The sequence below is a fragment of the Ovis canadensis genome, chromosome 10 (genome assembly GCF_042477335.2).
Source record: "Ovis canadensis isolate MfBH-ARS-UI-01 breed Bighorn chromosome 10, ARS-UI_OviCan_v2, whole genome shotgun sequence".
Taxonomy (NCBI): Eukaryota; Metazoa; Chordata; class Mammalia; order Artiodactyla; family Bovidae; genus Ovis; species Ovis canadensis.
Genome location: NC_091254.1, coordinates 66,390,352 through 66,462,440, shown reverse-complemented (window position 1 = coordinate 66,462,440; position 72,089 = coordinate 66,390,352). Strand labels below are relative to the sequence as shown.

The 72,089-nt window shown below is 40.1% G+C and overlaps 1 long non-coding RNA gene across 1 annotated transcript; it reads left to right on the top strand.

Moving 5' to 3' along the window:
* Positions 1–13,918: 13,918 nt before the first annotated feature.
* On the top strand, positions 13,919–63,972 carry LOC138446640 (uncharacterized). Its single transcript, XR_011259484.1, has 3 exons — positions 13,919–13,971; positions 14,964–15,130; positions 63,840–63,972. It is a non-coding gene; the product is annotated as an uncharacterized lncRNA (long non-coding RNA).
* Positions 63,973–72,089: the final 8,117 nt, after the last annotated feature.

Genomic DNA, 72,089 nt, shown 5'->3' with positions numbered 1-72,089 from the left:
TCTGCCTCTTGACCCAAGCTGTTCATTTCACCCTTTGGTCAATGGGAAAATGGCCTCTCCTTCTAGAGTCCACTTCTCTCCTTCTTGAGCATGTAGGTGGGAGGTAATGACTACCTCATAACAGACTTTAAGAGCTACCATGAGTTTCAGTTATGTTATGAGCTCTCCAGTGGCAAAATGGCAATTCATACAGCAGAGTGGCGTAGGGTCTTACTGTGACAGGTTTGCACATTTAAAGAAAGTTGTTGTTTAACATATTTCTCTCTTTTTTAAGGTGCGTAGACAGTCCTGCCCTCAACAATTTTGAGGCCCAGAGTAAGAGTATAAAAATGGAGATGCACATGTAAAAGTCTGAATACTTGAGTATAAATCAAGTGAACCTAATGTGTTATTAAAACATATCTTATTCTCCTAATGACAAATGTCCCTTTATTTCAATGAAATTTCCATTTTTAAAATTTCAGACTTTTTACATTTTTGAACTCATTTCTCATTTTCTATCATAATTTTGTCTTGTTTTCAACCTTGATGATCTAAAGTATAGTGTACTAAATTTGAACACACTTTTAAAAAACATGAATTAAAATAGATGTAAAGATTGAAAAATAAAATATTTTTGTATGTTCCAAAAGGTGTTTTTTTTTCTTCTTCTGAAATATTAAAAAAGCTCTATTGAAATTAAGAGGTAAAATTCAAATGGGAATGAATAAATATAATAAATTTTAGTCAATTTTGAAAATAAAGCTGGATATTTAATTTTCCGGATATAAATGAAATAATTTAAAGATATCTATAAAAATAAAACTATTACTACTTCTAGTGTTCAAAGTCCAACTAGTTACCACTGTAAAGATATTTGCTTCATGCATGTTGTTTAGATCTTTACGTGTTGTTTTAAAATGTGAACTTATATATGTATAACTCAAGTCATATGAGCTATTTAATATGGAAGAATGTTACTCATTTTGCACACGCAACTGCTATAAGCAGTGTGCCGATTTGTGAGTGCCTCTGGACCCCCAGTTTGAAACATAAAAAGAAAAAAGACTGAATGCTCAGTAGTAGTGGGAAATGGTACCTCATTACGCATGGAAGTTATTATATTCATAATATTGGGGGGTGATTATGACACATTCTTTATTATGGTTTTCTTTTCTTAAGCACTTTTAGCTGCTAACACCCTCCCTGTACTCTGAAGCATTGTCAGTCTCTGAAGTTGGCAGGGTCATAGCCCTCAAACCTTCATGGCATTTTGATACAGTTGTCATTCCTTTCAAAGACAGGATGAGAGATGTGAAATTTCCCTGAGGCTTGAACAACATGAATAATGAGAGCAGATATGTAGGCTTTATGGACTGTGTTTAAGTTCTGAGTCTTGGTTTAGAAGAGACAAAGGTACCCAGGTGTTCTTTACTGAATTCCTTTTGCTTGGGTTTAAGGGCTTAAAAAAAGAAAACTCAATCAAGAGACCAAGTTTTCTTTTTTTAGTTTTATATTGGAGGATAGCTGCTTAACAATGTTGTGTAGTTTCAGGTGGACAGCAAAGAGACTCAGCCATACATATCTGTGTGTGCATGCTAAGTCAGTTCTGTCTGACTCTGTGTGAACCTATGGACTGTAGCCCGCCAGGCTCCTCTGTTCATGGGATTCTCCAGGCAAGAATATTGGAGTGGGTGGCCATGCTCTCCTCCAGGGGTCTTCCCAAGCCAGGGACCAAATCCACGTCTCTTACCTGTCCTGCATTAGCAGGCAGGTTCTTTACCACTAGCACCACCTGGGAAGCCCCAGCCACACATGTACGTGTGTCCAGTTCTCCACCAAAATCCCCTCCCAGGGGATCCAGGCTACCACATAACATTGAGCAGAAGTCCCTGTGCCATACAGTAGGTCCTTATCTGTTACCCATTTTAAATATAGCAGTGTGTACATGTTTATCCCAAACTCCTGAAAAGTGTGAGTGGCAGTGCACCACTTTGCTCTGGGCCAGTCAGCACTTTAGCTTTGGATACTTAAGTGTTGTTTGGCTTCTCATTTGCTCCCAGATTCTCTCCTTATTCACGGTGTTTTCCTTTGGCTGTCCTGCCATCTGGTTTCCTCTGGACATTTCCAGAAGTCATATTTTTAGTGTACCTGAATATCATTGTTGTCATAGTTTGAGCCCTTTCCCTGTTTTTCCTGTCTCTGAGGATCGTGACAGTGAAAGATACTTGTTTTAGGGTCTTAGGGAAGACCATAAGTACTCCCAGAAGTGTTGCCTAAATCCATATGCTGGTCCAACCCAACTGGTGGTCTAGCTTACAAAACAGCATCCTGTGACATTTAAATTATTATCCTTCTGAATAACCTCTTCTCAACACTGGTGGTCTAAAAAAATGACAAAATGTTCCAGATAGTGTGTTTTGAAGATAGACATGATATTGCTGACAGAACTTAGTCCTCTATTCTTTGGTTCTTCTGTTGATCTTACTTCCTCATAAGCGGTAGTTACCACCCGAGTGTAAAAACAGAGGCCATTTTTGGCTTTTCTGAGAAGGTCACTTCCTTCATTTTGACTATATTCATATGGAGCAGATCCCACATAGATAATTTATGGTTAAAATAGAGAATTTAGGAGCTCAGTTTATCTTTTTTATTGAGATGTAATTCATATATTAGTTTTATAAAGATTTAATATTTGTATACATTGCCACATGTGTAATGATCTCCACAATAAGTCTAGATAACATGTCACCTCACGTTGTTGTTCAGTTGTTAAGCTGTGTCCGACTCTTTGTGACTCCATAGACTGCGGCACACCAGGCTCCTCCGTCCTCTACTATTCCCTAAGTTGGCTTAGATTCAAGTCCATTGAGTCGGTGATGCTATCTAACCATCTCATTCTCTGTCTCATCCTCATCTCACATAATTACAATTTTTTTCTTTTTATGAGAACTTTTAAGATCTATTCTCTTAGCAACTTTAAAATATACAATTATTAACTACAATCACCACACTGCACATTATATATACCCATGACTTAATTATTTCATAACTTTAAGTTTGTACGTTTTGACTTTGTCCACCCACGACTCCCACCCTAGACTGCTTCTGGCAAGCACCAATGTGTTCTCTGTTTCTATGAGTTTAGGTTCATTAGATTCCACATATTAGTGAGTTGAGACAGTATTTGTCTTTCTCTGTTTGACATATTTCACTTAGCATAATACTGTCAATATCCATCCACGTTGTTGCAAATGATGAGATTTCATTCCTTTTTATGACCAAATAATATTCTACTGTATGGATATGCCACCTTTTCTTTATTCATTTATCCCTCAGTTGATACCTGGATTATTTCCATATCTTGCTATTGTAAATAATGCTGCAGTAAACATAGGGGTGTTTATATCTTTTCAAGTTACTCTTTTTTCTTTCTTTGGATGAATACTCAGGAGTGAAATTGCTAAGTTGTATGGTAGTTCCATTTTTAATTTTGTGAGTAAACTCCATACTAAGGAAACCATTTTCCTTAGTAACTGCACCAATTTACATGCCCACTAACAGGCTTTCCTTTTCTCTACATCCTTGGCAACACTTGTTATTTGTGGTATTTTTTATAATGGCCATTTTGACAGGTGTGAGATGGTATCTCATTGTGGTTTCAATTTGTATTTTAGCAGTTCAGAGTATTTATAGATGAGACTAAAGATTAACTACCCAGGTATTGCTCATAAGTTCTGTGTCTCTCATTAGTCTTAAACTTTTTAAATCCTAGTACTTCCTCAATTACCTTCTTGCTTCAGAATGATCAGTCATTTTGACACCCAGTATCATCTTTCAGTTCTCTTCTGTAGCCCTTCTTCCCTTTCACTTTTTCCACATTCCATGTTAAAATTTGCATGGTGGTTAAGGCCATGAATCCATAGACTGCAGCACACTTGGAGCTAGGCCTTGTATCCTAGCTCCATCACTCACTAGAGTGTGACTTTTGGAAACAACCCACCGTGTCAGTTTCCCTATTTATAGAATGGGAGTTATAATACCAACCTCATAGGATGGTGGGAAGGATTAAATAAGATAATGCAGGTAAAGCACTTGGCAGAGATCTGACATAGGAAAAATACTAGCAAATGGTACTTACAGCTAGTTGTCTTTCCTTTTATTTGTCTTTGGATTGTTTCATAGCTTTACCTGAATATCAGTTCAATTGAAGGGGGAGAATTGAAAAGGAATTTAAAAATTAAACAGCAGAGTCAAGAGTTTCACAGTAGTCTACTGGATATTAATTGAACACGGAAACATAGGGTGCCTCCTCTGAGATATACTGCTTTGAGAAAGAAGGAGATTCTTTCATGGATGTTAGCAAAGCCGAATAAAATAATTATTCTTTCTCTCCAGGTATGGATTTCTGACATTATTTCTATTTCCAGGGGAATTGAAGTCAAGTAATTAATAGAATGTTATCTGTATATAAAATACTAACAAACAAGTCCCACCAAACCCCCAGAACAGAAAATTCAAACCCAGTCCTAAGGCACTCATGCTGTTATTCCCTCCACCCCCAACTATCATCAGGCTGGCAGTAGGGTGGGCAGGTGGTGGGAGGAACATGTGTGCTAAGACGTGGCTTCTTCAGGGAAGAGGTCATACTTTGGTTGTGAAGAAGCACTACTTCAGGTCCTGTATTTAGTTTACTACCAAAAAAAAAAAAAAGATGCATTAAAGGAAATAGAACTTAAGATAAATGGGGATAAAAACCCATTGAATCAAAGCATTTAATGCTCTAATGAGCAGAAAAATGACCCCTTCCTAGAAATAATTGAAATGAAATAATTGAAACTTTTTGAACATGTTAATTGGCTTTCTCTGCGTGCTTCCTCACAGGCTTACTCAGTGTTCCTGAAAATTCTCAAAGCGACCCTCCTGTATATCTTTAATCTTGCTATTCCTGGACTGGATCCCCTCTCTCTACCTCTCCACGCATCCTAAATAGTTCAAGGTCTTGCTGGCATTTCTGTTCCTCCTGAGACCTCTCTTCCTCCTGCTTTACCTTTTCATTGCTCTCTAAATTGTTTCAGTTAAACTTTAAACCATGTAGGGAGAGCAAGGACCATGTCTTGTATTTTAAAAATACCATGTCCCATGTGGTACCTGGGTGTAGTTCTGGAAACACTAGATATAAACTGAATGCATTTGGTCTGATGGTTTGAAGACCTGCCTTTTACTTGACCAGAAATTCAGACAAATTTGGCAAGACGTTTATCCCTTTCAAAATATGATTAATGAGACTTTATGAAAAACTCTGTGTCTCTTATGTTTTAAAATTTCCCTGCTTGTATAATTCTATGAGGCTAATAATACAAAGCAGCTGTGGAGAGTGAACACGAGGTGTACTTTCATAAACAACAGGAAAAGCAAACAGATGCAGTTGAAACCCATCCGGGAGAGTAAAAGGTGGTGGAAATATCACACTAGGAAGTAAATTCATAAACACTGTAGACTTTGCTGTTACCCCTGAAGAATCATCCCAAATATACTAGATAACAACCTCAAATTCCTGTGACGCTAAACAAGCAGAGCTTCTGGAAAATAATCCCTTTTGTCTTGCTTTTTTTTCTTGATTAAACAAGAAAAACAACATGGAAGTGATTGGCAAGGTAGTGGCCAAAGGAAAAAGGAAAACCCCAAACCCAGAAGGCCACGAGTGTGAGATGACCTTTTAGTTTACTCTCTGCTTTTTATCTGCTGCTGTTTGGGATTCAGGAAAGACAGCTCTTCATGTTGTCTCAGCTGCATCTGCTGTGGCTTTTCTTTCCATTTCTGAAAGTCTCTCCGCAGATTCTATCATAATAAAACAAAACAGCACAAACCCATAGATAACTTCCCTCCTGGTTTTAAACCTGCCACATTTTGATGTCAGAAAGAAAAATTTTTTCTTTTTACTCCTCTCTGTTCAATAGTAGCTTTGGATGTGTGCTTATGTCTCTTAAAGTTTTCTTATTTCGGGGTATATACGTGATGATCTTTTTCAAATCCATGTTAGGTAATACAGATAAGGATGGTTTCTATAAATTACTGCATAAATCATTATAGTAGCTACATGAGAGGTTGTTAGATGGATTATTGAAGATGAAACACTGTTCTCATCCTCTGTTCTCTTGGCAGAAATGGTATTTGTAGAGGCAAGTAGACTTGGCTTGTTCTGTTACTGATTTAATCCTTCTTTTCCTTCTTTCTCCTCTTGCCTTCCATTTCTTCCCTGCTATGCTATTCTCAGCCTGCTATGCAGTAATTCTAAAGTATAATGACCTCCCAGTGTCTTCTTAATATTTGCCCACTTCATATAGGAAGCAGGACAGTGGGCCTTGGTTTGCTGTTTTCTTTAATATCGACATATTTAGCAGCATTTTAGCTTATGGATACAAGCTCAGAATTTTTAAAAAATTTGGCTTCTATATTTAGCTCGACTCAGTGTGATCCTCTTCAGTGTCACACAGATTTTCCACGTATTTTAACATGCATTTCCCTCCAGTCCTCATTGAATTAAATCTCACTGCTCTTTAGTTCTCGATGATGGTTCTTTCCAGGAATGGTATCATATTAAATTTTTAAAAATACGTGGGAAATAATTTGACTTTTAGAAGCTATGTTTTGATTTTGAAAGAAAATGGATGTGATTTTTAAAAAAGCTACTTCCCCAACTATTTGAGAAAAATCAGAATGTAGCAGCTAAGTTGTGGTTACTATGTGTTCCAGTATGTAATGAGGAAAGTAAATAATCACTCCTAAAGGCCCAGGCATTTGCCTCCCATTATAGAGACAAGTGAAAAATAATACATTATCTGTAATACTGTGTCAATAACATTATCAATAATATTAACTAGAATTGTAAACACCCTTGGTGATGATAGTAAACACCCTTGGTGAAACTAGCTTTGATACCCAAATGTAATAAGAATAGGGCAACTAAGGGACTGAAGTATCCATAAGCTGGGAATGAGAGAAGGGCCTTGGACTGTTTATTTGGCAGAAGAAGAGATTAAAATGAGATGTGAAAGGGAGCAAACGCTGTCCCCATTGTCCCTCCAGGCTTGTTGGGTTTGCTGCCTTCTAGAAATAGTCCAGCAGAGGCTGAGCGACTAGACTTCTGGAAAATGACAAACAGAGTTCTTTTCCTGGGTCAGAGTGTGGGGCAGATGGTATCTGTGGTCTGCGCACCAGAAATGGGGAGAGTTCCAAGTTGCTAGTTGACATAAAGGCAGGTTGTTACTGGGGTCGCTGATGGAAGTCTGCACTGAGCTTTTCTGATGGCTTAAGGCTGTGAACCCATTACTTGTGTGGGTTCCCCTGTATCCTGTGTGCTGTGAGTTGTGAGGCTGAGGTCCCTGGTGGCCAACAGGGAAGTCTGCGAATCTGCAATGGAACACCAGGTAGCAGGGAGAAGCACCCAGCAGGTTGGGGCTGAATATTTTGTTTGGTCAACTCATAAGGGAATTTGTTTATTGACACCAGACTTGCCCTGTTTTTCCACTGAGATCACAAGAGCTTTCCTCTTGTTAACTTTAGAGAGGTTGAGAAGGTGAAGGTCAAAGCATTTGTGCATGGTAAGTTGCTTTAGTCATGTCCAACTCTTTGTGACCCTATAGACTAGCCCACCAGGCTCCTCTGTCTGTGGGATTCTCCAGGCAAGAATACCAGAGTGGGTTTTCATTTCTTTCTCCACGGGATCTTCCCTACCCAGGGATCAAACCCACGTCTCTTATGTCTCCTGCATTGGCAGGCAGGTTCTTCACCACTAGCGCCACCTGGGAATCCTTTGTGGAGGCTGTCAAAGAACACTCTTATAAAAGCTATAGTTAGTTAGTGTTAGTTGTTCAGTTGTGTCTGACTCTTTCTGACCCCATGGACCCCACCAGGCTCCTCTGTCCATGAAATTCTCCAGGCAAGAATACTGGAGTGGGTGGCCATTTCGTTCTCCAGGGGATCTTCTGACCCAGGGATCAAACCCATCTCTCCCTCATTGCAGGCAGATTCTTTACCCCTGAGCCACCAGGGAAGCCCCTAAAAGCTAAAGAGTCTCTCAGTAAGCCCTGAGCATGGTGTGAACATCAGTTGGGACCTGTGCGTTATCTGAGGACCTGACTGTTTTGGAGGCTTTCACTGCTCTTTCACAAGGCATCATAGACGTCCTTTCCTGTGATGGCTTCGTTGTAGCTAACAGGAAGAAAAGAAACGGCAAGTGTAGGCTTGGGAGAGTGAGAGAAGTGGTATGAGAAATACATAGATGTACTGAGAGGAAAGGAGTGGAATCGTAGGATGGGAATTTGAAACACGGAAGTGGGAGGGGAAGAAAAAGAGATGTTCTTTGGATGCTTACAGATCAAAGAACTAGAACTTGAAAAGGAACTTGACGTATAGAGACAAAGCATATTGAATATGTAAGAGAAGAAGCAGTGGGAATAACTTTATTTCTTCTTTCCTATGAAATAGAACTCTCCTTTGGTGAAATATGTATTGTCTGGTCTACTCCCAACCTCCAAGCTCTATAAGTAGGCACTTGTGATATTCCTTGTTTCAATCTAGGAAGCTGATGGATCAACCATAGTGATAACATACTTAAAGTAAGCTTGATCAAAAAAAAAAAAACAGTTAAAGATAGGTTTGCATCCAGAATTTTACATTGGTAGAAACCAGAAGGCTTAAGGAATCTATGAAAAAGAGATTTTGTTTTCATTTAACATCATTTGATTGGAAACACAAGAACCAAGAGGTGGTTTTTAAAAACTACTAATGACAATAGTAAAATAAGTGTGACTGATGTCCTGGAGTGAAGCCAGAGACCAGTATATGTCCCAGTTTCCTGGGACGAAGGAAGGATGCTCATATTTGCGGAAGGGGAAAGGGAAGTCCTACTTAGGGAGTTCCATGCCCTAGGCTAAACACATGTTCAATCTCATTTATTCATCACAACCCTGCAATTCAGCATTATTATTGCTGTTTTGCAAAGGAGGAAACTGGTTCTGTCACTTAGGAAAAAATATATAAGGGCCATAAGTAATTTTTTAAACTATGTCTTTCATTTATTGGGTATCTGGGGTTTGGAGTCAAGTGTAAGGTTTCTATAACCTGACTTTCAAGGCTGTGAGATTTCTTTTGAGAAACTGTCAGCTCCTCCCTTCTGTGAGAGTATATTGACATCCTACACTCCCTACTGCCACTACTTGGTTGCTACTCATCTCAACTAAGATGGTAAGAAGAGCTGGAACCCTCCGGGTCATGATGTCTTGCCATTCTGAAACTTCACTTGCAGCTTCTGATGGTAACACCTGTTGAAACCTGGTTAAGCCTGTAGTCAGACAAGGGGACAACTTACCCATCCTTCTCTTGACTCAGGTTAAGTGGCTCTCACGCTTGTGATGGAGAGTCCCTGTGGAAGCATCTTGGAATTAATGTCTCCCTCATGGTAAGTCCCATCTCAGGATGTCTTAATGGACTGAATTGTGTCTTCTCCTTCTACCAATTCATATGTTGAAGCTTCAACTCCCAACATGACTGTATTTGGAGACAGAGCCTCTGAGAAGGTCATAAAGATTAAATGAATCATAAGGGTAGGGATTAATCCAATAGGACTGGTGTCCTTGTAAGAAGAGGAGGTGATATCAGATCTCTCTCTCTGCCAGTACACAGAGGAGAGGCCATGTGAGGACATGGCAAGAAGATGGCCATCTACAAACCAGGAGGAGATGCATCACTAGAACCAACCTTTGCAACACCATGATCTTGGACTTCTAGCTTCCAGAACTGTGAGAAAATAAATATCTGTTGTTTAAGCCACTCAGTCAACGCTATTTTGTTATGGTAACCTGAGATGATTAACATAGATGATTTCTGCCAAAAACTGAACCTGAGATAAGGGTTTGAGCACCAGTAGTTTCTTTGGCATGAGGTTCCAGAAAGCACTGTGAGATGGTGGGGTTGTGAGACAAAGAAGGAAGGAAAACCAGTGAAAAGTGTGGTCATGAGTGAACTGGGGCTATGAGGAATTGGATCTCAGTGCTTCTGGGGAGCTTCTGAAGGACTGTGGAACACATCTCAGAATCTACTTATTGCAGAGTATTTATCCACCTACTTCTTTCCCCCAGTCATCGAGAGTCGCCGCCCACCCCAGAGCAATTTCCAGCCTGCCAAGACCCTCCCACAGCCAGCGCAGGCAGAGAGGTGCAGAAAGCCGTTTAAGCATGAAGAGTCAAACAGTTATCTCTTGAATAGGCAAAGAGTGACCTTCAAAATGAATGTTTAATTTCCATCTTAAAAAGAAATCACGGTTCATGATTGGGAACTCATGTACGCTCGTGGCGGATTCATGTCAATGTATGGCAAAACCAATGCAGTATTGTAAAGTAAAATAAAGTAAAAAAAAAAATCACTATACAATGTGTGCACGCACTCCATCTCTACGTACCTTATCCTGGATCCTTTCCAGTCATGAGCTTATCCTATTCCTGCAACTCATCCTTTCCTGAACTGCTCAGGTGTGGAGTCACATTTCCAAATGGAGGAAAAGTCACAAATATCCTCATGTCAGAACCTCACCATCAAAAATTCCCACTGTGAATTAAAGAATTTTGTTTCTGGTAGGATGGTATAGACAAACAGTTGATAAGTACTAGCCTGGGAAGCTTAACTCAACTGAAATTCTCCTGACAAAGACCCTGCCACTGCCTAGCACTCATCTGACGAATTTCTCGCCTTTAGAATTTGCGCTTTATATTAAGGCATTGTGCCCACCCACAGGCTAACCAAGGGCATATTTCAAGGGGAGGGGTGGACATCACAAGGGTGCGTTGTCTCCTATGGGCACCTATTATCAGAGCAAAATGAAGAAGTGCGATTGGTTGTATTTGTTGGGAAAGAGAGATAAGCAGACAAGCAATCCTGGGCTCTTCGGTAGAGGGTAACAGCAGAACTCTGGTTACTACACCCTCTTCCTGCCCATCACTATTGCTGTTCTGCCTTGGACTCCATCCCAAGTGAAGTGTTCCTCCCACTAATTGTTTAATGTGGTTTAGTCATGTTTTCCTCAAAGAAGGCGCTTGGCTTGAGTGTATGTGGTGAAAATTTTCTTGCTTTCCATAGCTCCCTCCCTTCTTTTCTCACTCTCCTCCTGTTTCTTTCTCTTTGCGTGCTTAGTCGCTCAGTTGTGTCCAACTCTTTGTAACCCCATGGATGGCAGCCCGCCAGGATGTTCTATCCATGGGGATTCTCTAGGCAAGAATACTGGAGTGGGTTGCCATGCCCTCCTCCAGGAGATCTTCCCCACCCAGGGACTGACGCCAGGTCTCCTGCATTGCTGATGGATTCTGTACCTATGGAGCCACCAGTCACATAAAAAATACTGACATTATCTTTAAAAAAAAAAATCATACTTGCTCACCATAAAACATCACACAATGCTGAAAAGTATAAAACTGCAATGATTATAAATATCTTCAATGACCTACCAGAAATTTCTTATGGTTATTTCAGACACCTTTCTATATACATTATAAAGATAGATACATAGAGATATAAATACTTATAAAAAATGGAGTTATTCTCCATATGCTACTTGAAAGTGATATGCATTAAAATTATATCTTGTTAATAATTTAACCAAAAAAGAAGAAGAAACAGAATTAAAATGAAGTACTGCTGAAGTTCAGATAAATTTTCACTGTAAGGCAAATTAGCTCTCAAGGAATCTTGCTAAGAGGATACAGAGAATGTAGTCATTTTTTAAAAAACTACAGATTTAGATTTTGGATAGTATCTATTGACTCCTTGCTCTGAATATTAGAAAATTAGCACACTTCCCCCCTCCAGCTTTCACCTGGATGGCAGTTTTGAAAATTATTCATGTTATAATTTTTCTATTTTCAAGATTTTTGAGATATATGTTTATGCTTGGTTCTCTGTACACACTGATTCGATGTTTACCACCTGTCTGTTCTTTCCAAAGTAATTTATTTTTGTTCATTTTTATGTTGACTGGATCTTACCTTTCAATATTTAAAAAGTCTTTAAATTAAATTAAATTAAATTAATTTTTTTGAGGGGAAAGCAACTTGCGGGGTCTTGGTTCCCTGACCAGGGATCAAACTTGGGCCCAAGGAAGTGAATGTGGCCAGTCCTAACCATTGGACTGCCTGGGAATTCCAAGTTTTTCATTTTTATTTCCTTTTTGGTCTTATGGGTTATAGAGTTTCCAAGTTCTTGCCCAAACTGACTCTCAAGACTATAAATATTTTCTGGAATTGAGAAATTTTGTGGAGAAATTTGGAATCTATCTGATTAGTCACTTGCTTTTTATGCCTAGATTTAAACAATGTTTGTTAATTTTTAATGGCAGTCAGGTACTTTGCCAGGGTGTATACAGCCATTGATCATACTGAGAATGTTTTTACAACTACATGTTTTACTCTAATAATTTGTACCTGGAAGGTTCTAGTTCAAGAAAATTTATTTATTTTTCTAGGATATCTTTGTACATTTTCTTCTATTCCGTTTTTCTGTTCTGTCTTCATAACAATTATGTGTATGTTCATTTTAAAATCTATCTTCCCTATCACTTTTTCTAGACATTTTAAGTGTATTATTCCTCTTTTCCATCTCATTTTGTTTAATTTTCTCAAGACTATTTATTATGTCCCCAAGGATACTTTCAGTTGTTCTTATTCCATTTTCTCGATTTCTTCTTATGTAGCGTCTACCACTGAAATGTTATTTTTCTCTTCCATTTATTTTCTGAGCTCTGCTTTCTTGCATATGATATTCTTCTATAATTTAACAAGCTCTTCTTTGTACTGTCCCCCCCGCCCCTTTGGGCTTACATTCCCTCCCTCCCCTTCTGATGACTTGGTATTTTCTATGAGGCCAAGGAGAGCTGTTTGTCGCTTATCTTCGTTTTCTTTCTTTCCCCTACTCATTCCTCATATTTGAATAGAGCCAATGGTTTACTGACTCACTGATGCATTTGTGTGTCAGAATTAGGGTTAAGGTGAGACGAGCAAAGTGCCTGGCGTGCAAAATTCAAGAGCAACAGACTTTCAGGGTCTCCCTGGGTTCCTTGCTTGCCTCACCTTACTCCTGGCCCTAGTTCATATGTGCGCATGTTTTTGTGTACGTGGAGAATGGGTGGTGGGGGGTAACACTGAATGGGTAGCAGTGGTGGAGTAAGTCATGGACACCTACTGACCCCCTTAGAGTTTCTTGTCTTGGAGACTTCCCAAAGTTGACACTCCCTTTTTGCCTAGGGACAAAATTTTCCTGTTTTTTCCCTATATAGAGAATAGTATAGTGAACAGCAGTCACTTGGATCACAGGCTCACCGTTCTCTGCTCATCACTGTTTCCTCTCTTCCCTCCCCTCTGCTTCACTTCTGCCTATTTCCCTTGGGTAAGAGGCTGGATCATCCCATAGAAAAGGTAAGGGGACACGCTTTCACTTTGAGCTCCTTCTCCTTTCTCCAGTTTTGTGATATTGCTCTATGACTGTCTGGGACCATTCCCTGCCTCTCTCATCATCTGTTCTCATGTCAAGAACACATGGTTTCAGTTCAAAGATTACTGGCTGTGACCTTCACTTACTGTAGGGGATGACTTTATCTCACCTAACATCTGAGAAACTGCACGTAGGCAGTTACCCGACTCAGTCCAGATTGCACAGTGCCTGCCAGGTTGGCTCTTGGATATGTGGTTTGTGGTTGTGATGCTGCCCATGTTTTGCAGAAGTGGGAGCTTTTCCTCTGTATTTTTAGATATTTTTGTGGGTTTCTCTAGGGTGGCAAGCTGAGCAAAAGTGCTTTTGTGCTATATTCAGCAACAGGTGGCATAGGAGATGCAAGGTAGTTACTGGTTAATTGCAGATGAACTTTAAAAAGAGGTATAGTGTGAAAGGAGATGGGCAGGATCCAGAAAGGGGCACTGTTGTTGTTGAGGCTGTGACTTCCACAAGGTACCAACATTTTGCTTTTGTACAGGCTCCAAGCTGAAATTAGGGACATTGATTAAGAAGGGAGGAAATTTTCTCTTAGCTTTTCATTTTTGTTACAAGGAAGGGAGGATGTGGAGGGCCTTTTCCAAGGCTAAAGCTGAAGATTCCAACCACAAATAATGCACAGAAGTTGATTACTTCTGCATTGTCATTTCCAGAAATAGATACACTGTTGTGATTCACCCAGTGGCCAGTCATGTCATAGTTTGTCCATAGTGAACATGGGGTCTCTTTAGAGCTAGATTGTTGCTTGTCTGGGTCTTTCCCAGGCTCTTCCTTGGACTGCCTGGGCTCTAAACCTAAATAATTCTTTTTTTTTAATTTTAGCAAAATAGACTAAATTAATTTAGTTTATACTTTTTAGTCGTAAGAGGAAAGCAACATACTACCCCCAAGAAAATCATATTTAGGAAAAATGTCTTTTCCGAAACTTGATTATTTTTGTTGTTCCATGATAGAGTTAAAAATAGTCTTTTGAGGTTGTTGGGAATTGACCAATGGGTATTTTCAAGGCTGATTGTAGCATCTCCTTTCTGAGCCTTGTTGGAAAAGTTTAAACAGGACTAAGTCGCCTAGTTTGAAATCATTACTGTCTGGAAGAATGTAGGTTTTTAGACAACTTCTTGAGATTATTTCCAGATCTATGATTCAATGGTAAATCCTCCTGAAGTTTTCCAATGTAAAATTATTATTTATAGAAAAACCAAGAGAGAAAGAAAAAAAAAAAAGAAAAACCAAGAAAGAAGGAGTTATGGTAGATAATTTCTTGTAATATTTTTGGTGATCCTAGGCCAAGTCCTTTTAAAAAGTTTTCAGCAATTCATTTGACATACTAAATGCAAAAATCTTTTATTTTTCTGTTAAAGGCATTTGTCTCACTTGTAAAACATGATCAGTGGTATTCATAAGCTCTCAGATAATTCTGTCATGTAAATTAATAACCTTTCTTTTAGATTTGAGATTGTAAAGAATCTGCCTGCCATGCGGGAGACCCAGATCAGGAAGATCCCCTGAGAAGGGAATGGCTAACCCACTCCAATATTCTTGCCTGGAGAGTCCCATAGACAGAGGAGCCTGATGGGCTATAGTCCATGGATCTCAAAGAGTCGGACACAACTAAGTGAGTAACGCTTTCCCCTTCTTCTTTTCATTCTTGAATAAATTGCCTTTAAGTGTTCATCTAGATTTACAGTCTTTCGAGTCAGTACATTATTGAGATTATCTGTGGCTTTAGTTTATATTCCCCATTTTCTCTTTTTTGAATATATTAATATTTAGCTTCAGTGTGCATCATATCTATTTAATTTTAGTTTTGAATAGCTGTAGTAATGACATCTGTGAGTTTTACTGTTCATTTCTTTTTTCTTAAACTACTTCAATTGCTTGATTGGTTCTTTGCAACAGTGTTTAAATATAAAATTTAACCATGCACTTTCTTTCATAAGGAATCACATCTTGTGCTTCTGAGTGATTTCCTCCCCTCGCCCCCATTCTTCCCCACCTCTTTTTATTGTCATCCTTTACTTTTTATCCCTTCTCTGAACCAGCATTTGTTTATTTGAGAGTGTGAAAGCAAAAGCGTTAGTTGCTCAGTTGTGTCTGACTCTTTGTCATCACATGGACTGTAGCCCATCAGGCTCCTCTGTCTGTGAAATTCTCCAGGCAGGAAGACTACAGTGGGTTGCTGTTCCCTTCTCCAGCAGATCTTCCCAACCCAGGGATCGAACCCAAGTCTCTTGCATTGCAGGCAGATTCTCTACCGCCTGAGCCTCCCCTGAAGTAGTCGTATATTACTTGCTTTGCTGTTGATGGGACTGACCATATGGCTCCCAAATTTGATGCTGCAGTGGGCCAACATTTTTGATATAATCCAGACAGTACTATGAAACTGATAATATTAGGTAAAGCAATGTTGGAAACAAACGATCAGTACATGTAAAAGAATCAATTTTTGCTGGTTCTAATCATCTTATTTTATTTTCTTTTATCACTCTGCTTCGTTCTTTTTCCTTTCCCACAGGCTACTTTGATCATGCTATTTTTTATGGCTCCTCTTTCCCATAATCTGTTCTCAACTAGGATGACTGCTTAGCACAGAGTAAGAAATTTTCTCCTGTGAGCCTTCTCTCTCATCAAGCTCAACTTTTATTTTTCTCAAGAGATGGATCACAGAAGGAGCAGATTTAAAATTCACTGCCTGCTCATGAATAAACATGGTAAAGAGAGCTGTTGAGGTAAAGTTATATTATAAAATATTTGTTTAAAAAACTCATCCTTTTGCTCTCATGGAATTTCTCTCTTAAATTCACTTTAGCAAATAATAACAACCATAAAAAAGAAATATACCCAAGGGCCTTAAAAAAAGGGAAGAATGAATGCACAGCATTTTATGTCATGAAAATAACAGCTCTGGGAAGTCCATTGGAACGTCCACTGCTTCAGCCTGACCTTGGCTGTTGGATTTCCAGTGCTTCCCCTCAAGTTCTGGATGAACTGTGAGCGCACGCACGCACGCAAGCTCACATGTGCCTGAAATGCATCTGCTGACTAGAAGTCGGTGTATTGAGGTTTCGTGATTATTTTTGTTCATCAAAGTGCTTTTTTAAGACAGATGAAGTTAATGGCAGTCCACTCACCTCTTATTCTGCCCTCCTCCTCAATCTTTATTTCCTGGGTAAATAGGAACTTGTTCTTCCCGAACAGTTTTGCTGCGATTGGGAACCTTTTTTACCCCCTTTTTTTCTGAGCTGGTGACTGTGGTTCTGAGTAAAAGACAACTGTCTGCTAAAAAGGCCTGTATAGCCCCATGAAAAGCATTGTTTGTTGTACTGATTAAAAAAGAATCAAAGCAAAAACCTTGCTGCTCTCTTTCTAGCTTTTTTGAACTCTCTCTAGTCAACTGCTTTGAAGGGCAGAACAGTGAGTCCACTTTTTAAACAGTCTTTAAAAGCTGGGTTTTGGAGTTAGAACTGGGCTTAAATTTTTTTTTTTTCTTATTGAAGTATAGTTTATTTACAATATTGTGTTAGTTTCAGGTATATAGCAAAATGATATGATTACACATATATATTATATAGCTATACATTTATATTATTTTTAAAAATTCTTTTCCATTATAGTTTATTACAAAATATTGACTATGCTGCTAAGTTGCTTCAGTCGTGTCTGACTCTGTGTGACGCATAGACAGCAGCCCACCAGGCTCCCCCGTCCCTGGGATTCTCCAGGCAAGAACACTGGAGTGGATTGCCATTTCCTTCTCCAATGCATGAAAGTGAAAAGCGAAGGTGAAGTCCTCGGTCGTGTCCAACTCTTCACGCCCCCCTGGACTGCAGCCCACCAGGCCCTATTATATATACTAAATTCTTATTGTTTATTTTATATATGATAGTGTGCATTGATTAATTCATACTCCTAATTTATCCCTCCCCCCTTCCCTTTTGGTAACCATAATTTATTTTCTATGTCTATGAGTCAGTTTCAGTTTTATAAATAAGTCTATTTACACTATTTTTAGATTTCACATATAAGTGATATTCTATTTGTCATGGTAGTTTCAAGGGCCATTCATGGTGCTGCAGGTGAAATTATTTCATCTTTTTTATGACTGAATAATATATATATGTATGCATATATAATATATATATGTGTGTATATATATGGTATCTATATCTATATATCTGTATATATCTATATATCACTTATTCTTTATTCATTCATCTGTTGTTGGACATTTAGGTTGCGTCCTCATCTTGGCTATTGTAAATGGTGCTACTATGAACCTTGGGGTGCATCTCTTCTAATAGAAAGTTTCATTTTTATGGATATATGTTCAGGATTGGGATTGCTGGATCATATGACTCTATTTTCAGTTTTTTAAGGAAACTCCATATTGTTCTCCATAGCAGTTACACCAATTTCCATCCCCACCAACAGTGTAGGAGGGTTCCCTTGAGGCTTAAATTCTGATTCCACCATTTACTACAAGGCAGCCAGCAAATTATGTAAACTTTCTATTTTTTCATCTATCAAATAGATATCTTTTGAGACAACACAAAATAATACATTGAATAACTGCTATCAGAATAAAACCTCAGTAAAATATATCTCTTATTATTGCTGTCATACTATGGCCACTTGATGTGAAGAGCTGACTCATTGGAAGAGACCCTGATGCTGGGAAAGATTGAAGGTAAAAGGAGAAGAGGGCAGCAGAGGATGAGATGGTTGGATGGTATCACTGACTCAATGGACATAAGCTATAGCAAACTCCAGGAGATGGTGAAGGACAGGGAAGACTGGCGTGCTGCAGTCTATGAGGTTGCAGAGAGTCAGACACAACTTAATAGCTGAACGACAGCAACTATACTAATGTGTGTTTGGAAGCCATTTTATTATTTTTAAAGTGACTTTCTACTCTTTTTATTCCCACTAGACTTTGAAAGAGTCTTAAAGAGCACTGCCATTATCTACATTTATAATCACCAGTATTTTTGAGCTTTTTAGATTAGAACACTGGACTGGGCTTTTTGGTTGTTACCAAAAAATAGTGGAAGTAACCATTCGTTTTCTTAATGTGCCAAATGTTCTAGTCCAAGCTAAATATCATGGCTGGGATTGATTAAGGGAGAAGGATTTCTTTTTTTTTTTACTTGGTATTTTTTATATATTTAAAAAATTTATTTATTTATTACAATTGGAGGCTAATTACTTTACAATATTGTGGTGGTTTTTGCCATGCATTGACATGAATCAGCCACGGGTGTACATGTGTCCCCCTGTCCTAACCGCCCCCCCCCCCCCCCTCCCTCCCCATTTCATTCCTCTGGTTGTCCCAGTGCACCGGCTTTGAGTGCCCTGTTTCATGCACTGAACTTGGACTCGTCATCTATTTCACATATGGTAATATACATGTTTCAATGCTGTTCTCTCAAATCATCTTACCCTTGGGGAGTAGGACGTCTTGGATAGAGGAGGACACAGAATTCTGAGAAGCAGGTAGGGTTCCTTGTCCTTGCACAGAATGGACCAGGAGTCCGAAGACTTGCCTTTTAATTTGTCTCTGACACTAACTAGGTGTCTTCATACCACTTGACCTTTTGGAATCTTTGTCTCTTTGTTGATTAGGTTAGTTTTAGAGGAGAACTGCTTCAGTCTTGTTTTTCTCCTGCTTTCAAGCCTCTCCCCAGCTCGCTGAATTAAAGTCCAACTCTATGCTTGGCATCCGTGGCCCAGAGCCTGCCTTCCCGACCTGGTCTGCTGTGAAGCTGCTGCAGGCACCCCCCACTCTGTCATGGGTGGCACAGTTCCCTAGGGCTCCCCTGGCTCTTGGTCTCAGCCTGGCCTGATTGTCCTTCTCACTGCCCTGTTCTCCTACAGTGTACACACTGCTTTCTACCCAGCTGCTGAAGGCAGAAGTCTAGCTGTTCCTTTTCACATTCCCTCAGCATCCCTCATCAGTTGATCCTTTGCCACCCCGTCCTGTTAATTTCTTCTGATTAAAATCTTTTCATGCATTTCCTCTGTATTCCATGTGCTAAGTTGAGTCTCCTTTGTATTTTACCTCAATTGTTGCCCAAACCTCCTAATGCTTTCTGCTTCAGTTCTTCCCTTTAAATCTGTTCTCCATCCTGCTGGCCAGGTGATCTCTGTAAAATGCAGTTACAGTCACGTCACTCCTGCATGCAGTCCTTCAATGTGTTTCCATTAATCTATGGAAAGTAACCAAAAGCTTTTCACAGCCCACTTTGTATTGTGGTTACATGCGACTTTGCTTTGTCTTGCCTCTTGATTATGAGCTATCAGAGAGCGGGGACTATGCGTTACTCAGCTTTTTATTTCCCAAAGCATCCAGCAGAGCAGCTCACATTCTAGTAGGTGTTTGCTGCATGCGTGTTATGTGATTCTATCAAATAGACCTGATATTATCTACTTTATCTTTCTCAAATTAAGTGTGATGATTCCACGAAATATTGTATGGAAGACTATCGGTAAAATTAAATGGATCCATCCTCAGCAATTAAAAAAAAAAAAGCCTGCATGAGTCACATAATCATAAGTCCATCCGAAAACTTTTTCTTTCTATGAATAAAAACTCATCTTTATGTAAATGATGTTCGAGTCATGATGAACTGTTGCAAATCTCAGAAACAATGGCTGAGCTCTCCTGATAAAAGTCCCAAGAAGGTGGAGCTGGGATGCAGTCTATCTATGGAGCTCTCAACAGCAAATAGGGTGGCAGGACTTGATGTGCTAAGCGATCCTCAAGGACTCAGCAGACGATAGAGCTTCCTACAGACAGCCAGCAAGCCCTTAATGGGCATCCCAGAGGGGCTTAATTTTCCACGTGCTGTGCTCAGGCACTCAGTCACGTCCGACTCTTTGTGACCCCATGGACTGTTGCCCACCATACCGTCCATACCATCGCTCAAGGACCTTTGCTCTTGGCTAAGATTACTTGGTAAATCTGCAAAGTTGATTGGCCCACAGCCAGAGTTCAAATATTCTCTTTCTCTCTCATCAGTTTTCCCTTTTACAGCTCCCAGTCATGGAAAAAAGCTATGAGATGGGCCGGCTTGAGTCTTGGTCCACTTTAAGCATTATTTCACCGTAAGAAACAACTCACCGTTGCCCCTCTTAAAGAGATGAAACCCCCCCTGCTTAGAATTCAGTGACTCATGCCACTTGGACGCAACTACATTCTTTCTAGGGCGGAAACCCTGAATTCAAGTGCAGCTGGTCAAGTTGGGGAAGAACTTTAAGCTGTTTCTGGGAAAGAACTTAAGTCTTCTTACTGATGATGAGAAACAGTTTTTAGTCTTTGTGAAGAGTTAGAAGCAGTATACTGGTGAATAATAACCTTGGGGCCATCCAAAGAATGTTTTGAGTGGTGTTTTGATTACCATTAAGTTTTTTCTTTTTTAGTGTAACCTACTAAATTTCTGAATTCTTGTGATAAATGTAATTCTGGAGAAGCATCAAAGGGGAAGGAAGTACAGATGGGAGTGAAAACAGGGAAGGGTTACCAGATATTTGTAATAGCAAAGTGTCTTTTTGCTAAACACTTTAGTAGCTAAAGCCACAGTTTTCCGTGTAGTTGGGGATAGACGCCATATTTTCTTCTTATATGGCGGGATCTAAGCTAGGCACTCAGCCCATATAATAGACCTCACATAAACCCTGCATGATGGACAAACTCTAACTGCCAAACAGAATCTACATTTGCCTGAGAGACCGATGAGTATTTATTCACTGTCCCTGGTAGAATTACTTAGGGACTAAAATAAAGCTGTGACAAAGCAGGAAAGGCACAGCAGTGAGAAATGCAGTGTTTAACAGAAGGGATGTTGATGGAACAGGACTGATGCTAAACTCTCTTGGGCAAGTAATCATCTCTTCTAGCATTTCTAAATCACGAAAGTGTGTGGTGAGTTTTTTTCTGGTTTGCATGATTCTGTAGTCTGCTGAGTCCTTGAGGATTGCTTAGCGCAATGCTCTCATCCAGGGTAAAGGGGATCTAAAAAGAATATCATTCAGCCTTATTATCTAACCAAAAACCTTGTGCCGTGGACCTGGAGACTCCTAAGTGCCTGCTATGGTTTAAGGTCCCAGGGGCAACAATTCAGTAGCGAACCGAGGCTTTCTTTTGTGTACATCTTGCCAAAATCCCTTAAGAGCATCTTCACTGCTTGGCAGTTTTCAGGATGAATCCTTTTCAAGTGTAAAATAAACAGGGGTTTAAAAATCTTCCCTTCTGTTGAGGACAGAATTCCAGCTGTCTGTTTCTTCCTTCCCTCCAACAAAAACAAAGCCAGTGACTTGTATCCATTTACAGGCCACAAAGTTTCACCTTGGTGCCCCCTTTACCGTACAGGATGCATTCCTTCTGTTGCGTTTCCTGCATCAGCTAGCTTTTCATCTTCCTGCCTCCCTCAGTGTTTCCCCTGCTCATTGTAACTCTTCAAGCCCTTATACGTTTTCCTATTGCTATCGCTTGCTAATTTTTTTGGTTTATTTTTCCAGTATTACCCTTTTCCTGCCAAGCCACCATGCTGCCATAGTTACCTTTACAAAACACACAAGTTTTATCTGCCTTAAGCCTGCTTAAAACTGGTGATAAGTCCCTACTGTTTCCCAAAGTGTATGGGATAAAGTTCCAGCTTCTTGGTGTTGGGGTTTGAGGCAGAAGCTTAATTACTTACAGTTCTTCCTTTCCAGATTCAGAATCAATTGTGTGTTCGACACACAAGCCAGATGGAGATGGAAATGCAGTGTCCGGTTTACTACTGATCACACTGCACTGGGGCTTGGGCCAGAGGCGGGCTAAAATATGACTTCCTGGAATCTTTTCCTTGAACTTAGCCATAAAGTTCAGGAAGAGCTGCTGGAGGACTTCTGGTAGAGGTTTTGGGCGGCCTGAGGACAGCCTCAGGGGTTGAGCAATCAATCACAAGCCTGTTTGCAGGGCTCGCTGTCTCTGGAAATAACACTTCCTTAAAATCTCAGAGGGAGGTCAACCTATTCAATGTTTGGAAGTCCAATAGGCTAGCAACTAAGACACAGTCATACTGCAGCCTGATCCTTGAATCCAACCTGCTTTCAGAGTTCCTAATTAGCCCACTTGGAGTTCCTGTTTCTTAGCAGTATCTTTACCTGTTTCCCTCTTAGTTCCTGTTCTTGGAATAGGCTGGGATAATGATATAGGGTTATCTGCCCGGAAGTCACTTTAAAATGGTGACATCATAGTCTTTTTGAGGTGGGAGCATATATCCTGAAGTACTTGGTGAGGGCTGGGGAAATTTGGTTTCCTCGGGGTTCTAGCTCTTCCTGCCTTCCCATATGATTTCCTTTCAAAATAGAAAAATAAGTTCTTATGTCCGCATAAAGATTGCTGGAAGAAGAAATGGTGAGACTCTGTGGACCCTTCCTTTCTCTTATCAGAGGATGAGCTTGGCCTGAGAAGTCTAGGACCTCGCTGAAGCATGACAAAAACACAGTCAACCCACTTAACTTTGTCATAGTTGGTTCACCAGACACACGTAACTGAACTAGATTGAGTCCCAGAACACAGATAGGAAACATCTGCCAGGCTGCTTTGTTACCACTTACCAAGTACTGTCACCTTCCCAGTGACAAAAGGGCACTCTCAATGCCCAGCATCCTGCTTGTTTTCAACCAGACTCATGATGTAATGCCTGTCAGTTTCAACACCCCACTTCCCACTACTGATCTCTGTTTGAGGCAGAATTCTTGTGGGGGCAAGTGAGAGAAACCCAACTCAAACTAGACTATGGTTAGAAGTATGGAAACCCAAGAGGTGTCTCTGACCTTAGGGTTGGCTGCATTCTGGGGCCTGAACTACCTTACGATGAGTTTTTGTTTTTGTTTTTTTTCTTGCCATATCTTGTCTCTTCTCTTGGGTAGTCTTTAACTTCAGTCTGTATTTTTATAACTGCTTCTAGCAAAGAGTCAGAGATGCCTGAGTGACCAAACCTTTCACTTTCTAGCAGCAGCAAAAGAAGACTCTTCTTTTCTCAGAGACCATGTCTCAAATGTGATGGAGAAGGCCTGATTAGCCCACTTAGAGTTCCTGTTTCTTAGCAATGTATTTATCTGTTTCTCTCTTGGTCCCTGTTTTTGGAACAGTCTGGGATAATGAGATGGGGTTTATCCTCCTGGAAGTTGCTTTAAAATGGTGAAACCACAGTCTTTCACTCACCTGCCTCCCTTGACTAATTTCAATGCCCACATGGATGGGTTGCTGTGATCAACCAGGTACAACCATTGTACCATAATTGTGTGTTTATGTGTCTCACTGAGCCTCTGTGTCAGAGCTACAGCATGGCAAAGAAGATCACAATTTGTCCCTCCCACAAAGTCAGAAGGCCATGGTACAGTCTGCAGCTCATTTGTTTGAAAAGGGAAGGAAAGAGACTCCCTAAGCGCTGCAGCCTCATGGCCGTGTGCTGTGTCCTGTAACCACCAGCGCCAGTGGGGTCATCACCCCATCCATCACACTGAGAAAGGATCCTGGCACAACCACTGGCCCCGCTGAGCTTGAAACTTCCCCTGCTGAAGCCCGAGGCTCAGTGTAGCTGTCGCCTGGGAGGTCTGCAGAGATGTGGCCCTGGCCAAACCACCTGCTCTGGCTTTTCATTGCCCGCCGCCCCCCTCCCCGACATTGCCAAACTTTCCCAGGGCACTGAGGTTTCTGAATATGGGTTAAGAGCATTCACCGTGACTCTCAGAGATGCACCCAGCTAAGGGTGCTGCACACCGACATGGTTTAGGTACCAGGTTCTTTTTATAACATCCTTCCATTCCTTTTTTATAACGTCCCTCCCTTCCTTTTTATAACTGAACTTCGTTTATTATTATTTAATAATTTTATTTATTTATTTTTGGCTGTGTTGGGTCTTTGTTGCTCTGTGGGCCAGGCCGAGGGCTAGTTTTCTCTAGCTGCGGTAAGCGAAGACTACTCTCTTTTTGCGGTGTGCGGGCTTCTCATTGCGTTGGCTTCTCATGTTGTGGAGCAAAGGCTCTAAAGCACAGGATCAATAGTCGTGCTGCATGAGTTTAGATCCATGGCCCATGGGATCTTCCTAGTTCAGGGATCAAACTCATGTCTCCTGCATTGCCAGGCGTTGGTGGATTCTTCACCACTGATCCCCCAGGGAAGCCCCCAAACAAGCTTCCTTATTTTAAATTGATTTTAGTTTTACAGAAAAGTTGCAAAGACGGTATAATTCCCATACATCCTTTGCCTGGCTTCTCCTCTTGTTGGCATCTTATAATCATGATGAATTTTTCAGAACTAGGAGATTAATATTATTTTTTCCTAAAATACAGACTTCATTCAAATTTCAGTAGTTTTCTCACCAATATGATTTTTTTTTTGTTGTTGCTGTGCCAGGATATCACATTGTCTTTAACCAAGTTCCTTTGATTTACTCACAAAACTAATTCTCTTACATCAGTTGCTAGTGTGGGAGATTAGTTGTCCTAATGGCCTTCATTGATGACCCCTCCCTGTATCCATGCTCCTTGCAATGTGAAATCTTAGCATCTCCTATAAAGAAGTGCTCTACCTCCCCATTCTTGAATCCGGCTGACGTTGTGACATGCTTTGGCCAATAAATTGCAGCAGATATGAAGGTCTGCTTATTCCAAGCCTGGATCCCAAGAAGCCTCGGGTGCTATTGCTCCCTCTCTTGGACCCCAGCCTCCTTTAAGAGAACAAGGCTGGGCTAACCTGCTGAACAGAGGAACTACATGAATGGGATAGGAGATATCCCAGCTGTATACTGAAGCCACGATAGACAGTCAGGCCCCAGCTGACTCAGATCCATGAGCAAGTCCAGCCAACATCAGCTAAGCCTGTCCCATTGCAGAAGAGTCATCCAAATGGCCCATAGACTTGTGAGCAAAATAAATGTATAAGATGGTGAGTCACTTAAGATTTGTGGTTGTGTTTATGTAAAGGCGTCATAGCAAGAGAGAGCTAATACTGATGGGAATGGATGGTGACCCAAAGTTCACTGTCACCAATAAGTTGAGTTAAATTCATTGAACTTTGCAGGTTGTAGGTCTTCTTGGGAGTGGTCTTAGACATTTGTAACCCGAGCTAATGAACACTTCTTTATAGGATCCCCTTCTCTGGATCTGAGTGGATTTGAATAGAAATCACATATGTGAAACAATATTTCTCTTGTCACACTGGGTAGTTCTGAGTGCTTTCCTAACCACTAGTTTCATGGGCTTATGCATACTGTTTGAAGTCATGGGTCACCACAATATGTCCCCGGGTTTCTTTCTCTCTCATTCCAAGGACAAGAAATCTCTGCATACTTGCTCTAAGTTTTTGCTGCTTTGAGTATTTCCCAAATAAACTGTCTATATTGGCAGGGTTTTCTGCTGACTCTAGTGGATACAAGTCTGGAATTTAAATTTGATATCTTCAGCCATCTTAGATTAAACTTTTTTTTTTTCCCTTTCTTCCAGGGCAGACAATGGTCATTTTTTAAAAGTGCTCTGAAAACTGTGGTGTGCTGCTTTGAGGGAAAACCAGTTACAAAGGGGCAGCCTATCCTCTCATATAATGTCTATTAAACAGTTTTACTTTCTCAGTCTTGGAATTAAATTCTGATTCTCCTGGAGAAGGGTTTGCTTTTCTCCTTTACAAGGTTTCAAGCTTTTCTTCTGCCTTTTCCTCCTTCCTGGATTTCTCCTCCTTCCTACTGGAATGGTGGTAGTTTTCCCAGGATTACAAAGATGCAGGTGGTAGTCCCACGTTTCTGCCATTCTCCCTCCAGAAACTCTTACCCCTGCCTCCCACGTAGGAGTTTCAGTATCTTGTGGATGCAGAAACAAGACAGCCATGTGTTTGTGAGCTCTGATCAGCAGCTGTTGTCTGGAGGTGACAAATGAGGAAGGGGACCTGGAGTGTAGCAGCTTTCAGACACTCCTTCTGTGTGTGGTCCTCTGCCCAGCTTTTGAGTCTCTGGGTTTTTGTGAAATAAAGTGACTTGCCTCATTCCCTCTTCCTCCCTTTCCAGTGCTTATTAGGAACACTTGTTCAGTTTTTGGTAACTTGAGTACTTTTCCATCTTCCAAAATGTCTTGACACTGCTCATTCATTTATTTATGAAAATATTTCAATGTATGTATGTATTTGGCTGTGCCAGGTTTTAGTTGCAGTGTGTAGGATCTTTAGTTGCAGCATTTGAACTCTTAGTTGCAGCCTGTGGGATCTACTTCCCTGACCTGTGCCCCCTGCAGTGGGAGCACACAGTCTTAGCCCCTGGAATGTCCCAACACTGCTCTTTTACTCTTATCTCTTACATTCTCTTAGTCCTTGTGAATCTTCTTTTTGAGTGCATTATTAATTTTTATTAAACTTCAAAAGTACATAAATGCTTGACATTAATTTTCATGCCTTTTGTGCCTAAGTTATTTAATAGTATATAAAAGCAATTAACATATTATTTACTATCATAGCCATAAAATGGATGATAAAAAGACGTATCAATATGAAGAAATATTGAATAAATATAACAAATCTTCTTAAAGGTAAAATGAAAATAAATACACCCTCAGATGTAACTTATATAAAACTTGATGCTGCAGGGGTGGGTTTAAATTTTGATTTGATATCTTCTTTTATTTTAGTGGGTTTTGCAAGGGAGTTATGTTCACATTCCATCTGCCATGTTAGCCTGAAGTCTTCAGACTTTTTAGATTTTTATGAACATATATAAACTTGTTCTGCTGTAATTTTCTTCTTTAGGAAGTCTGTCTGGCTTTTTAAAAAGTCGCTTAATAAATTATTTCAAAAGAAAAAGGAGTTGAAACTGTAGAGTTTAGAATTTTCAAACAAAATTATTTTTTATCTCTAAGAATTTGAGTAACTCTGAAAAGAATAGCAACAAAAAGTAAACACCCCTGGGCACATCTAACATTTGATTATATACAGTTTTTGTTCAAGAGAGTGGATTTTCTTTTCTTATTGATATTAGCACTCTCATTAACACAGTCATATTCATTATTCTCATCTTAATCACCCATTTTACCATTCTTGTGAGAAACGAAGAGTTTTTCTGAAACACAGGAAGTAGCTCTCACGGCTTCTTTTCCGTGAACTTGATGTTGGCCATGATAGGGACAATATAAACAGTGTTTGTCCTATAACATATAAGGATGTGACATTATAGTGAAGTCCTACCTAAGTTTTCACAGGTGCAAATATTATTTAAATAAATAAATATGTATGTATATATATAAACTGGATCATAACACCTTGTGTTTTGCAAATGGCTTATTTCTCTTTATAGATTACGAACCCCTTCACATCAGTACATAAAGAACTCATTCTTTTTTTTTCTAAGATAGCTTCTCAAATGGTTTGCTGTTCAAAACAATGTTGCAATAAACACGTCTTCATATACGTTTTTGCTCATCTGCTCATGTATTTCTGTTAGATATTTTTTCTGGAGTAGAATTACGAGTCACATGACCAGCACCCATTATATTTTGATAGATAAGGCCAGAATGCCTTTCAAAAAACTATCAATTTATACTTTACATTTTTAGAATATTCATTATTTCATCCTTTCTTCAAAACTGTATTTATTTTCTCCTCCGGATCCTTGCCCATCTGATAAGCAAGACAGTATGGTCTTAGTTCACACTCTTGACTATCAGTGTGATCATGTTGCTATTCACTTCACCTCCAGTCTCCATACACAAGCCAATACTTTCCTCCCATTTCTTATCATAGAAGAGTGAAGTCAGCCCTAAGGTTTGCAACAAATCCGGATGTTTGTTCATTAAAGGGAATTGTCATGGAGAACACGGATGACCCCAAAGGCGTAAATCTTGTTTACCTCCTGATTCTGTCACTTTGGTAGTATTTTAGAAATATTTTAGAAATATGCCAGTTCAGGACACAAATGCTCTTTCCCTGGTTCTCTCTGAGAAGAGTTTGAACTCTAATAATTGTCTCTAGCTAGAAGGAACCACACTTCTTTGACTTCCTTTCTTGTGCTTTAATGCAATCTTTGGGAGTTTCTTTCTGTGTCACTTCCTTGTGATAGTCACTAGAGATATATTTTGATTCTTTCATTTTAGGCTTTTGAAGAGTTTGTACTCTTGACTGCTTTTCTCCCCCATGGAATCTGGCTATGGGATGCTTCCTTTTTACCTAAAGCCCTGTGAGAAGGGTTCTAAGGAAGAAAGAGTGGCACAATGCCCAAGAAAGGGAAGCAAACTGGCTAAAATTGCCAGTGTCTTCAGATGAGAGCAAGGAAGTAAATTGGATGCCTATTATCAATCTCTTCACATTCTTTAGGTTTCATCTCTTACTTTAGCCATTCAGGCTTCAGTCTATTTTGGGAAGTGAAAATTGACTGTATCTTACCTTGAACCTCTTGCTTCTGTGTTGTGGTTTTTCTGAGGCTGTGGTGAATGTCGTAGGACATTGTAGGACCCCACTTCACACTAATGCACTAGCTTCTGGACTTATGGGGGAGTTTACACCCAGGGCACAACCTTGATCAATAAGGGATGGGTGCCGCCAGAGAGGAGAAGGCAATGGCACCCTACTCGAGTACTCTTGCCTGGAAAATCCCAGGGACAGAGGAACCTGGTAGGCTGCAGTCCATGGGGTCCTGAAGAGTCGGACACGACTGAGTGATTTCACTTTCACTTTTCACTTTCATGCATTGGAGAAGGAAATGGCAACCTACTCCATTGTTCTTGCCTGGAGAACTCCAGAGAGGGCAGAGCCTGGTGGGCTGCCGTCTATGGGGTCGCACAGCATTGGATACGACTGAAGCGACAGCAGCAGCAGTAGCAGCAGCTGCCAGATAACTTTGTCTTCCTTTCTTCCCCTAGCTGGGTGGCCTGAGATGGATTTCATGACTACTTAGAAGGTTCTACCAGAATGAATTGACATAGCAGTGGCCAGTGCATCTGCGGTCGGCTGAAAAATGATACCCCAAAGATAATCATGTTCTTATCCTGGAACCTGTAAATATGTTATCTTATGGCATAAGGGAATTTTCAGATATGAATGCATTGAGGATTTTGAGGTGAGTAGGTTTTCTCGAGTCATCTGGATGGACCAAATGTAATCAAAAGAGACTTTGTAAGAAGGAGGCAGTAGGGGACTTTCCTGGTGGCCCAGTGTTAAGACTGTGCTTCCACTGCAGGGGCGTGGATTCAATCTCTGGCCGGGGAACTAAGATCCTGCATGCTGCATGGTGTAGCCAAAAGTAAAAATAAAAAAGAAGGGAGCAGTAGAATTAGAGATAATAGAAAGTATGATGATGGATACAAGAAGCTGGAGTTTTGTGGAAAAGGGGTCATGGAACTAAGGAATACTGGCAGCATCTAAGTAGAATCTGAAAAAACCAAAACAAAACAAAATAAAAAACCCAAGGGAATGGATTCTGCTGTCAGAAGCTCCGAAATAAACCAGCACTGTCAGCACCTTGATTTCAGCCTGTAAGACCCACTTCAGACATGTGACTTCAGGAATATGAGGTAATAAATTTCACTGTCTTAAGACACAGCAGTAATAGAAAACTAATAGGGCGTCTGTGTTTCATTCCCTCATCCCTTACTCTGTTCCTTGGGATCATATTCCCATATTAATTGCTTATACAGACACGTGTGTCTCAGAGTCTCCTTTTAGGGGAACCCGGGCTAAAACAGGAAATAATTAGACTTTCTCTGACAGTTCCTACAGTTTGTTTTCTTAATAATCAGATTTGCTTGGTCTGTCTTAAATCCCATCAAAGATGGCCATTGGCCAAGGAAAGAAAGGAAAGAAGGCAAGGAGGTCTCAACTGAAAGGTACTAAAGTATCTTCAAGGATCAGAAGGCGGCAGGAACTGCAAGTGCCTACCCAGAGTACACGTCCATGTCTGGGAATTGAAGATGAGATCCCAATACTGGGGGAGACTCTGTGTGTGTGTGTGTGTGTGTGTGTGTGTGTGTGTGTGTGTGTGTTGGAGAGCATCGTCAGGGTTTAACTAGGAAAACAGATAAAAAATACCTTCATATATTTCCAGTGAATGAAACTTAATGCCGGGAGTTGTCCATGCAGGTGACAGAGGAGCTGAGAACCAGACAGGGGCTGGAGAGGTGACCCAGAAATTGGAAAGATCAGGAGGCCACTACATCCTTAGGGTGGAGAAAAAAGTGAGGAAGGTGCTACTGCAGTCCATGGGGTGGGACCAGCAGAAAGGAGGTGGAATCAGAGTGGGGCTCTTTGCTAGGACTGACTCTCTGAGGAAGCACAGCCATTTATTTCTGAAGAGGACATTGCAGGTCAAGGGACATGAGGAGAACTATTCTGGCTTCTCCCCTCAGCCCCTTTCTGGTCCCCATTTAGTGCCCTAATTGGCCAAACCCAAAGAAGCCAGCTTGCTGAAATATAGGACAGGCGGGATAAGAATGAATCTGACAGCAAACAGACCTGGGACTGGCCTAGAGCATCCTGCCAAAGAGTCTATGAAGAGACACCCATGAGAGAAAGAATCCATTTTAAACACCAACCAATCTCTGTGGAAACCAATTTCAGCTTGGTGCCAACTGGGCAAAATTATTTCTTTCTTTGTCTCTTCTTCCTTTCCATGCTCTAAGCCCTGAGGGATCAGAAACTGTGGCCATTAAGTAGGACAGGTTTCTGGAGATGTTGGTGGAATAAAGAAGGACGAATTTGCCTCTCCTTTTCCACTGCTGGTTTCCCACCTATCATGGGTTAGAGCTATGGAAGGTAGAAGTTTCAACTCTGAATGAAGATTAAGTTTTTGGTTATTACATAAAACACACCTCAGTTACTAAGACAAGTCTATTTTAGGCAGTACTGACAACAAGTCCATTCTGAAGGAGATCAGCCCTGGGATTTCTTTGGAAGAAATGATGCTAAAGCTGAAACTCCAGTACTTTGGTCACCTCATGCGAAGAGTTGACTCATTGGGAAAGACTCTGATGCTGGGAGGGACTGGGGGCAGGAGGAGAAGGGGACCACAGAGGATGAGATGGCTGGATGGCATCACTAACTCGATGGACTTGAGTCTGTGTGAACTCTGGGAGTTGGTGATGGACAGGGAGGCCTGGTGTGCTGCAATTCATGGGGTCGCAAAGAGTCGGACATGACTGAGTGACTGAACTGAGCTGAACTGAACTGAACTAACTGGAGGATGCTATTTGAGGAAAGCTAGATAACCTATGGTGCATGAGTGCTAAGTCACTTCAGTCGTGTCCAACTCTATATGACCCTATGGACTGTAGCCTGCCAGGATCCTCTGTCCATGGGGATTCTCCAGGCAAGAATATTGAAGTGGGTGGCCATGCCCTCCTCCAGGGGATCTTCCTGACCCAGGGATTGAACCTACATCTCTTATGTCTCCTGCATTGGCAGGTGGGTTCTTTACCACTAACACCACCTGGATAACCTATGGGGCCTACCCTAATTGTGAGAGAAGAACAGAATTTATTTGAACTTTTCTCATCCCATCTGTGCCTGGGAAGCTTTGTGAACTCGTCCCTTTGAATCTTTTCTCACTTAGTTAGAGGTCACAAGAAAGATTCTACACTCTCCCTTTGCACTCAGTGGTGGGTTAGGGGCCAATGATTGTGTAACTGTTTTTGTTTTTAATTTTTGTTTTAACTACCTCCACTGTAGGAAGTCAAGTGTGGGAATGCCTGGCATTCACTATTTTGGAGCTTCAGCCACAACTTAGATTGTAACATTTTCTTTTTAAAATTTATTCATTTTTAATTGGAGGATAATTGCTTTTGAGTATTGCATTGGTGTCTACCAAACATCAACATGAATCAGTCATGGAAATGTTTGCCCATGTCCCCTCCCACTTGACTCTTTAACCACTCTTTATATCCATACTTGAAATAATTATGTTTTTAGTTTCAGCAGGAAAAAAAAAAAGGAGTGTATGAGATGTGTTTAGTTATGAAGGTATAAGGAAAACTCTGCTGCTGCTGCTGCTAAGTTGCTTCCGTTGTGTCCAACTCTGGGCGACCCCATAGACGGCAGCCCACCAGGCTCCTCCATCCCTGGGATTCTCCAGGCAAGAACACTGGAGTGGGTTGCCATTTCCTTCTCCAATGCATGAAAGTGAAAAGTGAAAGTGAAGTTACTCAGTTGTGTCTGACCCTCAGTGACCCCATGGACTGCAGCCTACCAGGCTCCTTCGTCCATGGGATTTTCCAGGCAAGAGTACTGGAGTGGGATGCCATTGCCTTCTCCAAAGGAAAAGTCTATTGCTATGCAAATTGCTTTAGGTGATTGTTGAAATTCATGCTCCTTGTACATGGACACTTATCTGGAATGATGAAGAACTCTTGCATGAGACACCTCTGCTCCACAAACTAATAACATAATCTTAGATGAGCATTGGAACAAGTCAGCTTGAAATCAGAGTTGCGAGCCAATGAGAAAAATGGTGTGCAGCAAAGAAATATGTTTTCTAAAGTCCCCTCTGATTTTGGAACAGAGACTTTCATAAGCCCATGACTGAAAGTGTATTACAGCAAAGGATGGACATTTAAAGACCCCAATTATAGACATACAGGAGCTGAAACTACTGAAGAGTAGTTTTTCTTCTTCCTGAAGAGAAAATGCTGTCCAATCTTAGATGAAAAGTATAGAGGCCTGGGGCATATTAGGAAGGTCTTTGGAAGAAGAGAGCTTCCCCCATTATCAGGCAAGGAAGAAATTTTCAAGCTAGGAATTGGGATACTAAAGCAGACTCGGGAAACCCGAGGGAGGGAGTGGGAGGGGCCATGAGAAAGGATCCAGAAAGTGAAGATAAAATCTGCACAGAGTAGGTGACCACACCTCAGAGACTCAGTGACTTTGGGGAGGAGAAAGGAATGTCAGGAGACTGTGTTGGTGTTTACCCCAATACTTTTCTCTGCAGTTAAACAAGAGCAGCTGCTCACTCTCCTTGAGCAAGCACTACCCGAAGCCTGTCTGCTCTCAAGGGAAGCCATGCCTGTGTCTGAGGCTGGGCAATCTGTGCGGTGGGGTGGGTGTGGTCAGTGATGCTGGAAGAAAGGAGAGTGTCTAGAGACACAAATGGTGATTCTCTAGTGGAAAGATGTGAGCACTTCAATAGATTTGCATCCAGCCAACATGCTGTTGGGTAGCCTCTTGCTTTGAAGAAACAGATTCCAGTTGTTAACTTTATCCCGCTTTCTGGGAAGGGCAGGTTGTGTGCAGTACACTCAGATGCCAGCAAATGTCACTTCTAGGTGCAAAGCTAGTCAAGCTAGCCAAGGAGAGAAATGAAGCAAGCTGACACACATGTACACAATTGCCAGGGAAGATGTGTGCAGAGCCCTCAGGAGATGAGGGCAGTGTGGTCAGCGGTGGTGCAAGAGGATTATGCATGGACTGTGACATGTGAGAAGGATTATGCGTGACTGTGACATGTCATGCGTGGGCCATGTGATGAAAGGGAAAGATTTGGAAGGACCCCACAACAAAGAGCAGAGGAGCCTCGAGACTCTGCCAGCTCCCGCCACATGCACACTATTGAGGGCATGGCAGGGCATCAGCACCCGTGCATTCCCGTCCATATGGCCTGCATCACACTGATGAAGAGGAGCTACAGCAACTGTATGTCTAGTGGATATTTGCTGAGAGCTGATGTGATGGGAACAACTGATGCCTGTTCAGCTCCATCTGAAACCCTCGGTATGGATCTCCCCCTTGTAGTGACCCAGAACACTTAGTGGTTCTAATGTCACTCCCAATCCCATCTAGAGAATACATCCAAAACCAGAAATTTAGGTGCTTGACAAACAGGGGGATATGGGACATGGGACAGGAAAACCCTCCTGCCTTTACTTGGTGTGACCAGAGAGAAACAACTTGAGATTCTTTCTCAGAGCTGGGACATGTGGAAACATGGCCACGTGTACCGTCTCTGTTATGTGAGCAACAAAAACCATGTTTTCTAAAGCCATCTCCCTATTCCTACTTCCTTCTTGAAAGGAAGACTATGACAAACTTAGACAGTATATTAAAAATCAAAGACATCACTCTGCTGACAAAGGTCTGTATAGTCAAAGCTATGGTTTTTCCAGTAGTCATGTATGAATGTGAGAGTTGGACCATAAAGAAGGCTGAATGCCGAAGAATTGATGCTCTTGAATTGTGGTGCTGGATAAGACTCTTGAGAGTCTCTTGAATGGCAAGGAGATCAAACCAGTCAATCCTAAGGGAAATCAACTCTAAACACTCACTAGAAGGACTGATGCTAAAGCTGAAACTCCAATACTTTGGCCATCGGATGTGAAGAGCCGACTCATTGGAAAAGACCCTGATGCTGAGAAAGACTGAAGGCAGGGGGAGAAGGGGGGCGGGAGAGGATGAGATAGTTGGATAGCATCACCAGTTCAATGGAAGTGAACTGGGGTGAACTCCAGGAGATGACGAGGGACAGGGAAGCCTGGTGTGCTGCAGTTCATGGGGTCGCAAAGAGTAGAACACAACTTAGTGACTGAACAACTCTCTACCCTATAACTCACATTGCTATTAAAAAAAAACAAACAAGTAATATTCTACTTCAATTTTGATTTCTAAAGAAGACCCCAAATATGGGTGTCACCAAGACTTTTATCAGTTTCATTGCTCTTTGACATTATAGCACACACTATCTCCATAATCTGAGTATCAGCAACTGTTATCTAGATGTTTATAGGTGGTGCTGAAACCGTAGCTTTCCATTCTCTTACCCTGACTTGAACTATGGTTAGTAATTAATCTCTGAAAGATCAGATGCATTGCTTCTAGAGAAAGTGTGTCCTAATATGAGTGATTCAGAAGTACAGGCAGAAAAAGTCAAAGGTTATTTTGTAATTAATAGCGATTTATGAATATTTAATACTACATTGGACATAGATTTCCTTTGCTGTTTTAAAAACATTTTCATACACAAGTCTAGAAATGCATTTGGCTCAACTCTGAAAAATAGACACTGAAGAATTTAGAGCAGATAGCTAGGCAGTTGTTGAATTTAAGTCCTGTCTTAATCTGGGGAGAGGAAAGGCCGTCTCCAGCATGATCTGATACAGAAAAAGAGGTAAAGGGGGATCTCGCCTGAGTAATTCCACTGAGGGCTCACTCTCTTTGTCTATATTTGTGAGTTGTATGATTCACTAGGCTGGTAGTGAAATCATTAGGAAAATGCTGTGCTTGGAAAATTCTCTATATCAACTTATTTTTGTTGTTCAAATAGATAAAGCAATTAAGCTGCTATTAGAGGTAGCTGGCTTTCTAATTTCAATTTGTCAAAAGTAATCTCTTTCATGTTATACAAACATATATACAAGTATAAACCTGCCAAAAGTATTTTAAATAATTTAAAAATTAGCTAATCATTTTTGAAATTATTTTAAAACTAAAAGTCCCCCAGGAGTGACTATAAACTTGCAAATTAGATCTTAAAGAGGGTTAAAAAAAAAAAATCTCAGTAAAGTCTCAAACCACAAGAGACAATTTTTTTTAACTCCAAAATTCATCTGGCTTTTATAAGCATTTGAAAAAAAATTTTTTTCTTTTGGGGATTTCCATATAAGACACTATATTCTCATATTGCATTTTGCATGTATTTTTAGACACAGTATGGCAGCTTTGGTGAAGTATGAAAGGAACTAAATATTTTTAAACTTTTCATGAAAAATTTTTTGAGGGGGGAAAGGAAGGGAATTTTTAAGTCTGCTTTTAGATTTCTCTCAAAAGTAGATCCAAGATAAAGGGAGCATTAAGCATAACTGGGAACTCAGATAGTGAGTTTCTGTTAATTTAATGTTAACTTACCTTCCACAGCGGGGTCAGCACCTGTCTTCCCATGTTCTCTGGTGGATCAGATGCCAGAGACCCAGGTTTGATCTCTGGGTTCAGAAGATGCCCTGGAGAAGGGAATGGCAACCCACTCCAGTATTCTTGCCTGGAGAATTCCATGGACAGAGGAGCCTGGTGGACTACAGTCTGTGGGGTTGCTAAGAGTCAGACACAGTTGAGTGACTAACACTTCCCACATTAGGGCACATTGATTGCAAGCAATAGATACTGATTCTTTCTCACTTAAGCATATAAGGACTTTGTAGGAAGGATTCTGGAGGTCTTACACATTCCAAGGAACTGTTGAATCCCTAGGCCTCCGGAAGGACAGGAGCTGGAACAAGTTCAGGAGTTTATCAGGAATCCACTGACCATCTCACAGTGCCCTTGGAAAAACCCAGCCCTAATGACTTCCATCTGTTTTTCCTGCTGTTGTAGATAGATGGAGCCTCCCAGAAAAGACAATCCAATTACTCTGGCCTGGATCACATGCGCTTTTTCCAGTGTCCATGGGATCAAAGAATGGGCAGGGGTTTGGTTTTTCAAATGGAAAGCGGAGGTTGTTGACAGGACACGGGGGAAGGGAGGCTGCCCAGCATGCTCAGTGCTGTGGCAAAGCAGACAGTGGGATGGAGTTTTACATCCTGCTGTCCCTTAAGCTGGGCTTCCCCAGCGGCTCAGCGGTAAGGAATCCACCTGCAATGCAGAACTCACAGGAGATATGGATTCAATTCCTGGGTCAAGAAGATCCCCTAGAGGAGGGCATGGCAACCCACTCCAGTATTCTTGCCTGAAGAATCCCATGGAGAGAGGAACCTGGTGGGCTACAGTCCATAGGGTTGCAAAGAGTCAGACATGACTGAAGCAACTAAGCACGCACCCTTAAGCCATATCACCTAACACGATGTCAACACGATTGCAGGAACAAAGACAATGTTCAGATTAAAAATCTGATTCTTTGCCATGCTTTTTATGTTCTTCTGATGTTTTTGTGTAGATTCTCAGTTGGGCATTCTGAAAGGAAACGTGCTGAGCTGAAGGAAAGGCACAGATTAGGAAAGCTGGGTGGTCAAAGACTGCTGTGATGTCTCTTTCTTCTTTCTTAGACGGACATCTTTCATTGTTAGAAGAATTTAAAAAGAAATGAGTCCAATCTACTTTCTATTTATTTTACACCATAATTATAATAATAATGCACTCTATAATTCATGCAGATTATCTGCAAATCTTAATAAGAGGGACTGGAAAGCAGTGCAATCAACATTCTATATATACTTACCTTGACACTGGGAATTACCATGCATTTAAGTGTAATGACATAAACTGCTCCTGTCTGATTATAGCAGCATAATGAGATGGCTTCTATATCTGACATGCATTTAATTAAGAGAATGTGTCAATGATAGGGACATAGGAAATGATTTAGATGATAAATGATAAACATTGACATTACAAACAAATTTATTTTTATACATTCCCCATCTTTTCTCCATTCTATCCAGAGTTCTGAGGTTCTTGTCTTATGTAAAGAATAGTCTTGCAAAATAATTATATTTCTTTTAGAAGTCTCCCATGATTTTCCTGATTTATAGGCAGAAGTGGATTTGCTTTGAAGCAAATGAAACTTTAGTTTCAGTACCTGTCACTTATCTGGGCTCCTTCCTAGCCTCTGTTTTCAACTTCGTATTTTTGTGGAATTGTTTTCCTTAAGAGATAATTCCTCCAGTCTTTATCACTTTAGGCCCCAGAAACCCTGGATCTACCCTGCTTTTAGATTTTATGTATCTAACCAACCCAATGTTAGCCACCTCCTCAACCACACCCTGATTCTGTTTCAGGCTGCATCAACCCAGATTTGGATCACTGTACAGTCAATGGTTTTGTCAAGAAATCCAATAAACATCAAGAATTTTTGTTAGTGTAGTTTTTGGATGATGTTTACTGACGATATGGAGTGGAGGAACATGGGGAGGACTGAGTAGGAATAGATGTCCTATATTATGTAACATAGAGCCCCCTGGTGGCTTTGACAATAAAGAATCTGCCTGCAATGCAGGAGACTCGGGTTCCATCCTAGGTTGGAAAGATTCCCTGAAGGAGGAAATGGCAACCCATTCCAGTATTCTTGCCTGAAGAATCCCATGGACAGAGGAGCCTGGTAGGCTATAGTCCATGGGGTGGAGAAGAGTCAGACACGATTGAGTAACATACAAACCTTACTATGTAACATAGAGCATGGTAGGACTTGAGAGATTGTTCCATCAAACATCAAAGATGGACTCAGCATGCTGGAATCTGTCTTGGCTGAGAGATGTATGCACCACTAGGAAAGACCCTGAGTCAGACTGAGTATGGGTCAATCAAGATGAATGGCCAGGGACAACCCAGAAACTAACTCTGCTACCATAAAACCTGAGACTGCAAGCCATGTGGCAGAGTACTTCTCCTGGGCTGCCTTACCCTACTGCTCTCTGCCCAGGCACCCTTTCCCAGTAAAGTCTTTTGCTTTGCTAGTTAAAAAAAAAAGAAAGAAAAAGGAATCAGATTCCATACAGTTATCTATTTGTTTAAAAATGGTTCACACAGTTGCCTACTAGAAACAGTTCAATATCATTCTAATATATGCATGGAAATAAGCACCTTACCAAGAACTAAGAGCCTTAATTAACTATACCTGCAAAGTCTCTTTTGCCTTGTAAGATAATAATCACAAACATGATATGTCATCATATTCATAGCCTCAATTTTAATTTAATCATACTATGCACTAAATTATGGCATCACTGATTTGATGGACATGCATTTGAGCAACTCGAGGAGTTGGTGATGGACAGGGAAGCCTGGTGTGCTGCAGTCCATGGGGTTGCAAAGAGTCGGACACAACTGAGCGACTGAACTGAACTGATAGTTGAAATGGCATGAGAACATAGCAGCATGACACTGAATAATTAGTCAATTCAATCAGAAAATAATCAAGATTGAAGTTTATGAGTTGACCAGGAAGTTGTATCAAGATTATCAAGCACATCAAGAAACTTAATGACTAGGGTGAAAAAAAAATCATACTAGGTAACTTGTATTAACTGGACTTCTTTCTTGGGCTCGCCCCTACCAAGACTCTGCTGCTGTTTCTTCGCTCTTGCCTCTGCTTCTCTGTGTCCTCTTCCTTCTTTTTAATTTCCCCAGAGGCCTTCAAACTCCTTTGCCCTCTCTTGCAGAATGACCCAGCTTTTTCACTACTCCTACCCCTGGCTTGTTGCTCATTCATCACAGGACCTAGAACATGAGGCCACATTTAACAGGTTTCTTAATCTTAGAAAACACTTAGATGAAAATCTTCTACTTGAATGTGTCCTCTGGTGTCTCAAATCTCACTAAAATGTGCAATGCTTCATTCACCAAGAGGAGTTTTGAGAGCTGAAATATTCTTTACCTCCAAATTTTACACGCATATTTTCACATTTGAAGGGGCTTCCCTGATGGCTCAGATGAAAAATAGATCTGCCTGCAATGGTGGAGACCTGGGTTCGATCTGGGTCAGGGAGATCCCCTGGAGAAGGGAATGGCAACCCACTCCAGTATTCTTTCCTGGAGAATTCCAAGGACATAGGAGCCTGGAGGGCTACAGTCCATGAAGTTGCAAAGAGTCAACACGACTGAACGACTAACACTTTCACTTTTTTTTCACATTTGAACCATATTTAATTGGAAAAAAAAAAGCACTTGGCATTGGATGGTTTGCTGCCAGATTACTGTCTTGTCTCTTCATCATCTAATTTAGCAGTAGTAGCTCATAGTAGAAGCTCAGTAAACAAATGCTGAATGTTTATTGAATGAGATTATCACTTTAATAAGAGGTGACATTATTGGCATCTGCCTTTTTGGTATGGCTTGATACAGAAACTGCAGGAAATACAAACTGACTGGGCCGTTTCCTCCAGGGAGCTTCCGGAATCTGTATAGATTAGAAGAACAAAGAAATGAAAAGAAAACCAAGCCAGATTAATCTGTTTACAACTTCAGTGATTACTGACAGGGGCATTTTGAGCTAGCTCTTACTATTGACACCTCTGCGTGCATATTGTTTTGTAAGCAATGTTTTCTAGCTTTGGAATTTTCATAAAAACATAGATTCTATAGAAAAATAATCTAACTTTTCAGAATCTTTTTTTATATTACACATGAGGAAATACAGAGAAAGAATATGTAGAATCATAAAGAACAGATTTATGGCACAGACAAAAGCTAACAAGTCTCTGTTCATTTCAAATATTCTGAATCTTACTGAATATTATCATACAAGGAAAGACAATTTTTCAAAATAGCAATGGAAGAAACAATGTATTTTTAGGTTACTGAAATGGTTTTCTGTGTTGTAGTGCTTCTGGCTAGAAATAAATTGTAACTTATATTTTCCTTTTAATTAGTGCCAGTTCTCAAAGAAGAGACATATTTTCTGGTTCCATCAATGTGCCCCATTAATATCCTTTATCATTGTCGTCTCATCCTTTGAGTTGTCGTTATTGCTCTTCATTCACTTAGTTGTGTCTGACTGTTTGTGACCCCACGAACTGCAGCACTCCAGGCTTCTCTGTCCTTCACTGTCTCCTGGGGTTTGCTCAAACTCACGTCCATTGAGTTGGTGATGCCATCCAACCATTTCATCCTCCATCACTCTCTCTACTGCCCCTAGTCTTCCCCAGCATCAGGGTTTCTTTCAAATAAGTCAGCTTTTTGCATCAGGTGGCCAAAGTATTGGAGCTTCAGCTTCAGTATTAGTCCTTCCAGATATTCAGGGTTGATTTCCTTTAGGGTTGACTGGTTTGATCTCCTTGCTGTCCAAGGAACTCTTAAGAGTCTTCTCCAGCACCAGAATTTGAAAGCATCAATTCTTCCAGTGCTCAGCCTTCTTTATGGTCCAACTCTCACATCCATACATGAAACTAAAAAACCCATAGCTTTGACTAGACAGATCTTTGTTGACAGAGTGATGTCTCTGCTTTTCAATACGCTGTCTAGGTTTATCATAGCTTTTCTTTCAAGGAGCAAGTGTCTTTTAATTTTGTAGCCACAGTCACTGTCCACACTGACTTTGGAATCTAAGAAAATGAATTCTGCCATTTTTTCTACTTTGTCCCCATCTATTTGCTATGAAGTGATGGGACCAGATGCCATGATTTTAGTTTTTTCAATGTTGAGTTTTAAGCCAGCTTTTTCACTTTCCTCTTTTAGCCTTATCAAAAGGCCTTTTAGTTCCTCTTCACTTTCTGCCATTGGAGTGATATCATCTGCATATTTCAGGTTGTTGCTATTTCTCCCAGAAATCTTGATTCCAGCTTGTGTTTCTTCCAGTCCAGCATTTCTCATGATGTACTCTGCATATAAATTAAATAAGCAGAATGACTGTATACAGCCTTGACGTACTCTTTTCCCTATTTGGAATCAGTCTGTTGTTCCATGTCCAGTTCTAATTGTTGTTTCTTGTCCTGCACACATATTTCTCAAGAGGCAGGTAAGGTAGTCTGGTATTCCCATCTCTTTATGAATTTACCACAGTTTGTTGTGATCCACACAGTCGAAGGCTTTAGCGTAGTCAATGAAGCAGAAGTAGGTGCTTTTCTGGACTTCCTTCAAATTAACTGGGGCCAACTCTTTGATTCAGTTTAATAGGAATAATCTATTCATGGATGAATCCTTTGACTGGTGTGTCTGAAGCTTCTATGTCATGTCTTAGATTGGATTTTGTCATAGCCACTTCACAAAGGTGTTATTGTCACACTACCAAAAGACCTCATTTAGGCTACTGAAGAGATGGATAAAGGCACCAACTTAGTATTTTAGTCACAATCTTAGTATAAACCATTTCCTTAAATAAGTTTCTAAGACTAGTTATGTACTCTTTGAACCCAATATCAGTAGCCCTGGTAGCTCAGACGGTAAAGAATCTGCTTGTAATTCACTAGACCTGGGTTCGATCTCTGGGTCTGGAAGATCCCCTGGAGAAGGGAACAGCAACCCACTCCAGTACTCTTGCCTGGAAAATCCCATGGACAGAGGAACCTGCCAGGCCACAGTCTATGGGGTCGCAAAGAGCTGGACATGACTGAGCGACTAACACTTTCATTTTCATATTTCAGAGCCCGATGTCATCATTTCAGAGAGACAACATTAACACCAGAATTTTCCATGACTTGGGAGCTTTTTTGTCTCAGCAGATGTCATATGGCATGAGAGTTAATAGAATACAATATAGATTAAAAGAAAAACATATATATTTTTCTTTCTTTAACATGTTTCTGTGACACTGTTTATTGCAGCTCCATCTTCCATTCCTCCTTAAGAAGTTTAGTCATCATGCTTTTTGTTAGCATAGACAGGAACTGAAAATCTGAACCTAAAATATTTTTTAATATAAATTTATTTATTTTAATTGGAGGTTAATTACTTTACAATATTGTATTGGTTTTGCCATACCTCAACATGAATCCACCACAGGTATACACGTGTTCCCCATCCTGAACCCCCTCCCTGTGCCATCCCTCTGGGTCATCTCAGTGCACCAGCCCCAAGCATCCAGTATCATGCATTGAACCTGGACTGGCGATTCATTTCATATATGATATTATACATGTTTCAATGCCATTCTCCCAAATCATCCCACCCTTTCCCTCTCCCACAGAGTCCAAAAGCCTGTTCTATACATCTGTGTCTCTTTTGCTGTCTCACATACAGGGTTATCATTACCATCTTTCTAAATTTCATATATATGCTTTATATGTATATATATATATAGTATACTGCTATATATATGTATATATATGTGTATATATATATAGTATACTGTTTTGGTGTTTTTCTTTCTGGCTTACTTCACTCTGTATAATAGGCTCCAGTTTCATCCACCTCATTAGAACTGATTCAAATGTATTCTTTTTAATGGCTGTGTAATACTCCATTGTGTGTATGTACCACAGCTTTCTTATCCATTCCTCTGCTGATGGACATCTAGGTTGCTTCCATGTCCTGGCTATTATAAACAGTGCTGTGATGAACATTGGGGTACATGTGTCTCTTTCAATTCTGGTTTCCTTGGTGTGTATGCCCAGCAGTGGGATTACTGTGTCATAAGGCAGTTCTATTTCCAGTTTTTTAAGGAATCTCCACACTGTTCTCCATAGTGGCTGTACTAGTTTGCATTCCCACCAACAGTGTAAGAGGGTTCCCTTTTCTCCACACCCTCTCCAGCATTTATTGCTTGTAGACTTTTGGATTGCAGCCATTCTGACTGGTGTGAAATGGTACCTCATTGTGGTTTTGATTTGCATTTCTTTGATAATGAGTGATGCTGAGCATCTTTTCATGTGTTTGTTAGCCATCTGTATGTATGTATGTGTTTGTTAGCCATCCATATGTATGTATGTATGAAGAAATGTCTGTTTAGTTCTTTGGCCCATTTTTTGATTGGGTCGTTTATTTTTCTGGAATTGAGCTGCAGAAGTTCCTTGTATATTTTTGAGATTAATTGTCAGTTGATTCATCTGCTATTATTTTCTCCCATTCTGAAGGCTGTCTTTTCACCTTGCTTATAGTTTCCTTTGTTGTGCTGAACCTAAAATATTTTTAAGGACAGATTGATAAGAACTGGATTTAGTATTAGGAGACATTGTTAGTTTGGGATAATATGTTCCTTGAAAAAGTCCATGTAGCCTCAGACTTCTGTAAGAATTCATTTTATAAATTCAAAGTACATAAAGCAAACATTAAAAAATCTTATTTTTTCTTACCTTGTCTTTCTTGTTATTATAGTAGTTAAAAAAAAATGAGGGCAGCCTCCATTAATCGCTTAACCTATTGATGTAACCGTAGTTGTATCATTGATTTCCAATTTTCAGGAAAGCCATCCCTGCTGGTGGTGGAAGCCCAAATCTATTCATTTATTTTTGTGTGTACTCCAGAGAGGTAGATGAGCCCACTGATCCAGTGGTGCACCAGCTGGTAAATATTTAATATTTATCACTGAAATTATGTCAGGTTTGAATATTGACAGTGACTGGCATGCATGGTCTGGTATGGCCTGTGATACATAACACATGTCCAGCGGGCTACAGTTCATTTCATCTTTGTAGATTGACTTCTTTGCTATGTTGTAGTTTTGCAACATAATTTTCCGGATAGCTGTCCTGCAGTCCAGATTTGAATTTCAGTTAATCTTGATGCCTTTTGATGGAAGGATTATGTAAAGGACATTTGGTCTTTACACTTTTGCACTATTTGAATATTATTAAAACTTTAACATCCTTCAGTGTACTTGAGAATTATTGACCTTTATGATTGTCATAACAACTGTGCCTTCTCGTGCTGTGTCTTACTCGAGATACTTTGCTGCACCAAGAGGAAGATTCTGCCTTCAGATTTTCACCATGGCAAGAAACGTTTTGCTATGAGCCACTAAGGTAATTCACATTTAAGTTTTTAAATCTTAGCTTTTATTTTGAGATCCTTGGAGGTCTGCCCAGACTCAGTCTTTGAAGCCATAGTTATCTTCTCAGTCACCATATACCTTCTGGCTCCTTCAGTTCAGTTCAGTATAGTCACTCAGTCATGTCTGACTCTTTGCGACCCCATGGACTGCAGTATGCCAAGCCTCCCTGTCCATCACCAATTCCCAGAGTTTACTCAGACTCATGTCCATTGAGTCGGTGATGCCATACAACCATCTCATCCTCTGTCGTCCCCTTCTCCTCTTCACATCAGGTGGCCAAAGTATTGGAGTTTCAGCTTCAGCATCAGTCCTTCTAATGGTCATTCAGGACTGATTTGTTGAATCTCCTTGCAGTCCAAGGGACTCTCAAGAGTCTTCTCCAACATCACAGTTCAAAAGCATGAGTTCTTCAGTGCTCAGCTTTTTTTATAGTCCAACTCTCACATCCATACATGACTACTGGACAAACCATAGCTTTGACTAGATGGACCTTTGTTGGCAAAGTAATGTCTCTGCTTTTGAATATGCTATCTAGGTTGGTCATAACTTTTCTTCCAAGGAACAAGCGTCTTTTAATTTCATGACTGCAGTCACCATCTGCAGTGATTTGGGAGCCCAAAATAAAGTCTGTCACTTTTTCCACTGTTTCCCCATCTATTTGTCATGAAGTGATGGGACCAGATGCCATGATCTTACTTTTCTGAATGTTGAGTTTTAGCCAACTTTTTCACTCTCCTCTTTCACTTTCATCAAGAGGTTCTTTAGTTCTTCAAGGGAGCATGAATACCTAGAAGTAGTGGAGACGGTTCTTCTGAAAACTCACATCCTGTTGGACTGGTTCTGGTCTACTAGAATTCTGACTTCAAGGTCAAGGCTTTTTGTCCCTTGTGCCTATTGCTGTCTTTGACTCTTGGCTTTGGCACTAGCCTTCTGTCTCTTGGACTTTTGAGCCTCATTTTTCCCAGTGGTTCATCATCAGGTATCCACTTGCCTCTGAGTATTCACAACTCTACAGTTCCCATTCCAGCCTAGGGAATCTGATCCTGAGCAAAGCCAAATCATCAAACCAGGTTTAATCATAAACCTGGTTGAGTTGGATCAGCAGTTTATTTAAGAGGAAAAAAATCATACACTGTTTGACTATTTCTATGTTCTTTACAACAAAACAGGTATAAGACCCATTCTTTCTGGTTAGGGGGTCCAGATGTTCTGTGCTATTATAGCGGTGTTTATACATCCATTTTAAAATTGTGAATTAATATTAACTACAGCTTATCAGGCTTCCCGGGTGTGCTAGTGGTAAAAAACTCACCTGCCATTGCAGGAAACATAAGAGACATGGATTCAATCCCTGGGTCGGGAAGATCCCCTGGAGGAGGACATGGCAACCCTCTCCAGTATTCTTGTCTGGAAAATCCCACAGACAGAGGAGCCTGGTGGGCTGTGGTTCATGGGGCCACAAAGAGTCAGCCACAACTGAAGAGACTTACACACAAGCATGCACAGTGTATTCATTAAAAATCACACATTCCACTGGCTTCTCTACAAAACTAATTCTGTTATTTCTTTCATCTCTATGGGAAATTCATGAGAGTCTAAGAGAAATAGGGTCACTAAACAAACTTTTGGCTCGTTATACTTGTGAAATGGATAGAAAATTGGAAACAGTGTAATAATTCTACCTATTGTATGTTTAGTTTATCAAGTGCATTTTAAAAGAAAAACGGCTTTTTCCATGGTTTTAATCAGGGCTTATTAAATACTCTAGAAGAATGCTTTGTTAAGAAAGGAAGGACCTAGAAGCAGACTGCCTGAGCTTTAAACGTGGCCTATGGGATCTTGGATAAGTCACTTAATTTGTCGTTGGTTTCCTCATCTGCAAATGACAACATTTAGAAGGTCTGGAGGATGATGCGATAAAGTGAGATAATGTTTGGAGTATTTATCATGGGTCTTGTTCATTATAAGAACTACATAAATGTTATTATGATATATATGCTAGACCAGACTCCTTTCATCTAAAAGTAACAGAGATTTAACTGAAATTAGCTTAAATATTAAGGAAATTCACTTTCTCATGTAACAGGAAGATCACTGGTAGGACACTGATTACTGCTCTTAAGGGGTGGCTGAGTCCATAGCGCTGTGATGCTATAGTGATTCATATTCTTTCCACCTGTGATCTGCAATTCTTAAGAGTTGGCTTCAGGCACAGACAGTAGCATGGTCTTAGCAGTTTCCTCAAAAAAAAATCCAGTAGAACAAGGGAAGCTATTCCATCTAGCAGCTCTCTTTAAGCAAGGGGACTTTTCTTTGTTCTCAGTTGAGTCATAAGCCTCTTACCGAACCAATCACTAACAAAGGAAATGAGAGTTCCCTCAGACAAATTAAGTACCACTTCTGGATCTAAAGCAGCTGCCTGCAATGTGAGAGACCTGGGTTCGATCCCTGTGTCGGAAAGATCCCCTGGAGAAGAAAATGGCAACCCACTCCAGTATTCTTGCCTGGAGAATCCCATGGACGGAGAAGCCTGGTGGGCTACAGTCCATGGGTCACAAAGAGTCGGACACGACTGAACGACTTCGCTTCTGGATCTAAAGATGGGGTCAGTTTTCTTTTGGGGAAGAGATGCCTTTTTCAAGATTGTGTGAACAACCTCAGTAACATAAGAACTTCTTCAGAGATTGCTGTTAAAAGTATTAAGGAGTATTCTGTCTTCTTGGGAAATGTGACATATTGACTTCACAAAGGGAAAAACAGCAAGAATTAGGTCTTCCTGACTAATCCTTAGGATGATTTCCAAAATCCCCATTTTTGTAGACTCAAGAAGTTCAATATGGGATTTTGACATTTGTCATATTTAAAATAGGATAATTATTAAAATGTTTTTTCTTCATTATCAGTTTTTCAATTACATAATTCCAATATGATTTGTCTGAACATTCCACATTCTTTCGATCTGATCCTTACTGTACTCACGTAATAGCGCAGAGCTGATATAAATGTCTTTATTTCACAGATGTAACCAGAGGTAGTGAGGCAAAGTGACAGCACTAACATCCTGCTGACACAGACCCTAGGCCTTTTCATTATATCGTGTGCTATGTGTCTCCTATTTTCCTTGATGTCCTATCTCTTTAACTTGAGGATATACTTTTTAAGGTAAGAGACATAGTAAAATAAAATTCATTAAGGCAAGACAAGAAAAAATTTAAACATGGACATTTTTCCTGCCCATTTGGGCCTCCTCCCTCCCTGCTAGTGTGCACTGCGCAGCTGACTTGTGCGTTAGCCAGACCGCCCATGGCAGAAATACCTGCTTAGCTGTCAAGGTCATTCTTCTTCTCCTGGCACCAGAATTGAAGATGCTAGATTTTAGAAGATAGCATTCCTTTCTCAGTCCTCCAAGGGGTTACAATGACCCATCACACATGTACATGCACGTATCTTTGGTGAGCTTTATATACAAAGCAATAATTCCCCTTAAGTAATTTACCTAAGTAATTGCCTTAGCTTAAATATTTACTTTTGACCCTGTTTTTTTCTCAGTTTTCACATTTAACTTTTTTTTTTTTTGGAAGATAATTGTTTTACAATGTTGTGTCGATTTCTGCCATACAACATTGTGAATCAGTCATATATGTGTGTCATTATATATATATATGTATATATGAGCCTCCTTCTTCCCCCCTCCACCCCAGCCTGTCCTTCAGAGTCATCACAGAGTGCCAGGCTGGGCTCCCTGTGTTATTCAGCAGCTTCCCTCTAGCTGTTTATTTTACACATGACAGTGTATATATGTCAAGGCTACTTTCTCAGTTTATCCTCACCCTCTCCTTCCCCTGCTGTGTCTACAAGTCTGGCCTCTACATCTGTGTCTCCTCTTCTGACCCCGTTAATGTTACTAGCTTGATTACTTGTATTCCACCTATTTTACAAGACTATTGCTTCTTGCATTACCAAATTTGTGACTGAAACTCTGCTTGAAAAGAATGATAATTAGGTGATTTGAAATATTGACCAAATATTCAATTTTGTAAGATCAATGATTGTGATAGTGTGTGATAGATCAATAATTGTAGATATGGGGAAAACAGCCAGAGGGAACCATTTCTTGGACCATGGCAGGCAAGTAAGACAAGCGGTCCAGAGAGTTTTGGTTACTGTTTATAGGAAGAGCACATTGAGTGGCCCACCAGCAAAATCCTTGTCTGATCTGGGGATGTGCATTCCTAGCACCTTGGGACAAATTGATCATGAGATACCCCCTCAAACCTTCACTGAAATTAATAATGAAAGGGTGGGGATTGTAAAATAAAGAATGCTGCCCATCACTCAGTTTTCTAAGAATCAAGTCTTCAGCCACTGCTGTCCCTGACCTCCAATACACCCTGAAAGGAATTCAGGACAAAGATCAGGATGAGGTACTTTGTGCTCTGAGAAAACTGGCAGAACTGGCCCTCAGAGAGTTAGAAATTTTCAGGAGAAAAATTTTTATGAACCTGGATTCTGACATCTTCCTGTACTTAGAGAAAAGCACTAAAATCATAAACTAAGATATCTGCTACTTGTGACTAGCAGTAAACTTCTGCCAGGCTGTGTGCTTGACTGCATATATCTGCTTTGCCAGAATGTAGATGCTGGACTCCCCCCTTACCTTTTTGCAACAGTCCTCAGAGCTTTCTGAAAGACTAACTTCCAGATTATAACCCTCAGGTTAGCTCAAATAAAATTCTCTATATCTTTCTTTGACTATTAATTTTTTGTAGACAGATGTATCTTCTATGTATTCTAATGTCTAGTATTTTAGGGTTCAGAAAATGTTTATTGATTATAAATATTCTGCTGAAACAGAGAAACATTAAAAATCTTGAGTTTGAGTCTTTCCTTGACAGCAATATACCTCTGGACAAAGCAATTAATCTTTGTGTGGGTCAGTCTTCAAGGGCATTTATTTACATCCAAGTAAACCCATTCTCCTATAAAATGGAAAAGGCAGTTTGGTACTTAACTTCCTCTTCTTGACTTTTTTCTGATCTTCCATAGTATGTCTCACAAATTAGACTGAATTTTTAAAACATGAAGTCATTAACATATCTGAAAACCTAAAGATCATAAAGTAAGTCAAGTATATAATTAAACAAAGCCAAAATCCAATCTGGCCAAAAGAAGCTAAAAAGAAAAGCAAACCAGTTTAGCAGAAGCAAATGGAATTACCAGCTTCCAAGCCTGGCTTTTCCAGGAGAGATGAGCACAATCAGTTGGAAATAGATTAATTACCTAATCAATATAGTTCAGAATAAGATAATAGCAATAGCATCAACTAAATCTAATTGAGTATTTTAAGATATCTGAGACCAAACACTTTTGATCATAAATGAATTACTTTCATTAAATTATGTTATCTTAATCTATAGATAATTTTCTAAATGAATTATATTGTATAGTATTCATCAACAAAAAGCCCAAGGCCCAAAGACTACAACCTAAACCCAGATGGGTAAGGAAGTGACATTGGATCAGATTTACCTGTTTAGAGTTATTTGAAAAATATGCTATTTGTTGTTTTTTTTTTCTACTTTTTTCATCTTGAACTCATTCCCAAATTGTTTTGATTTTATCAATACACTGAATTATAACGAAAGTCAACTAGGTCATCTATATGGACAATTGCTGCAAAAGTTTTTATAGGCAATAAATAGCAAAAAGCAAAGGGAAAAGGAAAGATATAAGCATCTGAATGCAGAATTCCAAAGAATGGCAAGAAGAGATAAGAAAGCCTTCCTCAGTGATCAATGCAAAGAAAGAGAGGAAAAGAACAGAATGGGAAAGACTAGAGATCTCTTCAAGAAAATTAGAGATACCAAGGGGACATTTCATGCAAAGATGGGCTTGATAAAAGACAGACATTGGAATGGACCTAACAGAAGCAGAAGATATTAAGAAGAGGTGGCAAGAATACACAAAGAACTGTACAAAAAAGATCTTCACGACCAAGATAATCACAATGGTGTGATCACTCACCTAGAGCCAGACATCCTGGAATGTGAAGTCAAGTGGGCCTTAGAAAGCATCGCTATGGACAAAGCTAGTGGAAGTGATGGAGTTCCAGTAGAGCTGTTTCAAATCCTGAAAGATGATGCTGTGAAAGTGCTGCACTCAATATGCCAGCAACTTTGGAAAACTCAGCAGTGGCCACAGAACTGGAAAAGGTCAGTTTTCATTCCAAGCCCAAAGAAAGGCAATGCCAAAGAATGCTCAAACTACTGCACAATTGCACTCATCTCACACGCTAGTAAAGTAATGTTCAAAATTCTCCAAGCCAGGCTTTAGCAATATGTGAACCGTGAACTTCCAGATGTTCAAGCTGGTTTTAGAAAAGGCAGAGGAACCAGAGATCAAATTGCAAACATCACCTGGATCATGGAAAAAGCAAGAGAGTTCCAGAAAAACATCTATTTCTGCTTTATTGACTATGCCAAAGCCTTTGACTGTGTGGATCACAATAAACTGTGGAAAATTCTGAAAGAGATGGAAATACAAGACCACCTGACCGCCTCTTGAGAAATCTGTATGCAGGTCAGGAAGCAACAGTTAGAACTGGACGTGGAACAACAGACTGGTTCCAAATAGGAAAAGGAGTACATCAAGGCTGTATATTGTCACCCTGCTTATTTAACTTCTATGCAGAGTACATCATGAGAAACGCCGGATTGGAAGAAGCACAAGCTGGAATCAAGATTGCCAGGAGAAACCTCAATAACCTCAGATATGCAGATGACACCACCCTTATGGCAGAAAGTGAAGAGGAACTAAAAAGCCTCTTGATGAAAGTGAAAGAGGAGAGTGAAAAAGTTGGCTTAAAGCTCAACATTCAGAAAAGGAAGATCATGGCATCTGGTCCCATCGCTTCATGGGAAATAGATGGGGAAACAGTGGAAACAGTGTCAGACTTTATTTTTTTGGGCTCCAAAATCACTGCAACTTGTGATTGCAGCCATGAAATTAAAAGACGCTTACTCCTTGGAAGAAAAGTTATGACCAACCTAGATAGTATATTGAAAAATAGAGACATTACTTTGCCAACAAAGGTCCGTCTCTTCAAGGCTATGGTTTTTCCAGTGGTCATGTATGGATGTGAGAGTTGGACTGTGAAGAAAGCTGAGCACCAAAGAATTGATGCTTTTGAACTGTGGTGTTGGAGAAGACTCTTGAGAATGCCTTGGACTGCAAGGAGATCCAACCAGTCCATTCTGAAGGAGATTAGCTCTGGGTGTTCTTTGGAAGGAATGATGCTGAAGCTGAAACTCCAATACTTTGGCTACCTCATGGAAGAGCTGACTCATTGGAAAGGACTCTGATGCTGGGAGAGATTGGGGGCAGTAGGAGAAGGGGACGACAGAGGATGAGATGGCTGGATGGCACCACTGATTTGACGGACGTGAGTCTGAGTGAACTCCGGGAGTTGGTGATGGACAGGGAGGCCTGGTGTGCTGCGATTCATGGGGTCACAAAGAGTTGGACATGACTGAGTGACTGAACTGAGCTGAAATAGCTTTATTCCATGATGCGTGGCCTGCATACATTCACAAGAGGAAAAATACTGACATAAAAAATATATTGGCATTTAATCAGAATATGACAGAAGTAATGTGTAATGAAAATGTAAGAATAAAAATGTTTCTTTTCAACTCATTGAAGATAGACCATAATTAGTATTATAATGTATACTTTTATGAATAGTATTTGTACACCCAAGCAAAGTTTATAGTATCTTTTGGTGAATGAAAGAGAGAAGTTTAGTTTAAGGGCTAATAAAAAGGGACCGTTTTGGCTGTTGCACTGGTGCCTCTGCTTCTGAATGAAAAAAAAAATCATTTTTTAAAAAAAAGCCTTCTTTTTTTGGATGTGGACCATTTTCGAAGTCTTTTGTGAATTTGTTACAACATTGTTTCTGTTATATGTTTTGGTTTCTGGCCTAGAGGTAAAACCAAAAGTGGGCTATTTCTATTGTGGTAAATGTTACATTATTCAACAGATGGGTATCAAATTCATGGATTATCTAGTTCCTTTATTTCCTCTCTTTATTTAAACCTGCCTTCATTTTAGTCACCCCCCAGGGAAAATATTAATTAAAGATGAACAAAGAGTGAACTAACAGCGATGGCTAAATGAAATTATATTGCTTGAAATACATTTTAGTCACCGATTCTGCCCTTGTCTCCTCATTTGTTAAGACCACTTTCAATCCTGATTGTCACTAAATTTTAATGACATGCTGAATTTCTCCTTTAGCCTCTCAGCTGTTTTGGGCAAGTAAGGTGTGGCAAATTCATTTTAAGTGACAGTGGTTCTATCCCAATTAATTGTAAACAACTCTGACAAGTTACTTTGCAGCCAGAATGTTTTTAAAAACTATTTCTTCCCTCTGTGCTGTGCTGTCGCTCAGTCATGTCTGACTCTTTGTGACCCCATGGATTATAGTCCACCAGGGTCCTCTATCCATGGAATTTCCAGGCAGAATACTGGAGTGGGTTGCCATTTCCTACTCTAGGGAATCTTCCCAACTCAGAGATTAAACCTGTGTCTCCAGGGTCTCCTGCGTTGGCAGGCGGATTCTTTAGATTCTTTACCACTGAACCACCTGGGAAACCTGACTAAATTTGAAATAATATTTAAGCTAAAGAGAAAAGGTATGTGAAAGTCTTGATACAATTGCTGATTCCTTTTGGGAGACATATTAGCTGTAGTTTCAGCAACATTAATCTTATTGCTGAATTATTAAAGTATTTTTCAGGAAATGGATTAATTCATGAAATCTGACAAGATCTCTTGGCTTTATATGGTAGATAGATCTGTAAGGACTAGGGGGTTATCTAGTTATGCAAATCTTCTGTAAATACTGCCCTGAACTGTGAAAACTGGGAGATGTCCCCAGGGTAGGCAGAAAGAAGGGTGGACTCTTACAGGAGGAAGGATGTGATGAATGCTGTTTGTTTGTGATGATTTGAATGCTTCCAGGCTGCAATCAGATAAATGGGCTAGGACTAAATTACTTTAGAGTTTTCTTCTAGACCAAGGAGCATTTCCTATAATTAGCTGTACTTGCTGTTCAGAAATTTCGATCTCTGTATTTAGACCCCTATACATCCCATTGTTTATTTTCATGTTTTAAATTTTTAAAAATTTACTGGTTCATTTGGCTGTGCTGGGACTTTGTTGCTACCCCTGGACTTTCTCCAGTGGCAGCGAGCGGAGGCTGCTCTCTGATTGTGATAGCACGTTTCTTACCGCAGTGGCTTCTCGCGTTTCAGTGCATGGGCTCTAAGGATTGCCAGCTTCACTAGTTGCAAGCCTTGGGTTTAGTTGCCCCGCAGCATGTGGGATCTTCTTGGACCAGGGATGAAACCTATGTCCCCTGCGTTGGCAGGTGGATTCTTTACCACTGGGCCACTGGGGAAGTCTGCCCCATTGTTTACTTTCATAAGTAACCCAGATAGGAAATAAAGCCTCTCAAGCTCCTGATAACCAAGTATTATTTTCTAAGACCCCTGCTAAAATTATGGTTTTGAGAGTCTAGAGCTTTCCTCATGATTTCTGTTAATTTAAAGAATTTTCACTTATATAGTAAAATGGGCCCATTTCACTCATATATTTCAGCCTCTCCTTTCAGTTCAGTTAAGTGCAGTCACTCAGTCATGTCTGACTCTTTGCGACCTCATGAATCGCAGCACACCAGGCCTCCCTGTCCATCACCAACTCCTGGAGTTCACTCAGACTCACGTCTGTCAGGTCAGTGATGCCATCCAGCCATCTCATCCTCTGTCGTCCGCTTCTCCTCCTGCCCCCAATCCCTCCCAGCATCAGGGTCTTTTCTAATGAGTCAACTCTTTGCATGAGGTTGCCAAGGTACTGGAGTTTCAGCTTTAGCATCATTCCCTCCAAAGAAATCCCAGGGCTAATCTCCTTCAGAATGGACTGGTTGGATCTCCTTGCAGTCCAAGGAACTCTCAAGAGTCTTTTCCAACACCACACTTCAAAAGCATCAATTCTTCGGCTCTCAGCTTTCTTCACAATCCAACTCTCACATCCATACATGACCACCGGAAAAACCATAACTTTGACTAGACAGACCTTAGTCAGCAAAGTAATGTCTCTGCTTTTCAATATGCTATCTAGGTTGGTCATAACTTTCCTTCCAAGGAGTAAGCGTCTTTTAATTTCATGGCTGCAGTCACCATCTGAGGTGATTTTGGAGCCCAAAAAAATAAAGTCTGACACTGTTTCCACTGTTTCCCCATCTATTTCCCATGAAGTGATGGGACCAGATGCCATGATCTTCCTTTTCTGAATGTTGAGCTTTAAGCCAACTTTTTCACTCTTCTCTTTCGCTTTCATCAAGAGGCTTTTTAGCTCCTCTTCACTTTCTGCCATAAGGGTGGTGTCATCTGCATATCTGAGGTTATTGATATTTCTCCTGGAAATCTTGATTCCAGCTTGTGCTTCTTCCAGTCTGGCGTTTCTCATGATGTACTCTGCATAGAAGTTAAATAAGCAGGGTGACAGTATACAGCCTTGACATACTCCTTTTCCTATTTGGAACCAGTCTGTTCCATGTCCAGTTCTAACTGTTGCTTCCTGACCTGCATACAGGTTTCTCAAGAGGCAGGTCATGTGGTCTGGTATTCCCATCTCTCTCAGAATTTTCCACAGTTTATTGTGATCCACACAGTCAAAGGCTTTGGCATAGTCAATAACGCAGAAATAGATGTTTTTCTGGAACTCTCTTGCTTTTTCCATGACCCAGCAGATGTTGGCAATTTGACCTCTGGTTCCTCTGCCTTTTCTAAAACCGTCTTGAACATCTGGAAGTTCACAGTTCACATATTGCTGAAGCCTGGCTTGGAGAATTTTGAGCATTTTTTTACTAGCGTGTGAGATGAGTGCAATTGTGCAGTAGTTTGAGCATTCTTTGGCATTGCCTTTCTTTGGGCTTGGAATGAAAACTGACCTCTTCCAGTCCTGTGGCCACTGCTGAGTTTTCCAAATTTGCTGGCATACTGAGTGCAGCACTTTCACAGCATCATCTTTCAGGATTTGAAACAGCTCTACTGGAATTCCATCACCTCCATCCACTAGCTTCTCCTTTATCCTCTCCTTTTTCCCATGTCAATTGCAGAGTTCAAAATTACTTTCCTGCCTTTTTCAAAGTCATTTTTGCCTTTCTGCCATCAAACCTGCATACTTAAATCAAAGGGAATTATCTCTTAGGGTAACTGATCACTTTGGCAAGACAGCAGTTTATTACACATGTTATATTTTATTACAATAACTCTCCTTCCTTGAATATCAGCTGCAAAAGAATTTCTTCCTCTTTCCTTTTACAACCTCTCTTCCTTTTACAACCTCTCTTCCTTTAAAATTATCTTTAAAACATTGCTCCATGAATAGAAACCCATCTGGAATCATTTAGAGGTAGCCTGCTTTGGTTTATTCCAGAGTTTCCAGTTACACAGGATATAGTCTGGGAAAAGGCCAAAATAAAATTCCATCACAGGTCTGTCTAGTGGCTGTTGACCATCCCTACTATTTCTGCCATGTCTCTGTTAGGGACAGAGATGAAGCTTTAGCTGAAAGGTAGCATCTAGACAAGTTAGAAATACAGGTGCCCTAAACATATTTCTATTTCAATTTTTTTACTCTGCACTTATAATCAAAAACTCATTAAGCCTATGGGACCACCTGGCACTGCTACTTTGAATTATAAATTCAGTACAGATAATACATCCAGCTGGGAATACTTAAGAAAACTCAAATCCTTTTTAAAGTTTTTAATAAAAATAGGTTTTAAAACTTAAATGAAGATCTGTGCAAGATTTGGGTTTAATTGGATGCTGGTCTAAATTAGAAGAAATGATAGTTGAATATTTTCTTATAACTTAACAAATGCTATTCAGTGTCTTCTGATTGTTTTTCTAGCCACAGCTGAGGGTAGCATTTTTTTTCCTGGGCATATTTGAGAGTTTGCAAAGCTTTGCTTACAATAGGGGCTTAAACAATTATAGGTTTAAACTCAGTTAGTAGGACTCTGAAGCTATTATGTATTTAAATCTATAGAGTAAAGCTCTGGGGTATGCTTCAGCAATGTGGCAAATCTATAAATATATCTTTCTTTTTATTGAGTTTGCATTTACCTGCATGATGCACTCCATTGTTTCCTTGGAAGATATGTTTTCTCCCATACAGCAGCAGAATATGTTATATTCTGAGGTATGTTATATTCTGAGGTATGTTTAAACTTCCTTTAATTTTACTCCATTTAATCCAAGGATTAACTTTTATTATCTTTTCTCTCTTTTTTCTTCCCTAAGAGCTGAAACATTTTCATGATGTTCTAAATCCTACAGCACTGAATTGAATATAAATGGAATTCCAAACAAGCAAATGCATAATCTATCATCCCTTTCTGGGGCTGCCAAATATCAAAAGAAAGTTTATTCTTTGCTTTCAGGGTTTTTACATATATATATTATTTTCACTTAGGCATTAAAACACTCTGTTAGGTTTTAGTGTTTTCTGAGGCACTTCTATTTTTATATAAACTGATATGTGGAGTAAGTAGAGTATTTCTTCTTATAGTTCTGCAATTGGACCATTTTAAAGAAATATGCTTCTTTCTAAGGAGAAACATTGTTAAATGTGCTTAATTTGGAGTTTCAGGGCCAGTAACAAATTATTCAATACTAAGTTTCCCTAATAATAGGACCAATCTCCTCATGTTAGGGAAGAAGAGCTGAGACTCATGGAAGAAAAGTAACTCCTCTAAGTTACTGGCAAAGTTCTGTGCTCTTTCCAGCAGAACCTGTTGCCTTTCATCCAGAAAGTTTTCCACATTCATTGAGCTCTTACTCCATGCCAAGACTGTATAGGGGACATTTTGTTGAATGTTTCCAGCCTTATTGAGATATAGTTGACATATAACATCATATACATTTAAGGTATACAGTATGATGATTTGATTCAGATGTATATTTCAAAATGGTACCACACTAAGTAAGGTTAGCTAACATGTCTATCACCTCATATATATTATAATATTTTTTGGTTTTTGGCAAGAACATTTAAGATCTGCTCTCTCTGCAACTTTCAAGTTTGTAATAACAGTGTTGTTAACAATAGTCAAATGGTAAAGAGTAGATCCCCAGAACTTGCTCATCTTACAACTGGAAATTTGTACCCTTTGACCAACATCTTCTCATTCCTCCCACCCCCAGCCTCTGGCAACCACCATTTTATTCTGTTTATATGAGTTTGGCTTTTTTTTTTTTTTTAAATTTCACGTATAAATGGAATCACACAGCATTCATGCAGTATTTGTCTCTATCTGACTTGTTTCGCTTAGCATCATGTTCTCAAGGTCCAGCCATGTTGTTACAAATTGTTATTGTTTTAGTTGCTAAGCTGTGTTCAACCTCATGGACTGTAACTCTTTGTGGACTGTAACTCTTTGTGGACTGTAACTCTCCAGGATCCTCTGTCTATGGGATTTCCCAGGCAAGAATACTGGAGTGGGTGGCCGTGCCCTGCTCCAGGGGATCTTCCTAACCCAGAGGTCAAATCTGTGCCTTCTTCTTTGGCAGGCAGATTCTTTGCCACTCCACTGAACCACCTAGAAAGCTTTCTTTATCATCCATTGATGGACTCTTGATTTGTTTCCATGTCTTGATCATTGTGAATAGTACTGTAGTGGATGGACATGGGGTTATGAGAACATAGGTTCTGATAACAGAGAGGCCCAGATTCAACTCTTATCTCTATTATCTACTGGCTGTTACTTATGGCCAAGTAAGCTTTTATGGGATCTCCATAGCATGTGCACTGGCTGGGACATGAGTAGGATGCTGTGAGAGCATGGAAAAGAGGCCCCAGAAGGCTGGGGGATGTTGAAGAGGTCATACCTGATCCTCTGCAATTGAAAGACTTATGCTGAAATTTGTAGTGTAATGTGTTAGATGCAGAAAAGTTTTCTTGTTCAAAAAATGTTTCTCTCTATCATCAATCATTACTCTCAGTATCACACTGCTGGAATGCTTAAAATTGCTACTGTTGTAATAAATTCTTTCAGAGAAACCTTTTCTCTAAAGTACATCAGTAAAATACAAGTATGTCCAAAAAGTAGGGTGACATATTCAGATTATATCCCTTTGCCCTTTTTCCTCTTCTTTGTTACCTGGAGGCAGATCAGGGATTTGGGAAAATGAACAGGATGAAAAAGTTGTGGCAAAGAGGCAGGGAGAGATTTGGTGGAAGAGTTGAGCTCCAGATGCCTGGAAGGGCACTCCTCTGGAGGAGGGAGGTAGTGTGTAGTGGGTGTGAGCAGATATAGGGATAAACTTTGCTGACTGGATTGTTTTTCTGAGACCATCCCTAGAGGTGGAGACAAGTTTTCATGACAATAACTTGATAAAGCATTGACAGCTGGAAACCTGAGACTATCAAAGAAGGGGTTTCCTTTGTCTATAGTTTTGGCACATATGTTTTATAATTAAAGAAAAAATGAGGGGAAAGGCAGCATGTGTACAAGTGTGGAAAATACAGAAAGTAGCTACTATGAGGAATTACCATTCATATGGGTAATATTTTGTATATTTGTCAAAACCTAAATCCAGGGGTGAATGAGAACTGGAATATGAGGAGAAACCCTTGGGAAGAAGTAGCTAACCAACCCCAAGTTGCAGTTTTCAATTCATATGTCTTGTGACACTGCTGACTGGGTCTTAGGAAATTCTAGGACTTCCATCAGAACTCCTAGTGTAGCCAAAGGGCACCTTAGGCCACTATGTTTGACTCAACTGTGCTCTTAGTCCTTGGAAAGCCAAATAGATAAAAAGTTTGCTTCATTTCTAGCATCCTAGCATTTACACGTTGAACAAATTAGATTTCTAGCATATCTTATCAACCATAACAAATCAATGGTATGAGTAAGGCATGTTTTGGGTCATTGTTAATATTTGATTTCATTTTCTAATAGAGATGTGCATGAGCTATACATCAATAGAGCCAAATAATATCATTATGTGCTTTACATGTTGAAATTCTATCAGATGTCTGGAGTCAAATGTACAGTAATAAAAGTTGATTAGCAAAGTTGTCAGTTTTATATAAAAACAGTGACAAAAACTTTTAAATAAGTGAGTGGGGAAACAGATTGGCAGTTACTAAAATATTAAAAGTGTCTTAACATGGTAACCTTTTGGAAGAATAGTATATATTCTCAAAAACTTTTATATAAATATAAATAAAAATAAATAAATAAATAAATAAATAAATAAATAAATAAATATATATATATATATATATATATAAATCGAGGAAAACAACAGAATGGGAAAGACTAGAGATCTCTTCAAGAAAATTAGAGATACCAAGGGAACATTTCATGCAAAGATGGGCTCGATAAAGGACAGAAATGGTATGGACCAAACAGAAGCAGGAGATATTAAGAAGAGGTGGCAAGAATACATGGAAGACTGTACAAAAAAGATCTTCACGACCCAGATAATCATGATGATGTGATCACTAATCTAGAGCCAGACATCCTGGAATATGAAGTCAAGTGGGCCTTAGAAAGTATCACTACGAACAAAGCTACTGGAGGTGATGGAATTCCAGTTGAGCTGTTTCAAATCCTGAAAGATGATGCTGTGAAACTGCTGCACTCAATATGCCAACAAATTTGGAAAACTCAGCAGTGGCCACAGAACTGGAAAAGGTCAGTTTTCATTCCAAGCCCAAAGAAAGGGAATGCCAAAGAATGCTCAAACTACTGCACAATTGCACTCATCTCACATGCTAGTAAATTAATGTTCAAAATTCTCCAAGCCAGGCTTCAGCAATACATGAACCATGAACTTCCTGATGTTCAAGCTGGTTTTAGAAAAGGCAGAGGAACCAGAGATCAAATTGCCAACATCTGCTGGATCATGGAAAAAGCAAGAGAGTTCCAGAAAAACATCTATTTCTGCTTTATTGACTATGCCAAAGCCTTTGATTGTGTGGATCACAATAAACTGTGGAAAATTCTGAAAGAGATGGGAATACCAGACCACATGACCTGCCTCTTGAGAAATCTGTATGCAGGTCAGGAAGCAACAGTTAGAACTGGACATGGAACAACAGACTGGTTCCAAATAGGAAAAGGAGTACGTCAAGGCTGTATACTGTCACCCTGCTTATTTAACTTCTATGCAGAGTACATCATGAGAAATGCTGGACTGGAAGAAGCACAAGCTGGAATCAAGATTGCCAGGAGAAATCTCAATAACCTCAGATATGCAGATGATACCATCCTTATGGCAGAAAGTGAGGAGGAGCTAAAAAGCCTCTTGATGAAAGTGAAAGAGGAGAGTGAAAAAGTTGGCTTAAAGCTCAACATTCAGAAAAGGAAGATCATGGCATCTGGTCCCATCACTTCATGGGAAATAGATGGGGAAAGAGTGGAAACAGTGTCAGACTTTATTTTTTTGGGCTCCAAAATCACCTCAGATGGTGACTGCAGCCATGAAATTAAAAGATGCTTACTCATTGGAAGAAAGGTTATGACCTACCTAGATAGCATATTCAAAAGCAGGGACATTACTTTGCCAACAAAAGTCCATCTAGTCAAGGCTATGGTTTTTCCAGTGGTCATGTACGGATGTGAGATTTGGACTGTGAAGAAGGCTGAGCGCTGAAGAATTGATGCTTTTGAAGTGTGGTGTTGGAGAAGACTCTTGAGAGTCCCTTGGACTGCAAGGAGATCCAACCAGTCCATTCTGAAGGAGATCAGCCCTGGGATTTCTTTGGAAGGAATGATGCTGAAGCTGAAACTCCAGTACTTTGGCCACCTCATGGGAAGAGTTGACTCATTGGAAAGGACTCTGATGCTGGGAGGGATTGGGGGCAGTAGGAGAAGGGGACGACCGAGGATCGGATGGTTGGATGGCATCACGGACTCGATGGACATGAGTCTGAGTGAACTCTGGGAGATGGTGATGGACAGGGAGGCCTGGCATGCTGGGATTCATGGGGTCGCAATGAGTCGGACACGACTGAGCGACTGAAGTGAGTGAGTGAATGAAGTGAGTGCAGAAATTTAAATAATGCAAGACAAAATAAAAGGGAGTAGATAATATAATTTTAAACATTGTAGAATCATCTGGGTATTAGCATTCATAAATGTAAATAAAATGCCATAAAAATTGCATTTAATTTTTATTTATTTTCATTTAAGGCTCAAGTCTTTCACAACAAAATGTCTTTCTTCACATTTGTGAGGAAAATTTAAAAGCAGAAGATAAACTGTGCCACCTGAAGATTTTCAAAGCAGGAAAATCTTCAAAATTACATACAACATCCATGAAATCCCTCGCTGATGCAGATATCATGAAGGGTCTAAAGAATGTGAACAAGCAATTATTAGGCATTGTTAGGCTGAATAGTTATGATGCTAAGTACACATTCTCATGGAAATTAATTAGCTGCAAGTTTATTGATGCTGTAAGTGATGCTGAAATATGCATTTGGCTATTCAGCTTTCTGAAGGCCAAGGGTAAAGCTGACTGGCAATTTCAGGGATGTCTGTGAATGAAGTTAACAACTTTGCTTCTCCCAATCTGCAGAAATAAGTGCTTCTGCAGACAGAAAAGTGTCTCCAGAATTAATAGCAAATGAGTCACATGATGAATATGAGTGCTGAAGGCAAAGACTCAACACACTTTGGAGAAGGTGGTATTTTATTTTACGTTGCTGCCAGAAAGGAATCACACAGGTGAAAATCAGGATCTTAACTTACACAATGTGATTGACCATATTCCAAACGTAAATATATTCTCAAGGTTTTTCTCCTTTGCTAGTTCTAGCGACTAGAAATCAAGTTATCAAAACCTAAACAGGCAATATGTTGGAGATTGTTGCTTCTACAGTTTCACTGAACCACTTGCTTAAACTGCTCAAGAAAACTCTAAAGTTTCAGATTCCCTGTTGTTCTGGAATGCTGTAATTTCAGGAATGAAATAGGAACAGAGCTTGCTAGTAGTGATTGGGGTATCTTATAGATTATTTTCAATAATAACCTAGTGGCTCACTCAGTAAAGAATCCACCTGCAATGCAGAAGCCTGCCTGCAGTGCAGGAGACCTGGGTCAAGAAGATCCCCTGGAGAAGGAAACGGCAACCCACTCCAGTATTCTTGCCTGGAGAATTCCATAGACAGGGGAGCCTGGTGGGCTATAGTCCATGGGGTCGCAAACAGTTGGACATTTTATCTATCAGATAAAATCTTCAATGAACCCAGTGGAGGGGAGAGAAAAGTATTTTAAAATTCAAATATTTAAGATGATTTTAAAAGTATTTTAAATCATCTTAGACCACGTGAGCCCTGGTAGTTCAGATGGTTCAGGTGGTCCTGCAATGCAGGAGACATGGGTTCGATTCCTGGGCTGGGAAGATCCCCTGGAGAAGGGAACATCTACTCACTCCAGTATTCTTGCCTAGAGAATCTCCCTGGACAGAGGAGCCTGGTGGGCCACAGTCCATGGGGGTCACAAAGAGCTGGACAGGACTGAGCAACTAAGCACATAGCACAAACCAGGTGAAGTCATTCATTAATGCACTTATTTATTTATTTTTGTAGCCAAACTTGGAAGCCATGAAGTTCATTTAGGCATAAAACTTGAAGGATTGTTTTGGATGTATCTGGCACTCCAGCAAATTGCATTTTCTAAGTATGGCTGCACTAACATGTGTCCCATTGCATATGCTCTTCAAAGAGTATGATACTGACAATAGTTTTGCCCATTAAAACTAGATGTGTGTTTGCAACTGTCTTGACCAACAGAATGTGGCAGAAGTGATGCTGTGTGACTTTCAAGTCTACATTATAATTAGGCAGTATGATTCCACTTGTTGTCTTTTTTGTCTCCCTCTCTCTTAGCTCGTTCACTTTCCAAACACAGCCCCCATGTTGTGTGGAAGATCAGGCCTCATGGTGAGGCTGTGCCTGTGGGTTTCCATCCAGCAGCCCAAGCTCAAGTCTCAGCTGACAGCTGGAATCAAATGCCAGATTGGTGAGTAAACAAGCCTTTGGATGATTCCAGGTGCCAAACTTCTAGCTGCAGCTCCAGACCTAACGGAGAAGAAACCAATTCCCCCAGGGTACCCTGTGTGAATTCTGACCCACAGGAATCATGGCCAGTAATGAAGGACTCTTGTTTTCATCCAGTCCACTCTGAGTGATTGTTATGCAGCAGCAGATCTCCGGCAGGCAGCGAAGTAATTTTCCCACCTCTCCTGCTTGCTGGCTTTCCCACTGTAGTCAGAACATGCTTCTTCACAAACAAAATCAATTCATGAAGTTTGTATAAAAAGGAGGAAATTGAAATGGAGTTCTCCAAAGAGGATAAAACGTTAAAATGGTGATTTAAAAAGTGTAGTGGTTGAAAATTAACAATGAAAATATTAATATAAATCAAAACTATAAAGATTCAGAATAAAAGTAAGAGAAAAGAATAATTTTAAAAACTAAAGTACAGTGATGATGGTGTGACCTGGACTGAGTACAAGGATCCGGGGACCTCGAAAAACAAGATTTTCCTTGGTAACATGGACAATAATTCCCACAAGAAGAACATATTTGAGATGCCGTTCCAGGCTCGCTTTGTGCGCATCCAGCCCGTGGCCTGGCACAACTGTATCACCCTGCGCGTGGAGCTGCTGGGCTGTTAGTGGTAGGCCCGGCCGCAGTGACCGAAGGGCCCTGGGGCAGATGCTCCTTTCTGCGGACCTGCTGCCTCCTCCGCCTTGCCCTCCTGATTGTAGCTGACCTGGGGCAGGCAGTGTCTCCCTCCCAGTCACCTCTCCCTCCCTCCTCTTCCCTTGCCCCCCTCCCAGGGGTCTCTGGCACCCAGTCCTCAAGCCATCCCATTTGCTTAGGCACGGTGGGAGCTGAGTAGGTCTGGGATGGACAGGGAAGGGCAAAGTACAGAGCGTGGGTGACCGGTGCCTCTCAAGGTTCCCACGTCCAGCCCCCGTGTCCTCCCTGCACCGCTCCCACACCCCACACCCCCAGGGCCCTGGAGGAATAAACAGGCCCTGAGGCCCCAGGCTGGAGAGAACAGCCAGAGGCATGACGCTGCACTCCTGGCCCCCCGAGACATCCCCTTCATCCCCTCCCACCCCCCCACAGACGCCTCTTGACTCACTGTCATCCTGAAGCCTAGAAAGAGGTAGAAGGTGGGGTGGCGTGGGTCTGTGGAGTGACGGTGGAGGAGGCGGATGAGCACGGAGAAGGCGGGGAGCCCCTCTGTGCTGGTTCTTTACCCCAGAGTACACAGGCAGCTTCCAAAATATATTTATATCACCCCCTGAAAAAAAAATGAAAATTAAGAGTAATTAAAGAAAAAGAATTAAAACATTTTAAAATGAGAAAATTCTTTGTTTCCTCCATCCTTCCCTCCCTTACTCCCTTTTCCATCCCTCCTTTCCTTTCACAAGGAACCAATTTTCAAATAAAACCTGTCCTTATAAAAAAGAATTAAACATAAAATGATAAATTTTACTCATAGTTGACACTTAAATAAAAATTCCAGTTATATACATGTTTGAAAGCATACGCATTCTCAGTTAACATCTGACTCTTTGCGACCCCATGGACTGTAGCCCTCCAGTCTGTTCTGTCCATGGAATTCTCCAGGCAAGAATATTGGAGTGGGTATTCCCTTCCCCAGGGGATCCTCCCAACCCAGGAACTGAACCTGGGTCTCCTGCATTTTGTAGGCAGATTTTATATGTATATACACATATATATGTATATACATGTAATACTAAGGTCCATCCTTTATTTAGACGTCTTTTTTTGTTGTTGTTGTTGCTGTTTTGGTCTCCCTGCACTGTACAGCAGAACCTTATGTTTTTTATTATCTATTAGAAAAATTTTTTGTTGTTATTGAAGGATAATTGCTTTACAGAATTTTGTTGTATTATGTTAAACCTCAACATGAATCAGCCATAGGTACACATATAAACTCCCTCCCATCTCCCTCTCCATCCCATGCCTGTAAGTTGATACCCAGCCCCTGTTTCAGATTCCTGAGCCATATAGTAAATTCCCATTGGCTATTTTACATATGGTAATGTAAGTTTCCATGTTACTCTTTCCATACATCTCACCCTCTCCTCCCCTCTCCCCATGTCCATAAGTCTGTCCTCTGTCTATTTCTCCACTGTTGCCCTGTAAGTAAATTCTTCAGTACCATTTTTCTAGATTCTGTATATATGTGTTAGAATATGATATTTACTTTTCTCTTTCTGACTTACTTCATTCTGCATAATAGGTTCTAGGTTCATCCACCTCATTTGAACTGACTCAAATGCATTCCTTTTTATGGCTGAGTAATACAGCTCAGTTGGTGAAGAATCTGCCTGCAGTGTGGGAGACCTGGGTCTGATCCCTGAGTTGGGAAGATCTCCTGGGGAAGGGAAAGGCTACCCATGCCAGTATTCTGGCCTGGAGAATTCCATGGACTGTATAGTCCACAGGGGCACAAAGAATCAGACACGACTGAGCAACTTTCACTTTCACTTAGTATTTCATTGTGTATATGTACCACAATTTCTTTATCGATTCACCTGTCAATGGACATCTAGGTTGCTTCCGTGTTCTAGCTATTGTAAATAGTGCTGCAATGAACAATGGGATACATGTGTTTTTTTTTCAATTTTGGTTTCCTCAGGGTATATTCCTAGGAGTAGGATTGCTGGGTCATATGGTGGTTTTATTCCTGGTTTTTAAAGGAATCTTCATACGGTCTTCCATAGTGGCTGTATCAGTTTACATTCCTACCAACAGTGCAAGAGCATTCCCTTTTCTCCACACCCTCTCCAGCATTTATTGTTTGTAGACTTTTTGATGAGGGCCATTCTGACTGGTGTGAGGTGATATCTCATCATAGTTTTGATTTGCATTTCTCTAATAATGAGCGACTGCAGCCGTGAAAAGATGCTTACTCCTTGGAAGAAAAGTTGTGACCAACCTAGATAGCATATTGAAAAACAGAGACATTACTTTGCCAACAAAGGTCTGTCTAGTCAACGCTATGATTTTCCCAGTGGTCATGTAAGGATGTGAGAGTTAGACTGTGAAGAAAGTTGAGCACCGCAGAAATGAGGCTTTTGAACTGTGGTGTTGGAGAAGACTCTTGAGAGTCCCCTGGACTGCAAGGAGATCCAACCAGTCCATTCTAAAGGAGCTCAGGGAGGTGGGAGGGGGGTTCATGTTTGGGAACACATGTACACCCGTGGTGGATTCATGTCAATGTATGGTAAAACCAATACAGTATTGTAAAGTAAAATAAAGTAAAAAAAATTAAAAAAAAAAAAAAAAAAAAGGAGATCAGTCCTGGGCGTTCTTTGGAAGGAATGATGCTAAAGCTGAAACTGCAGTACTTTGGCCACCTCATGCGCAGTGTTGACTCACTGGAAAAGACTCTGATGCTGGGAGGGATTGGGGGCAGGAGGAGAAGGGGATAACAGAGGATGAGATGGCTGGATGGCATCACTGACTTGATGGACGTGAGTCTGAGTGAACTCCAGGAGTTGGTGATGGACAGGGAGGCCTGGCGTGCTGCGATTCATGGGGTCGCGAAGATCGGACATGGCTGAGCAACTGAACTGAACTGAACTGAATAATGAGCAATGTTGAGCAAATTTTCATGTGTTTGTTAGCCATCTGTATGTTTTCTTTGGAGAAATGTCTGTTTGGGTCTTTTCCCCACTTTTTGATTGGGTTGTTTTTCTGGCATTGAGTTGTATGAGCTGCTTGTATATTTTGAAAATTAATCCTTTGTCAGTTGTTTCATTTGCTATTATTTTCTCCCACTCTGAGGGTTGTCTTTTCATTTTGCTTATAGTTTCCTTTGCTGTGCCAAAGCTTTTAAGTTTTTTAAAAGCTTTTAACAGGTCCCACTTGTTTACTTTTGTTTTTATTTCCATTACTCTAGAAGGCAGGTCATAGAGGTTCTTGCTTTGATTTATGTCATCAAGTGTTCTGCCTATGTTTTCCTCTGAGAGTTTTATAGTTTCTGATCTTACATTTAGGTCTTTAATCTATTTTGAGCTTATCATTGTGTATGGTGTTAGGAAGTGTTCTAATTTCATTCTTTTACATGTAGCTGTCCAGTTTTCCCAGCACCATTTGTTGAAGAGGCTGTCTTTGCCCCATTGTGTATTCTTGCCTCCTTTGTCAAAAGTAAGGTACCCATAGGTGCATGGGTTTATTTCTGGGCTTTTTATGTTGTTCCATTGGTCTATATTTCTGTTTTTGTGCGAGTACCATACTGTCTTGATGACTATAGCTTTGTAGTACAATGTGAAGTCAGGAAGGTTGATTCCTCTAGTTCCATTCTTCTTTCTCAAGACTACTTTGGCTATTTGGGGTCTTTTGTGTTTCCATATGAATTGTGAAATTTTTTGTTATACTTCTGTGAAAAATGCCATTGGTAATTTGATAGGCATCTCATTGAATCTGTAGACTGCATTTGGTAGTATAGTTATTTTTACAATATTGATTCTTCCTACCCAGAAACATGGGATATCTCTCCATGTGTTTATGTCATCTTTGATTTCTTTCATTAGTGTCTTATAATTTTCTGAGTAAAGTTCTTTTGTCTCCTTCAGTTCATTTCAGTCACTCAGTTGTGTCCGGCTCTTTGCGACACTATGAACTGCATGCATCACGCCAAGCCTCCTTGTCCATCACCAACTCCCAGAGTTCACTCAGACTCACGTCCATCGAGTCAGTGATGCCATCCAGCCATCTCATCCTCTGTCATCCCCTTCTCCTCCTGCCCCCAATCCCTCCCAGCATCAGAGTCTTTTCCAATGAGTCAACTCTTTGCATGAGGTGGCCAAAGTATTGGAGCTTCAGCTTTAGCATCATTCCTTCCAAAGAATACCCAGGACTGATCTCCTTTAGAATGGACTGGTTGGATCTCCTTGCAGTCCAAGGGACTCTCAGGAGTCTTCTCCAACACCACAGTTCAAAAGCCTCAATTCTTCGGTGCTCAGCTTTCTTCACAGTCCAACTCTCACATCCATACATGAGCACTGGAAAAACCATAGCCTTGACTAGATGGACCTTTGTTGGCAAGGCAATGTCTCTGCTTTTGAATATGCTATCTAGGTTGGTCATAACTTTTCTTCCAAAGAGTAAGCATCTTTTAATTTCATGGCTGCAATCACCATCTGCAGTGACTTTGGAGCCCCTCAAAATAAAGTCTGTCACTGTTTCCACTGTTTCCCCACCTATTTCCCATGAAGTGATGGGACTAGATGCCATGAGCTTTATTTTCTGAATATTGAGCTTTAAGCCAACTTTTTCCCTCTCCTCTTTCACTTTCATCAAGAGGCTTTTTAGTTCCTCTTCACTTTCTGCCATAAGGGTGGTGCCATCTGCATATCTGAGGTTCTTGATATTTCTCCCGGCAGTCTTGATTCCAGCTTGTGCTTCTTCCAGCCCAGTGTTTCCAGAGGTAGGTTTATTCTTAGATATTTACTTCTTTATGTTGCGATGGTGAATGGTATTGATTCCTCAATTTCTCTTTCTGATTTTTCATTGTTAGTATATGGAAATACAAGTGATTTCTCTGTATTGATTTTGTATCCTGCAACTTTACTAAATTCACCGATTAGCTCTAGTAATTTTGATACTATCTTTAGGGTTTTCTATGTACAGTATCATGTCATCTACAAACAGTGAGAGTTTTACTTCTTTTCTGATCTGGATTCCTTTTATTTCTTTTTCTTCTCTGATTGCTGGAGTTAGGACTTCCAGAACTGTGTTGAATAATAGTAGTGAAAGCGGACACCCTTGTCTTGTTCCTGATCTTAGGGGGAATGCTTTCAGTTTTTCACCATTGAGAATAAAGTTTGCTGTAGGCTTATCATATATGGCCTTTTCTATGTTGAGGTAGGTTCCTTCTATGCCCATTTTTTGAAGAGTTTTCATTGTAAATGTGTGCTGCATTTTGTCAAAGGCTTTTCCTGCATCTATTGAGGAGATGATAAGGTTTTTATCTTTCAATTTGTTAATATAGTGTATCACATTGATTGATTTTCAAATATTGAAGAGTCCTTGCATTCTTGGAATAAGCCCAGCTTGACCATGGTGTATGAGCTTTTTGATGTGTTGCTGAATTCTGTTTGCCAAAATTTTGTTGAGATTTTTGCATCTATGTTCATCAGTGATAATCGGCCTATAGTTTTCTTTTTTGTGTTGTCTTTGTTTAGTTTTGGTATCAGTGTGATGGTGGCCTCGTAGAATGAATTTGGAAGTGTTCCTTCCTCTGCAACTTTTTGAAAGAGTTTTAGAAAGATAGGCATTAGCTCTTCTCTACATGTTGGATAGAATTCTCCTGGGAAGCCATCTGGTCCTGGTCTTTTGTGTTTTGGGAGATTTTTGATCACAGCTTCAATTTCAGTGCTTGTAATTGGGTTGTTCATAATTTCCATTTCTTCCTGGTTCAGCCTTGGAAGATTGAATTTTTCTAAGAATTTGTCCATTTCTTCCAAGTTATCCATTTTTTTCCAATATTGTTTTTCATAGTAGTCTCTTATAATCCTTTGTATTTCTGCATTGTCTGTTGTAACCTTTTCTTTTTTCATATGTGATTTTGTTGATTTGATTTTTCTCTCTTTTTTTCTTGATGAATCTGGCTAAAAGTTTGTCAATTTTGTTTATCTTTCTCAAAGAAACAACTTACAGTTTTATTAATCTTTAGTATTGTTTCTTTCATTTCATTTTCATTTATTTCTTCTCAGTCTTTATGATTTCTCTCCTTCTGCTAATTTTTATTTTTATTTTTTTTTCTTTTTCAGTTGTTTTAGGTGTAAAGTTAGGTTGTCTATTTGATGTTTTTCTTGTTTCTTGAGGTAGGATCATGTTGCTATAAATTTCACTCTTAGAATGGCTTTTGCTGCATCCCATAAGTTTTGAGTAGTGTTTTGATTTTCAGTTGTTCCTGGAAATTTTTTGATTTCCCTTTTGATTTCTTCAGTAACTTGTTGGTTATTTAAAAAAGTGTTGTTTAATCTCCATGTGTTTGTGTTTCTCACAGTTTTTTTTTCTTGTAATTGATATTTAGTCTCACAGCATTGTGGTCAGAGAAGATGCTTGATGTAGTTTCAGTTTTCTTAAATTTACTGAAATTTGATTTGTGACCCAAGATGTGGTCTACCTGGAGAATGTTCCATGTACACTTGAGAAGAAGGTGTATTCATCTGCATTTGGATGGAATGTCCTGAAGATATCAATGAGATCTATGTCATCTAATGTATCATTTAAGACTTATGTTTCCTTATTAATTTTCTGATTTGATGATCTGTCCATTGGTGACAGTGGGGTGTTAAAGTCTCCTACTATTATTGTGTTACTGTCAATTTCTCCTTTTATGTCTTAGTATTTCTCTTGTGTATTGAGGTTCTCCTATGCTGGGTGCATAGATATTTACAATTGCTATGCCTTCCTCTTGGATTGATCCCTTGATCATTATGTAGTGTCCTTCCTTAACTCTTGTTATCTATTTTATTTTAAGGTCTATTTTGTCTGATATGAGAATTGATACTCCAGGTTTCTTTTGCTTTCCATTTGCATGGAATATATTTTTCCATCCTCTAACTTTCAGTCTATATGTGTCTTTAGAACTGATTGGGTTTCTTGCAGACAGCATATATATGGGTCTTGTTTTTTCATCTATTAAGTCAGTCTGTGTCTTTTGGTTGAAGCATTTAATCCATTTACATTTAAAGCACTTGTTTATATACATCTTCCCATTGCCATTTTCTTAATTTTGGGGGGTTGATTTTGCAGATCTTTTTCCTTCTCTTGTATTTCTTAACTATATAAGTCTGTTTAACTTTTATTGTAAAGCTGGTTTGGTGGTACTGAATTCTCTTAACTTTTGCTTGTCTGAAAAGCTTTTTATTTCTCCATCAATTTTGAATGAGACCTTGGCTGGGTACAGTAATCTAGGCTGTAGATTTTTCCCTTTCAGTACTTTAAATATATCCTGCTATTCCCTTCTGGCCTGCAGAGTTTCTGCTGAAAGATCAGCTGCAAAGCATATGGGGTTTCTCTTGTACGTTACTTGTTGCTTCTCCCTTGCTGCTTTACTATTCTTTCTTTGTGTTT